General features: G+C 40.9%; 1 protein-coding gene across 4 annotated transcripts; it reads left to right on the forward strand.

Moving 5' to 3' along the window:
- Nucleotides 1-11,788: 11,788 nt before the first annotated feature.
- A1CF (APOBEC1 complementation factor) lies at nucleotides 11,789-60,571 on the forward strand. 4 transcript variants are annotated; one of them, XM_040624172.1, is made up of 11 exons: nucleotides 11,789-11,887; nucleotides 27,721-27,855; nucleotides 29,632-29,762; nucleotides 34,542-34,780; nucleotides 39,906-40,070; nucleotides 46,698-46,795; nucleotides 50,995-51,268; nucleotides 53,125-53,330; nucleotides 56,001-56,137; nucleotides 57,116-57,258; nucleotides 60,420-60,571. In XM_040624172.1, the coding sequence occupies exons 1-11, from the start codon at nucleotides 11,789-11,791 to the stop codon at nucleotides 60,569-60,571; spliced, it is 1,779 nt and encodes a 592-aa protein (XP_040480106.1). The 4 variants fall into 4 exon arrangements, with proteins under 4 accessions (XP_040480106.1, XP_008687803.2, XP_040480104.1 ...); XM_008689581.2 differs by having other exon boundaries at nucleotides 53,149-53,330; XM_040624170.1 differs by lacking the exon at nucleotides 11,789-11,887 and having other exon boundaries at nucleotides 27,561-27,855.
- The last annotated feature ends 377 nt before the right edge of the window (nucleotides 60,572-60,948 follow it).

The raw sequence follows: 60,948 nt of genomic DNA on the forward strand, positions 1-60,948 counted from the left end.
GAGAGGCTACCCCACCCCCAAAATTGTTGTGTTTGGTGCCTATTGGAAGTACTTGTGTCTGTTAGCAACCCATGCCCCCATCAGATGTTTGGCCCATAGCCACTCCCTCCTCTTCGGCTATCTACAATCCAGAAGAGCTAAAGGTCAATGGGAAGAAGGAACCAACACTTTAAATGGAAGAATACAAATTAACATGGAATCCAAGTCACATCCTCCCAAGTGATACATCCCCTGATCATCTACGAGGGCTCTGCATTCTGCCAAGGAGCATGAAGTATGAGGTTTCGGGGGGTATGAGCAAGTGCATAGCAGGGAGCTGGCAATGACCATGTATCCATTTTGGACCATGTCCAAAGGGGGTCAGATCCTGAATGTGTCCCAATGAACCATCACACAGTCTACCCACAGCACTACTCAGATGATAATAGCTCCTTTTCTTTCTAGCAAAGAAGCTGTTACCTGTGCTTTTGATGACCCAAACCACCTGTCCCTATGAAGAAGACACAAACTCACAGTATCTGCCTCATCAGGTTCCTCATGGTCATGGGGTTCCTCACAGAAACTCTTTAGGAAAAGCTGGACAGATATTATAATCTCCCTACTCCTTCTGCACCATGCACCTATTTTTGACTACAGTAATGAGGAGCACAGACTCTGACCCCAGAGTACCTGGATTCAAATTATGTGTCTGCCACTTGCACCTGGGTGACCTTGGACAGACACATTAACCAACCTCCCTAACTTATTACCTGCATCATAGGAATGATAATACCTACCCCACTGAGTTTTTATGAGGGTTAAATGGTTTAACATATAATAAGCGTTCAGGAAAGGTTAGCTCTGTTCATTATTTGCTGTGTAATAGGCAAAGCCAAGGTATCTTGATTTTTTGTTTTAACTTACCTTTTCTGATCTGATGACTATATTTAAATAAGTTTACAAACTCTTTTTATTTCTTTTTTTTTTTTCTGTGAATTGACTGCTTGTGCCCTTATTTGTCCACTGATATGGGCAAATTATTATTCAATCCATTTTTATTATTGATCTAAAAGTATTCTTTGTATATTACAAATACTGATTCTTGGTCTATTGTATAAAAATAGCAATCATTTTCTTCCTGTCAGTGGCTTCTTTTTAACTTTATCGTACCATTACAGATATTTATATTTTTTTTTAAGATTAATTTGAGAGAGCATGCGCGTGATGGGGAGGTGGGGCAGAGGGAGAGGGACAGAGGGAGAATCCCAAGTAGACTCCCTGTTGAGCACAGGGCCTCCATAGGGGCTCTATCTCAAGACCCTGAGATCATGACCTGAGTTGAAACCAAGAGTCAGATGCTTAGCGGACTGCACCAAACAGGCTCTGCAAATCTGTTAGTCTTTTCATTTGTGGGGGTTGAAATGCCTGGTTAGGAAGCCCTTCAGATTATAAAAACGTTCCCCCATCTTTTCTTCCGATAGTATACAGTGTTTTAAAAGGGTTTTTTTTTATGAATCCACTTAGAATTTTGATATATGCTATGAGATGATAAGCCAACTTTTTTCTCAAAGTGTCTATGATCTATCCTTTGAAATAACTTCTATCGGCAAATTCCAACATAGGCAAAACTATAGGTCTAGACTTCTTTTTTCTTTCCGTTAATCTGTGTATTCTTATGCCTGTTTTAATTTTAACTTTTAATTAGGTGGGTTCCCAGCAACGCTACACACTCAGTACATGTTGTGGCATTTCCTGAATGTTTTTCCTGCCAGATGAACTTTAGACCCAATTTGTCAAATTTAAAAATAATTTACTTGAGGTTTAAATTGGTATTGCATTAGATCAATAAAATGGGAAGAACTGAAAATTTTCAATAATAATGCTTCCATGCATCCAGGCCTTAGATCCTTCAGTATGATTTTATTATTTTCTTCATAAAGAGTTTGGATACTTCACGTTACCATTATTCTTACAAGTTTTGTTTATATTGTTCAGATCTTTTCATTTCATTTGCCATTTCTGCTTCAATGACAAACTTGTTTTTACTGTTCTTGTAGTATTCCTTTATTCTAATTGTTCTGCACTGTTGATTTACTGTCTTTAATGAGAATGAATGATTGCAGTGTTTCACTATTAAGTATGTTTGCTGGGTGTTTCTGATGCTCTTCATCAATTACTAACTTAACAAGTTTTTTTTTTTTCTAAACCTATAGTGGGTGTTGAATTTTATTGAGTGCCAGTTTTAATTTACTGGGATAATCGTATTTTTTCTTCCTTATCACTGAAATGAATTCATAGAATCCCTAAAGTTGAATAGTCTTTGTATTTTGGTGATAAATGCATTGTTTATTGTATAGTAGTATTTTGATACTTTGTTGTATGTAGTTCATATCTAGACTCATATGTGATGTTGGGGTCCTTAGTTTTCCATTTTGTGATATATTTGTCTGGTTTTGTATCAGAGATATGAAATTGACGGATTTAGTATAAGTTTTCCATTATTTTGTATGTTCCAAAAGCTTTATATAATGAAAGAATTATTTGTTTCTTAAATGATTTATAAAACTTGCCCAGTAAAACCATCTGGACCTTGTGCTATTTCGGAAGAAGACAGTGAGTTCTTTCATTACAGTGTGTGGTTATTAGCTTATTCAAATTTTTATTTCACTCTTGAGTTTTCTAGGTAACTGATCACTGCATCCATATTTGTGAATGTAGTGATAAAAATAGCAAGAGTCTCTCGTCTGTGGTTACATCCATTTTTCCCACCTGTTTTTAAAATAGTTTTCTCCTTTTTACTTTGTTAAGGTGGCCAGAGGAGCTGATTCACCAGTCTTTCAATCAGCTCTTACATTTATCAAGTCTACGGATTTTTCTGTCTTACTGATTTACTTTTGATTCCTTCTGATTTCATTACGTCTACTTTGTTCTGTTCCTGGCCTCTTTAGCTAGATCCTTGTAGTAATTTTCAGTATTTTTTTCTAATTAATGATCAACACTTTCCCCAGAATAGAATCTTGATCACATCTGAGTCTTTGTTCTCATTGGCATTCATTAATTAGCAACATTTAACTTACTTTTTAAGTTATTAGAGTAAGAGCTATATATTATACAAAGCTAAAAATAGCCAAAAGAGAATGACAAGCTGATTTGTTTCTCTAGTTAGCCTTTTATAATGCCTTACGAATATCAAAGTTAACACAAATGAAATCAGACTACTCCTGGTGTTTTTAACCTGCCTTTTTTTTTTTTTTTTACTTGATGCTATTCACAAATATCTGTCTGAACTATATATTCTACTGGCACAGTTTTATTAGATGCACTGTACCACCACCTGTTCAAATATTTCTTAATCACTGATATTTAGATCATATCTCATTTTCATTACAACACTAACATGCATGCTCTCTCGCTCTCTCTCTCTCTCTCACACACAGACACACACACACACACTGAAGACTTTAAGGATTTTTCCTACTGAGAAGTGACAACAAACACAAGAAACCACCAGATCAATTATTAAAGCAACATGAAAGAAGTCAACATAACACATTCAAAACTGCATTTCTCTGTCCCTCGGACAATTTTTAGAAAGGAGAATAACCTTGCCGAAGACCCCAGATGATGCTAAGATGAGTCAACCCAACAGCAGACAAGGAACAAGAAGGAAATATTTATTGAGAATATTCTGAATACCCAGAACTTTATTCGGTGCTCTCATATCCATTATCTGATTTATTTGCTCCTTTGCTAAAAGATAAAACAAAACAAAACAAAACAAAACAAAAACAAAAAAACAAAACCTTCAAGTTAGGTATCAGTGCTCCTGTTCTTAGAATAGGAACCAGGGTCTTGGAAAAGTTACAATCATGGTGGTAGGATGGAAATTTCAATGCAAGCTTTTGTTTCTCTGAAGACGTGCAGCCTATTATAGACAGAGGATTTTTTTTAATAATTGTAAGCTAAAATATCTACTATGAACAACTGTAATTTTTCTTTATTTTAAACCTTGTCTAGGCCCAAATTGACCAGGCCCAAATTAAGGTAGGATTCATTACTAATGCCTTAATAACACAGAAGGGATTCTGGTTAACTTAATTTTGGGGCTGATAATATATTGATTTTTCAAAATAAGATGCCACATATTGGGATTTGGTGAGATGTTTTTATGGCCACATTTTGGAATTTTATGTATGCACATTCTCTGTTAATTTTGCTATGGTTCGTGATACATGGCCAACTAAACAGCTATCACATGAATTCACTTCCAAAGTAAACTTAAGGCTGATTGTAAACGTTTCCAAGGAGAACGTTAGAGCTAGTTTCTATTTTTTTATCAAGTAATGTGCAATAATATTTTCTTAGCATCAGTAGGGAAATGCGTAAACTTTGGTCATCAATCCTTCACAGACCATGTCGATACAACTGGAACTCCTTCTGTGTAAAATTCCCAGGAGATACTAGATGCTTGGAACTCATGATAAGCTTGCATGCTGTGAGAGTTATCATGCAACATCGGTGTACAAACAGTGGGGAAGCCCGGATTGGGTCTGGAGAGGTCCCAGTGGCTCGCAAACACCCCAGTGTCTTCCGCCTGGTTACAAAGGAACATCTCTCCTCTGCTTACCAAATCAGAAAGAGTCTTTCCCTCCACTCTGTGTCCTTAATCATCCTCTTTGGAAAAAGTCCATAAAATACATACAGAAACCCTAACATTAACAAAACTACTCGTTTCCTGACTTAATCGCCTAGCTTGGTGCCCGGCACGTAGTAGATATTCCTTTAAAACTTGTGGACCTTTTTGTTAAAGTTGAGGACAATTACTTCATTGCGTTTTTAAACCAAGGAAGCTGCTAACTTGAATCTCTGTCTTCAACCTTCCTCTCCATGTTGTTCTTCTCGGCTTCTCCTTCATACCATCAGGCCTGACTTTGCTTTTCCAAGCTTCTCTTTCTGCACACATTCAGCATATTTTCCATCCTGCCCTTCTTACCTTTGTCTGTCTTGCCCATTTTACTATTTTAAAAAACAAACTTGTTTTCCCACTTTCTCTGTTACCACGCTGCCAACTTATGTCCCACCAGGGCTCTCGTCCTCCAACACTGCCTAACTTCGGGCAAACCTAGGTGACAAATATCACTCACAATCCCCTCGTAGTTTCCCTTCCACGACTTGCAAGCCCATCAATATGTACAATTTTTCCATATGCTTTTCTTCTTTATAGCCCAGGATTATAAAGTAAGGGCAGCATAGAGTATCCCCCTCACAGCTGTAGAGGCAGAAAAGTCAGCATTTGCTTCCCTACCTGCTTCTCTCTCTTGTCACCTTATCTTTGTCTCCCTGCCACCTTCCCTGAGCCAGGACCCACTGGTACCTCAGTCACCAGGGTCAAGGGTCAAGAGCAGCAGCTCTGACCTTGCCCAGCAGTGAACTCTGGAAATTTCTACTGAAAAGTCTCAACCAAGTGGAATGAAATGTTCATTTCAATCCACCTGTGACTTTCAGGAAGGCAGAGATCTTGAACCCTCAATAATTTCTAGGTCCTTCTTTCCTGAATCAAGTAGGCTCCAATGTTGCAAATAAAAAACGAGAAAGGCATTGAAAAGAAGAAAAGTGAATTCAAATTGTCAACTCTAGTTTTCATCACTTTGTACTTCTTGGCTCTCTCCCAAAGTCAAGAACGTATTTGTTAATGCAGTGAAACCACTGACATTGATTTCTCACAAAACACAAATTCACTCCAGGACAGAACTTTCTGGAAGTGATTGGAACAAGAAGAATAAAGAGTAGGAGATTAGAGGCAGATTCAATTAACTTCAGATCAAGTGTAAGTTACTCTCATTTATAAAATGCTAGTCCAAGGTCTTTCGTTTGTTCTCCAGGTTATTTATTGAGCACTTAGCATAATGCAAGGCTAAGCCTTCTGGGCAAAGAAAGAGGAGTCCTGCATAGTCCCCACACTCAGGGAGCTCACAGTGTAGCAAGAAAGACTGCCGAGCAAGCAGATAATTACAGTATCATGTGCAACAGTACATGGATGTATGGGCTCGCTTGAGAGCATTAAAGTAGCAGCACCTAATGTGACCCAGAGAGGGTATTGCAGGAAGGCCCCCAGAACAGACGTTTCCATCTGACCTGGAAGGATAACAGGCCAACATAGTGAAAGTTAGATGTGGGAAGGGAAGGGGAAGGAATGACATTCCAAGCAGACAGCCGACAAGTGTTAGACAACATGGTAGCCCCCAGTGGCAGGAAAGGGAATAAGATCACCAGAAGGGAATGTAGGCTTGGAGGGACGATGTATCATGCCAAACACGCGAGACTTTATCTTCCCAGAAAGTAATTTTGAAATCTTACCCCTTAGAGATTAATTATAATAATAATAATTAATATAATAATTAATATAACAGATAACCCTCATTGAGCTGTTATCAAATACCAGGAACCACTTTAAATATTTTAAATCTATTCCTATTTAATCCTTAAAACAACACTGTGAAGTAGGAACAATTATTATCCTCACACTTGATATGTAAGGAAATAGAGACTCAGAGTCTCCGCTTGAGTGACTGGACGCAGAGGAACAGAAGAGGGGAGCATCTTTATATAGAAGATTTGCTGATGAGCATCCATTTGAACCAAGTATTCCTTTGCTAAGAAAACACACGAAGGACCAGGACACATCGATGGCAGAGCAGTGAAAGTTGGCAGAGCTAGAAGAGTCCTCCGGTTTCCTGGATTATGAGTCCCTCCCTCACCCCATTTTCAGACTGAATACAAAGAGGAAGGAAGGGAAAGGGACCTATGCAGGATCCTGCCTCATCCAGTCGGGGGGGGGGGTTTCCCCACAGTCACTGTGCTGCTCCTGCTTTGCACCAGCTCCTCCCTCCAACAGGAGTTACTAAAAGACGTAAACTAAGCCCTTCATCCTCCTAGTAGCACTGCTTGCAAGCCCCATTCACAAGGGAGTGAACCAATGGGGGGGTCCCCGATTCTTTCCTGTAATGCTGACTCTGACAGTAAGTTTTCTCCAGTGACTTCCATTCACTGCCCCTTTCTTCGCTCAGCCATTCTCCTCAGAGTAACAGTGCCTTTCCACGAATCCATGTACTATCTTACTGCAGAACCGGGAAGTTGGGGTGCTCAGTGATTATGCTGTCTCTCCCTTTCTCCTTTTTTTTTTTTTAATGACAAATATCTGTGCCTAACACTAATCTAGCACTATGTGCCAGGAACCCTCTCAAAGCTCGTTCAACATATTTATACACGTAGCACTCACAAACCCTGAGAGAAACACTACCACTTCCTGAGTTGAGGATGCACGGACGCCAAGAGGTTAAGGCATTTCCAGGAACACAGCAAGAAGCAGAATGAGGATTTGAATCCAGGGTCTAGCCCCAGGGTCTGCATCCCTATTCAGTTCATCTTCCTTGACATGACAGGGCGTGCACATCTCATCACTCATTTATTCTCAACATCCTTTCTGTACTTGGCTTTCCCCATCCACCTTCTCCTCCTGGGTCTCCTCTCCTCTGGCCTATCTAGCTGTTCCAGTTCATTCTCCTTTGTAGGTTCCTCCTCGTCTCCCTGACTTCCAAGAGCTGGAGTGCCCCAGAGATCAGTCCTTGGACCTACTTTCTACACTCAGCTCGTAGATAATCCCACCCAATTTCACAGCTTCAATATCATCTCTAGGCAGATAGCTTCCCAACTAGTCTCTCCTGCCTGGAACTCTCCCAGGAAATTCCAGCTCATGGACCCAACTGTCCATCAGCCTCTCCATGTGGCTATTTACTGGGCATCTCAAAGTCAGCATGTTGACAGTGGAGCTCCTGCTCTTCCCCAAATTGCTCTTGCCCATCTGAGCTAATAGCAGTTCTAGTCTTCTCATCACCCAAGCCAGAAAACTGGATGTCACCCTTGACTCCTCATGTTTTCCTCTCATGATGCATGCAGTGCATCTGGAAAACATATCCAAGATACCCGCTCTTCACCACCCCCGTCCACCCCTGCTCCCTCTTCCCCAGAAGGTGCAGTGGTTTCTGACTGGTCTCCCCACTTTGCCCCGTGAGCCATCTGCTGACTAGAGTGAGGTCAGAGGTGAGTGAGGCCCTGCCTCCAATGTACATGTAGGGGTATCAAAAAAACTCAGGAATCAAGACAAGTGGTGTTTTCATGCAATATTTTTTCAAATCAGAATCCATGCCAAAAATATCCTAATGAACAAAATCGCAAACTCTTTCATGAAAACAAGATAAGAGTGTTGGCATCACTTCCCTGCATCCCAGCCCGGCCAGAGTCTCTTCAGTGTTAGAGGGATCTTGTCAAACATCGTGTTGATCCTCTGGCTTCACATCTCAGAGCAAAAACCAAAGTCCTCACCGTGACCTGCAAGATCCTTTATGGTCTGGGCCGCCATTATCTCTCTGATAACTCCCACTTCTGACCTCATTCACTCAGCTCTGTCCCCTCCCCACAGGTCTGCTCCCTGTTCCATCAAGAAGCTCCCACCTCAGGGCCCTCATGCTTGCAGGCTCTCTGCCCCGAATGGTCTCCTCCAGACACATCGCTCACGTCACCAAGTCTCGTCCCAAATCCACCCCATTGGGATCACACCATCTAACATTTCACTCCCTCCTCCCACATACACACTTCATATTCCTTATCTCTTTATTTTTTTTCTCCTGAGAAACTCTCCTCGACACCTGCATGTTTCACTTGTTTATGGTTCTCTGTCACCCACTGGAAAACTCTGAGATTTTGGCAGGAGAGGGGTTTGTTTTGTTCTCTATTTCCCTAGTGTCTCAAAAAATTCTTGACCGATAGTAGGTACTCAGTAAACTTCGTAATGAATAAGTGATACTTGCTGAGAAGTATATTCATATACTTATTACTCGTGAGTGCTCGCCTTCGGTGCCAATGTTCCTAATACCTACTTTGTGTCGGTTTTGAATCCTATTGCCTCCATAAATTATACTGGGGACTACTCTTTCAAAACGCAGTGGTCTCAGATCTGAACAATTACGGGATATTCAATTAAAAACTGTATTGCACAATCTTTCTTCCAAAATGACCAAATTTAACATAAGTTTGACTTGCTTAAAAAAATATTTATCTGGGATCCAAGTTCATTCCTCAGATTAGATCAATGTTGGGAGAGGGGATTGTTTTTGAGAAATAAACATTGAAGATGAGGTGTCTCTTGCAGCAAATTCTGAATTTTATTTCTATACCCTGATTTCTAATGACTTGGTGCTATGTCGAGATGTTATAGAGATTTTCTCAACAGTGTCAGAGTGAGTTTGTGTGATCAAAAGACCTTTCTGGGTAACAGTGTCTTTAGTTACCTTTACTAATCATTAACCAAAACTAAAGGTAGGTCTTGCAAATAAAACTTGTCGCTTCACCATGAACTGTTACGTTTTGATGGAAAAGATGAGGCTCAGCAAAGAGCCAATCTGCACCTTGGCCAAAAGACAATAGACTTTGCCTTCAAACATCTGGAAGACACATGATGACCAAAGTGACTCGCCTCACCAGATCCCAGTCCGTTGGTGGCCTCCCTGCTTTTGCAGGTTAAATCCAGCACTGGAGGGGAGGAGTGGTGGTGGGGAGTTGTTGAGAGTTTCCTGATGAAAAGACAATTTTAGCAACATTTGGGAGAAGTGCAAGAGTTACATTTTGTCCTAAAGGCTAGTGTTCTTTGGAAATATTCCAAATGCCTTTTGTAGTTTTACTTTTTAAGAGGATTTACTTTGCTTCATAGTGTTTTCTAGAACTGGAGTCAGCAGCCAGTTAGCCTTATAAGCTGAGTACAGATTTCCTTTCACGCCCTACCCTGTACATCCGTAGAAAGATGGTTCATATTACAAAGTTGTCAGTAAAGCTACGTGTCCCAACCTGGATGCTACATGGGTATCAAATCACCACCATCTGAAACATAGTTTCAAATTTGCCTTAGCCAAGGTAAAAAGATAGGATTGGGGGAAAAAAATTACTTGGGGTGCCTGGGTGGCTCAGTTGGTTAAGCCTCTGCCTTTGGCTCAGGTCATGATCCCAGGGACCTGGGATCGAGTCCTGTATTGGGTTCCTTGCTCAGTGGGGAGCCTGCTTCTCCCTCTCCTGCTCCCCCTGCTTGTGCTTTTGTGCTTTCTGTCAAATACATAAAATCTTTTAAAAAAAAAATCACTGCCTTTTGCAAAGGATAGCGACAGAAACTGGTACATTAACTTAATGGGCGTTCCTTAACACACAGCACCTTAAAACAGGGCAGGGGGTGAAGCTGGCATGTGGACAGCACTGACTTAACACTACTTGAGAGAATGAATGAGTCCAAATGGAACTGGCCAGGGTGAGAAGAAGGCAAGAATTACTAGAACAATCAAGGGCCGAAATGGCCATGCTTATATGTGAGGCATGAAATTATTCTGTCCCTATAAGAGCTGATGAATAGTCCCTCTGAAATTGTATTTTTCTTTTGTTCTCTATGTTTTATTGAAAGTATTACTTTCTAGACAATGCTAGATGCTGCTTGTCTGGGAGTTTGTCTATTAGTTAATATTTTAATAGAATACATTGAATCTTTTATTGACATGATCACCTCAGCTTTACTTTTCACCCATTTTTTAAACCCATTTCCTACACTATTAATAGGTCCATTCATTCTGAATCTTTAAATGACCACCAAAAGTAGTGTAGGACAACTCAACACACACACAGCACCGAAAAGTCTTTAAAGGGCCTATGATGAAAGGCATTCAGTCTGCATGTGATTCAAAGCTCTGTGAAACACTTCTTTGGTTTTGGTTGGCAGAGGACAGTAGGCAGAGTGAAAGCCAAGCACAGAAATTTCCTGAGCCCCGACACTAAGCAAGCAGGTCAGTGTAAGCCCCTATGCCCCCTGGGGGCCTCCAGAGCATCACACGACCACAGCCTGGACCATTCAGGATGGCCACACCCTTGCCCTGCGAACCTCAATTATCACATTTGCAATGGGGTTCAAATTATGTTCCCAAATAAAAAGTACAGACGATAAAATGCTGAAATCGCATCTTCATCTCTACATAAGCATGGAGATGTGTACACATTTAGAATTTCTTACATTTTTTGCCAAGGGCTTCCTGTCCTCTCCGGAGTGGTCTAAGTGATAGGTGATCCGGGTGTTAGCAGGACCTTCTAGCCCCACGTAAAAAAAATCTATTGTTCTTGTTTTGTTAAAACCCAAATGACACCTTTATTACACAGACTAGTTTGCAAGATGACTCCTATAGACCTGACACCAGCACACTCCGTTCTAGAAATTTATCTTTGGAGGATAAGTAGATAAATGTCTGAGGTAACACACTGAGTAGACAGATAAAGCTCACTCTCAGGATTTTCATACTTTACCCTCGTTGGTTTGACTTAGTAACCACGCTCTCTTCCCACATCTGCAAGGACCATTCTGCACATTTGTCATTGACATGAGCTAATTTGTTTTTGAGCATTTGGTGACATTCTAAAATAATTGGATTGCGATTTACTGATCTGCATTCTAATTGAAGGAGTATTACTCCTTTGTGACTTCTAAATTCCAACTAAAATGGAACCTTCCTAAAAAATTCTTTTTTATTGAGGACATTTCACCAGCCGTGTTTGTGTGTGGCTGTTCGTTGCTCTAACCTGAATGACTTATTTATAGAGAATGTTTCCGAAAGATGTCCTTCATGAGAAGGACAAGTCTGGCAACAGTAATTTACTTAATTTATCTTAAATTTGGTTTCAGTGAGCAACCCTAATTAACCTGATTTTTTGCTGATAATCACTCTCAATGGAATCAAATCACAAATCCGGGGATGGATTGAGCGGCACTCAGAAGGAAGCAGCCCTCCGCGCCCTGGTCCAGCGCACAGGATATAGCTTGGTCCAGGTAGGCACTTGTGACATCTGCTGAGATCCACCATGGAATTCACTGAATGGTGCAAATATGTCCTAAGATGCAAAATGTGAATGGTCAGCTGTGTAACTCTTGATGAATGTTCTTTCCCGGGGGGGGTGGGGGGAGAAGTCACATAATTTCAGTGTTACAGGTGCCCCTGCACGTGATGTTCCTTCTACTCTGGGTTATGAGCTTCACCTCAACTGGTCATTTGAAAGCAGAATCTGCGTTCACAGTCATAAAGACAATCGTAGCTTTAAAAGACCACTTTGATACATGAAATGTCAATTGGAATTTACTACCCAAAGCTTTCTCTGAAGTAGAGCCATGCTAGTCTTTCAAGAATCAGCAGAGAACCAACTACCCCTGAACTAGCTTTAGTTTCCAGAGAGATTCCCTACTGCAGATGCAGGAAGACTCCTAGATGTGGGATCCCAGGACCGACCCTTTGGTCACCCCCTCGCTATTCCATGATGTTTTCTCATAATACCTACCCAGCCAAGTTTAGGATCTGTAATAATTTCTATGTCTAGCATTTTTAAAAAGGAAAAAGTCCTACAACTGACTATTCATAGATGTAGGTTGTTAAGAATTATCTATAGATTATTGCTGTTTCTATGGAAGCCTCCTTTAGAGAGGTTAGGACACATTGAAAAGAAAGCTAGTATTAGGCATATTAATGACCTTACTTGAAGAAATAATGTTGCCTTTTTACAGTAAGACAAAGTATTTTCATTCCCAGCTGTAGTCTTTCACCCACATACTTTTCAAACTTAACCAAACCCATATGCTATTACAAATACAAATTTCATTTAGATAACAATAAAACATACAGCATCCTTTTATTACATATTCCTTTGTCAGTTTGTTACAAAATGTACTACATCTAGTTATGTTAGAAATGTTATCAAAAATACTTAATTTCTTTTTCTTTTCACCTTCTTTGTATCTGAAACACTAATGCAAAGACAGTGGTAGTAGAAAGCACTTAACCACTTTTGAAAAGCAATTTATTAATATTTGTATATAAGGATTTTTGCCTTCTGGAAATAAATCTGTAATGGTCCAAAACATAATGATAGGAATACATATAAACCTGTCGTCTAGCATGGCATTATTTTTAATACCTCAATATTACAAACCTAACTGTTTAAAAGAAAATTATTAAGTAAACTATGAATATATAATCATTATATGCATCAAGTAGAACTTTATGAGAATTAACCACCAAACATGTAAATTGTCTATTCAAAGCACTAGTTCCTCCTTTTCCCCCAAATGAAGTTCAGGGCGTGTCTCATGACTTTTCTGGTAACTTTCAGGTAATTAAAAATCTTCCATTAAATAATAATATGTCTACAGCAGTATAATAAAAACTTCAAAGTTAGAGCTATTTCCTTCCCCAAGTATGTCAGGGTAGAGGGTGATTTCTATGTTCTTCCTTTATGCTTTCAGAAGCATAATTTCCCATGCCAGTTCTGCTAACTATGCTTTCTGACTCAGAGCTGAAGCAGAAGGAAGGGATCGAAGCAAAGGAGAGGGGGCAGTGTGTGCTTGACCCATAGTCAGTACTGGGCTTTCTGGGCCTGGCAGGTAGGATCATGAGAGACATCCTTCATTCCATTGTTAGGCATCTCTCACCTGGCTTCACTCTCCTCTGGCAGGCCACTTTCCTGGGCCTCTGACTCCTTCTGCAGAGCTTTTTTTTTTTATTAAAGATTTTATTTATTTATTTGACAGAGACAGCCAGTGAGAGAGGGAACACAAGTAGGGGGAGTGGGAGAGGAAGAAGCAGGCTCCCAGCGGAGGAGCCTGATGTGGGGCTCGATCCCGGAACTCCGGGATCACGCCCTGAGCCGAAGGCAGACGCTTAACAACTGCGCCACCCAGGAGCCCCTGCAGAGCTCTTTTTGACACTCCAAGCAGCCCTCTTGGGGAAGACGGAAGAGAACCCCTGATTCCTACATGTGGCCAAAGTCTAGTTCCCTGGAAGGACTCACACATTCTCTGACCAGTAAAACCTGGAGGTACGGTTGCCACAAAGCAACCACCTCTCCTTCTCACCAACATCAAAGCAGCAGAACCCAGTGCTCTCACCATTAGGTATTTCAGGAGTGAGTTAGACCTCCCAGCCTGGTGTGTTCCCAAACACAGGGGATGCGTGTCGAACTCTCTGAGTCGCTTCCTTGTTTCCCCTGCCTCGGGTAGACTGAAATGCACCTCACGATTCCTCTTACTTGGGGGATATTAGGATCCACAACTCACCAGCAGTGGTCTCTAAATGTCTTTGAATGTACTCCAAAAACCCCTCTCAGACTCCCCCATTGCTTTTCTAAACTCAGGGATGGGGAGCAGGAGCAGGGAAGAGGTGCTCAGTCAAGGATGTAAAACTATAGCAGTTTCTTGCTACCTCTTCACCCTGCTTGGTGGTCCAGTGACTTGGTTTCCTATCCAAGCCAGAGGCCAAAAAGAGTCCCATCCATCTTAAAATCCTATTGCAAATGAAATAGCATTCAGTCATCAAATAACCATTTTAAAAAATTCTGGCTAACTGAACATAATAAAAAAATAATAAATATTATTCAAAGTTTCAAACAAAATCTGCAGGACAGAAAATTGTAACATATTATTACAGCTATGTAAAAAGTTTACAGATAGCATATTTTTTAAAGACTCAAATAGTGAAGGAGATGATTTTACAAACCGAAAGCAAGGATTTAAGAACATTTGCAGTGTAGAGGGAAGGAACCGATAGGGCTCTTTAACTTTTATAATTAAAAATGTTTCCCAAATAACCCTAAAAATATATGGCCGATCTGCATATTATTTTGAACTTAAATATTCAATTACATTCAGAAAATGTTAATAATGAAATCACAAGTTAATAGCAACTAAATAATAGTAAGCATTTAGTGGGCACGTCTATTCTAGGTGCTTTGTATAAATTCATTCATTTAATCCCTACAATAACACTATGATCATCTTCAGTTTCCAGATAAGAAAAACAAGGCACAAGGAGGTTAGGTACCTTGCCCACCATTTATAGGCTATAACTGCACTGTTATTGGGCAGAATTTCTGGCAAGATTTACAGAACTAAGAGCTGTTATAATATTATCTTTACGATGCAATCTTAGAGATTAGCATGACAGGGCATGCAAAAACTATTTTGTTGAGCCTAAACTTTGTAGCATGATTCACTTTGAGTATTACTATTTGTTAGCAGAATGACTAATTGAGCCAGAAATTCTTCAATAATGTAAAAGCTAGAATTCTAAAACGTAGCTCTCCAGATTGAAAGCCTCTAATCAAGGTCTAAATACATAACATGACTCGGTTCAAACATTTTGGATGAATTGGAAAATCCCTCCTGATTTTGGCTGCAAAGTATAGGAAGTCACCCAAGACTTCAAATGGGGGACCTGTGGTTTAACCTGCTCCTTGCCACATACAAGTTGTATGATCTTTGACATGTCCCCTAACCACTCTTGGTCTTAATTTCCAGAATACTGGCTAGGTCCTGCCCCCACTCTACTGGTCATGATGTGGCAATCCCGGGATCTGCACACTCTAGTCACTGGTCAGGAGCCCAGATGAACTGGCTGGAAAAGGAGAACCTCATGTTGGAGGCACAGTCTCAGCGTTTTGGGACTTAGGGGAGACTCTTCAGCCTTCCCCTACTTCAGCCTTCAAAAAGAGGGCAACATCAGGTTTCCTTTTTCAAAAATCTCTGTACAAAAAAAGTAAGAAAGAAACAGCTCAATACAATTCCAGGAACATACCCATAAAAAGACCATTCAAAATTTGATGGTATTTGCTAAATTAGGTTTTGAAGGATTTATTTTTGTTGGATCTTCACAGCCTTGGAGATTGAACATTGAATACTTGCAAAAGGAGAACTCAGAAACCGGAGGGTGACTAATTGGTGCTCTCTTATCACTAGCAGGACAAATACTGCCATCAAAAATAGAATTTTGCAGGTTACTTAATAACGTGAGCCAGTCTTTTATATCCCAACTGATGCAACACTTTGTGCCTGTGAGGGTTTGAATCATTGTTAAAAAAAAAAAAGAGAGAGAGAGAGATCACAAAGGACATCTTTGCATATTGATAGCTGGAAATCTCATCAAAGTACCTTGAGAATAAAGGAAAGTCAATGCTGTACCCTGCATTTAGTAGACATTCAATAAATATTGATAAAAAGTGATAGAAATTAACATTGACAACTTAAACTTTCAACTTTACATCTGCATTAGCACCACATAGAAATATTTTGGAAGGAAGTCTGCTGCAATGTTGTTACTTTGTCAACAGCCTTTGTCTCCAGACGATGGAATTATGTGTGGTGCTTTTCATTCCTACTTTTTCATTCCTAACTGAAGTTGCCAGATTTCCTAAAACAAGGGTATTTTTGAGAGTCAAAGGAAAAAAATCAGATTATGCTGATCCTTTCTTCAAGAATGCTTTAATGATGTGGGTCATAAACTCTGATCTATGATGATCCTTCCATCTGGAATTTTCTCCCTACAGCCAGAAAAATCCATTTTCATAGATGAGCATTTTCAGCAAACTTCCCACCCAACATGTGATTAGTTTACATCAATTTTAATTCTAGTAAAACTAAAACGAAAAATATATTTAATTAAGATCACCCTCGAGTAGTCCAAATATTTTTAAAAGGATACTTTATCACATATTATTTTAAAATAATTACCATATTTATCATGTATTTACCATACTTATATGGTATATACTTATATATTATTTTTAAATAATTCAAAATATGGTCTGTATTAACACTGTTGTCCAATCACCCTGATAATCTGTTTTCTAAAAATCATTATGACACAAATTTTTATGAAGTATGACAGGCCCATTGCTTTCTTAATCCAGTGGTTGTCTTTAGTACGCATAAAGGATTTTTTTGTTTTTCTGTTCATTTCCTTAGTCCCTCTAATTGAACACAGTGTGTTAATGGAAGGCCCTGGGTTTATAGAAGATGCAGCGACTGCCCTAAAATGCATAAAAAGTAGTTGCGATGAAAGTGAGTTTATCCAAAATTAAAAATGGTAACATAAGAGCCATTGTGTGAGCAATACAGCTATGGGTGCCTCCTTTCTGTATGGAGCCATAGAACAGACCATACCCGACCTCATGAGTGGGGACAAATATTTAGACATAAGGATGTTCATCATAGTGGAATTTATAATGTCAAAAAAATAGATATACCCTAAATGCCCAATAAAATATTACCAGTCACAAAAAATACGGTCACCCTTCTATTTCCCAATTATATAGTCACGGAGAACTAGGATTTCAAAGAAAGACATGGAGAGACATCCAAACATGAATGTTGACCTAAAACTGAGAATGCAAAGCTGTACATAGTTTCCATATAATAGTCTGAGAAATTCTTTACACACAGGAAAAATACCAGAAAATAAAATGTAATCTCTGATTAGAGTCAGCTTTTCTTGCTTGATGCTCTTTTTTCCCCCCAAACTTTCTATAATGAGTATGGACTATTTTTATTATAAGGGGGAAAAAAATCTCATGAAGTTGAAAGATGTTCTACGCAGCATTCAGTCAGCAGTCAACAAATTGGGAAATTTTCATGGAGAAAACCTCATTATTAAAGGTACAGGATAGGTCCCTGGGTCCATTAGGCTGGTCTTTCAAATCTTTGTAATGCTTGAAATTTGCTTAATATTGATATCGTCCAACCCGTTCATTCTGCAGTCAGAAAACAAGCCCCAGAGTTCTACAATTCAGTAGAGACATGAGCCAGAGGTCAACATACTGAGCCAGGACTCAAATTTGGCTACCACCTGTTTTTGTTGTGATTTTTTAGATTTTGAGGTTTTTACAGAATTGTCTTTTAACAAGCCAAAAATATCAACTACCTGGCCCTTTCCAGAAAAAGTTTGCTGACCTCAACCTAATGCTTACTCTAGTACTTTGTTGGAGAAGCTAATCCACAGTGTTTAAAGAAAATTCCCCATAGCATAAATGAGTGTTTCAACTTCCTTAATAGAAGCGGGCACACCCTCTTTGTCACCCACTCCTACCAGCTCACGCCTGAGCCTCCTTCACTCACTCATTGACTCCACAAAGAGGGCCACAGTTCCCGCCTTCATGAAGGCTATCCTCAAGGGGAGGCAGAAAATAATCAAGTAAAGAAACCAAAAAATTACAGATGGTGGTAAGTGCCATGGGTATCATAAACCGGGCAGTGTGACAGAGCGTAGCAGGGAACCCTCTTCAAGCAAGAGGCCGCTGCAGCTGGAACTTGGAGGATGAGCACAAAAGCCCTAGACAAAACAGCGTCCGTGGCAGAGGTGGCCACAGCACTTCTGAACAGCAAAGACATTAGTGTGTCTTCATTCCGAAGACCCAGTAGGATTGCACCAGATAAATAAGAGAAATAAGTGGGCTCCCTCCTTCCTTTCTGCTATGAACCAGCCATGAGGCTGGGTTCTTGGGAACAGCACCCTCAAAGTAGGAACAAAATGCAGCTTCGTTCCCACCCCTCAGACTTTGCTTGCATGTTCTCTTATGTGGAATTTCAATGCAATCACATATTTTAATTCTCATGTGCTCATCTCAACAAACGTGTACAAGTCAGAAGGTAGAAAGGATGGTGCTAGATCCACATATATGGGATTAGGATACCATCCTTCTCCTAAGTGTGCCCCAAATTAACCCCCTTCAGCTCTCTGGTTTTGGATACTGTCCTTCACTAATTTTACTTGGGTAGTTAAGTTGCAATTTTTTCTTATGAATAATGCAATGAAAATAAGCAACTGAGGATACCCGTGTTTACAACCGGCTTCATCTAGATGAGCACAGGGAGAAGCAGAGGGAAGAACACAGTGGCATCGACATTCTTTTCCAACCACCACACAAAAATCCTGGGGACAGAAATAGGAATTTGACTTCATGGTAAAATATAGCTCCCGGGTCCTACTTCTTCCATTGCCTGGTACCACCTGCTCACGCCCCTGCTATCCAAGGACTTAAGTCATTCACTAAGTGTGTTAATACTAATTCTTTAAATAGGTAGACTGAGCATGAGAACAGGACGGGGCCCGTGGATCATCACAGACACGTGTTTCCCTAAGCTTATCGCCCCAGCCACCCACAGACCAGCTTTTAAACTCCTAAGAAGAGTTTGCTCCTACTAGCCAGAAATGCCAAAAGCATGGTGTGGAAGACTCCAAATGAAGGAACAGCTCTGTGAAGCTTTTTGTGGAAAATGTATGCCTGACAGGTGATGGGAACTTTGGGATCCCAAGAAATGGGAATGGATTCCCGAAGCTATTTTCAAACAGCAATGAATTTCTTCTCAAATTGCCTGATAGAGAATTGGTTAGATGTGAGCTCTTCAACTGAAGGTTCAAAATCTTTGCAAACTATGTCTGAGAGTGTCTTCCCTTTAACTAGAAGCCCATGGGGTTTTCCATGTAAAAATAGGTGTTGATTTCGTGACTTAAGTACAGGGAAACATGGACAGCTCTTTGGGACTATGGACTTGGCTTGTGGACAATTTCAGCATTTCTTAAATTGTTACTTTAATACTGATCAAAATAAGTAGTATTATCCAAATAAGTATTTTTTTAAAGATTTTATTTGACAGAGATAGAGACAGCCAGCGAGAGAGGGAACACAAGCAGGGGGAGTGGGAGAGGAAGAAGCAGGCTCATAGCGGAGGAGCCTACAGGGACTCGATCCTGTAATGCCGGGATCACGCCCTGAGCCGAAGGCAGACGCTTAACGACTGAGCCACCCAGGCGCCCCTCCAAATAAGTATTTCTTTTCTTTTTTTTTTTTTATTTATTTGACAGAGATAGAGACAGCCAGCGAGAGAGGGAACACAAGCAGGGGGAGTGGGAGAGGAAGAAGCAGGCTCATAGTAGAGGAGCATGACGTGGGGCTCGATCCCGTAACGCCGGGATCACGCCCTGAGCCGAAGGCAGACGCTTAACCGCTGTGCCACCCAGGCGCCCCCCAAATAAGTATTTCTAATAGTGAACCCAAAATAAGTGACTCTTCATCTTCAGAACCCAAACTTTATCAGGAGATTCAAAGATAGCTATCTAATGTAGGCAAGGACAAAAATAGTGAGATCACAGCACCATACAATCCTGAATTTGCATAGGATGTCAGTAGTTGTGAATCTTTTTAATATTGTTTCAGAGGTGCAAGGTAAAGAATGGAGACGACGTTGAATGGCGCATTGACACAGCATTAAATGACTCTGAATCTCAGAGGAAGAATTTATTTTACAGCTGACCCCTGAACAATATGGGAGTTGAGGGGCTATCCCCCACACACAGTCAAAACTGCCTGTTAACTTTTGACTGTCCAAAAACTTAACCACTATTAGCCTACCGCTGAAGCCTTACCAATAACCTAAACAGTTGATTAACACATACTTAGTATGTCGTATTATATACTGTCTTCTAACAATAAAGCTAGAGAGATGTTACGAAAATCATAGGGAAGAGAAAATATATTTACAGCACTGTAAAAAATCAGCACGTAAGTGAGCCTGTGCAGTTCAAATCCGTGTTGTTCAAGGATCAACTACACTTTGGATTCTCTTTCAAACTATCTGATAAGAAAAGTTAGTTGTGGGAGATACGTCTTCAACACCTCCCCTTAAACACCTTCTTAAACACAGAGAACAGGACTTGGGCTCAAAAGTTCTAGAAAACAAACCTCGCTAGAAGGTGATCATGATTTCCCGCTTTGCAATTGTTTTTATAATTATCTTCCAGTTGTGAGAAAGGATCCTGGTATTTCACTTATAAGAATGATTGGGTTTTTTTTTATAAGTTTCTATAAGAAAGGGAATTGATGAAAGAAAATCATTTAGTCATAGCCTAGGTGGCAAGCAATCAGAGACATATTGGGAACTTAAGGGTGCTTTTGACTAACTCACAAAACAGTCTCTGAACATTTTCCCACCTTCAACTGTGGGGTCAAGGGCAGTCTCCCTTTCATCAGCATCCTACCACCCTCACAAGACCTTTGCCATTACCCAGTCAGCCCTGTGCTTTGATAAACAAAGAATTTAAATTCAGGAAAGTTTAAGTGCCCTGCTAAATCCCTCAGCTCATCAGAAATTAAAATTCATGGCAGATTTGGTAAGGAGAATAATTACTGTATAAAATTCTTCTCATGCCAAAAAACAAGTGCATTAGGTGGAATTCTTCTTGGCCCGTGTTGAACTCAGTAGGACAGGACAGGAGGGCAATCACCCAGACCAACATTCTTCATCTGCAGGTGGACAAATGTCTTTATCTGTATGTGCACAGCTTTCTATACTTTAACCAAATCTCCATCAACTATAATATTACTCAATTTGAAAAGGCAAATTGTATCTATAATAAAAAGTTGGATGGGCCTCTTGAATAAATTACACTTTCTGAAAGGTAAAAAGACCAAATGGACAAAGGAATCACCAAAGCATTCACCTAGTTATTTCCTGGATGGGATGGAGAGGCTCCTGCAGACCACAGCATCGTCAACAGACATGCGCGGAGCCGGAAGCCGGAAGTGAGTGTGAGCACGGCGAATCCGGTCTCGCTCGGATAGATGCTGTGCGGCCCCTCGTTAGCTGGTCTTCCTTGCAACGTGTGAACCCAGGGTCTTAGAAATGAGTTGGCATTTTACTTTTCTTCTTTTGTAAAAGCAGATACACTCCAAAAAGTTTTACTGATTTTGAGTTGTGTGTAAGGATAACCTTGAATTTAATATTCCCATGAATTGGCCCAAAACTAGTACTATAAAAAGCTCTACAAAATACAAGCTATGCTTAAAAGCCTGTTTGCTTTTGAATATTTCCAATATTGAGATACTGAATTCCAAAAGAGTAGTTTGCCACACGTAATCCTTTAAGGGAAAGGGCAACTATTACAGACTATTAAATGCATCATTTGATAGCACAAATTAGTTCTGCCTTTACAAGACCATGAGCAACCTGAGATGATATTAGGAATATTTTAGTAGGCAATAGGGCTTCGGTAGTCAGCTTTCCAAAGTGAAACAAGAACATGATTCCTATTTTGCTAAAAGTCATTTTCGTGGAAGAACCATGTCACACATTTTTTTTAATAAAGATCAAATGTAAGGGCTCTGTGGAGAGTGAAACAAATCACTGTCAAGAGCCCAAAGCTATGTGCATTTTTCATTGTGACTTTTGCCATAAACATAAACAATAACACTATTCAGAATTCATTAAATCAGCTATTTCTATTCTAGTTAATTCTAAAAGTAAACTTTTTCTCACGTAAATGGAAAAGCCACAGGTTTTATACGGCAATTACATGTTTTCTATGTACAATAAAATGCATAACTATTAAGATAAACCAATGGCCTCTAAACTACCTCCTATCTCACACACTGTACTTTCAGAAACACTAAGCTATATGAGGATAAAGCTAAATTCATATTTGTCTATTATGTTCATGCTTTAGCTTTTCCTCTCAGTTTTGAGATGTAGTCTCGCAGTTCTATAAATTTTAACATCCTATTTACTCAGCCTTTACATCACAATTATTATTGTTCTTCTTTTTTTAGAAAAATGATACCTGACATGCCTATTGGATATGTTTTGTAAGGACTGTAAAAAATATAGCTAATAAGGGTAATGTCAGGTTCTACAGTATATAAGTTAAATAAACTCTGCTTTCTAAAATTTCTCAACGTAAGAGAGATTTAGCCAACCTGAGGTCACTGATCTTATGATGTAAAGGTAAATAAATAATACACAAGACAGATCATTATCTTTATATAGTATTAACAAAATGAGTATTCCCCCATAGCACTGTCTGTTGGCTTCAGGGGACAAAAAGGTCATAAGCAGACCAATGGTAAAATCACATCTAAGAGAATCCTTTTGGTCCATCTCATTTAAGTACTCTAAGATTCACACTGAACTCTATGATATATGAGATGTATAGGTGGTAAATAGATGGGAATAGAGCTCATGTCTAATAGAGAAGTTTATTCACTCTCACAAATCAATAACTGGGAAAATATGGTATTAAGTCACAAACTTCAAAAGACACAGTCCTGAAACACGTTCTCGATACACTGACATCGGCTGTTGAGAACAGTGTCCAAGAGTCTGGACACAGAACCAGTGTCCTGGGCATGACCCTGGTGACTGCCATACTTGTGAAGGTGAAAAATGCCACCAAGCATGAGTGGATTATCCAGCACTAACAGGAACAGAAATAAATATAAACATAGCCCGTTGGAAATTGGGCAGGAGAACATCTGAAAGCAGTTTAGTAAGGGAATATACACAATTTCTTCTCCTTGGCAAGAAAAAACAGGGACCAAAGAGAACCACAAAGAGGATTATAGATGTTTTCCAAAGACTCGTTCAAGGAATGCAAATTGTTGCTCAGGAAACTTAAAAAAACCAGACTGTATGAGGGCTTATTAATTAATCTCCTTCTAGTTTGTAAATGGGCTCACTTAGAGGTCTGGTCTCCAGGTTTGGTGAAACTAAAAAGTAGGCATAGCACAACATGAAGACTCGTGAGCCTGAGAAGAATGCCACCATGACCTTGAACAGTATATATGCCATGAAATTCACCAGAATGAGAATCATAGGACCTTCATTCTAGTGTTTCGTCCAACAAATTAAATCAGTGTGACTTTAAGTAAGTCACATAATATCTCTGATCGCAGTTCCTTATTTGTAAAATGAGCATATTGGGTTAATATAAATACCAAAGAAAAATATTATTACAAACGTGGGCTTGGGATTCAAATTTTGTCTTTGGCTCTTACAGCTTGAGTGACTTTGGACACAGTCTGTGCCTTGGGTTTCTCATCTATAAAATGAATAATATCACCCCCATAGGTTTGTTGAGGAGATTAAATGACTTAATACATCGAAAACCCTTAGCACAGTACCTGACTCAATTAGTGTTAACTGTTGTGGAGTGGTTTTTTGTTGTTGTTGCTGTTATTATTACATGTAAGTAACAGACGTCCTCTTTCATCAATTATACAGGAAAGGAGTTTATTAAAAGAATGTTTGTGGAAACTTTGATTTGGAGAACTAGATTTAAGAGTAAGCTTTTAGGAAGGTTTTCAAGGTTTTTTGATGGTGAGGTTTCAGGAAACCACATCACAAATCTGGAATGATAAGAAAATGTATCACGGGGTGTTCAACATTGAAATTTGCACCATTATGATTTCTGCACCAGAACTCAATTTTACTTTATTGGAACCATGACTATCCCAGCAGCAAAAGAAGCTGGAATAGCAAGTATTTGGCCTTTTTTTAAACTCCTGTAGGAAAATGCAATTTGTCTCAGATTCCCCAGATGTATAAAAAGGTCAGATGCCAGATGGCCAAAATGAACTCAGTCCATTTGACCTCATGCTAAGATTTATTGTTTACAATCATTTAAGAAAGTTTGGGTGGTTTTATTCATCATCAAGGAGATGGTATACATCATTTTTTAAAAGACTCTTGTTCCATAATGAAATGCTTAAAATATCTGTGACAGAGAGACTCTCAAATACTCTTGATATATAAACTGAGTTACTAGGTAGGCTCAGTATCCAGTATGTGAATTACACCCACTGGATTTATAGTTAGAATTAGGTCTTCATTTTTTAATTTACGTAGTTGAAGGTTTCTATCTATTTATGTGCTACGAGAGTAAATGGTTTCCAAGTCTTTGATTAGAAAAATAAAAGTTCCCAGAATTTAATGAACATTCTCTCATGAAAAAACCTATATTCTTTTCTCTCTGAACTATTAATACATTTGTGCTACTGGGGGAATGCATCCCACGAGAAGGACTTCAGCCAGGAGGGGAAAGAGCCATTATAACTGGGCTTTATCTATTTTAAACTCAACTATAAAAACAGTGCCAAAAATACTAGCAATCCAGCTCCCAACTGTCCTTTCTGAGTAATGGACAGCTATTCTAATCCCATGACTAAGGTCCCGCGCTGTCTTAAATTGGCTAGACTGCCACCACTGGTGCATTCCAAGCCCAGCGGGTGGTTCGTAGAGCAGATCTCCCCCATGCGTGAACTTTGTGTTGTCTCTGAACCAGCCAGACTCTGTAATCCCAAAAAAATACCCTTGGGGAGTTTTTGTCAAATGTTTATAGAAACCATGAAAAGACAATAAGCTTTCCTGCCCAATCATTTTGGCTCATCAGCAGACGAATCCTCCTATTCACATGACGAGCACAAAATAGTTCGGTGATATTTTTAGCAATTATAGCAAGAAAGAAAGTTGAAGGGGAAATTTAAAAGATCAATCTATTGGTTGCCTATTTATTTTCAAACTATCAGACAAAGCCTCTCAAATCAGAAATTCTGGAATGGCTACTTTAATATTATGGGATGAAAGTTTGGTTTCTTCAACCTAAAGAATAAAAATACTGCCAAATTTCTACTATGTTTATTCCAATAATCCACTGAATAGACCTCTAGACATCTAATACATACAAAAATGGCCTCAGAGGGATCATTATTAACCAAATGGCAGACCAAGCAGGTGGATTTTGGTTTGGCGATAGAAATATGCCTCCTTGTAAGCAACAGACATCAGATATGTCCTTCCAAAATTTGTGTAGGAAAATGATTGGAAATTGGAAAGGATTTGAAATGTAGCAGAGTGTTTGCAATTTAACAGCATGATAATTTTTTCACAAATGAGTATGTAAATGTATGGATCTGTTATTAACAATTAGACTTCCATATAACAAGGCAAAATGTGGGGATTAAGTTGATGGTCTCTGAAACCAAACTGCCTGGGGGCAAATCCCGGTTGTGCCTCTTCCCAACCATGTGACCTCAGCAAATTACTTCATCTCTCTGGGCTTCAGGGTTTTCCTTAAAATGGGGACAGGAGTAGTCCTTAACCTCTGACACTGTTGAAGGGTTACAACAATGTCTGGCATGTGTTAAGTGTCATATAGGTTTTTGTTAGAAAATAAGTAACTAGAAGTTTTAATATATCTTTAATATATCTCAACTTCATATTTTTCAGAAAATTCTTGGTTGAGATAGAGTTCATTTAATTCTTCAGGCATTTTTTTCCCCTAGAAGTAATTCTCGGTGCTACAAAATTCTGCTGCTAGATGATTCTGTGAGAATATAGGGGAAGAAAAAAATACAGGAACTCTTGAGGCAAATATTTAAATATTTAGTAAAATAAATAAACATCCTGTTGTTGGAGAAAAAACAATCACGACAACGTAGAACACCCATCTGACACCTTATTTTTTAATTTAAAGTAATATTATATAAATTAGGCATAAAAAAGTGATCCCAACCAGAGACATAATTTATAATGTGATCTAAAAGCCTTTGAGCTAATACTTATAAAATAATTGAGAAAATTCCGAGTTGGTTTATATAAAGATTTAACAGTGAAACTGGAAGCTGTTTTACCTTTGATTTTAAACAAACTATCATATAAAACAATGTATTTAAACAACTACTATATGACTTTTAAGAATACACATAGAAAAATATTTGCAAAATTGGAAAAGCAAACAAATTTAATAGGAACTACTTCCATAGATGGGCAGGGTGACGCATTGAGAAATGTTTCTCTTTATCTGATACATTACTATGTTTTTCGTCTTCCGTATTACTGTTTTTTCCAACATGTATCATTTTATAGTATAAAACTTCTTAAAGTATTACTTACAGAAGTTAGCAATGAATGCTGGTATTTGGTCCCTTATAGTCACTTTTCTCCAAAAATCAGAGTAAAGTCTAATGATCAAGGGCTCTGTCTGAACTTAAGCGGGAAGTAAGTGTACCCTTCCCCAGAAAATATGCTATTTCAAATCAGCAGCAATGGATCAGACAATACTCTACTTGGGGCCCCTGAAGTTGCTTTCAGGTCTTTAACCTCTAGAAAAAATAAAGATAGCACTGCTGTCTTTAATATCTAATAAAGAGAAGAACCAGAACTACTCCTCCCCATAAAACGCCAAGGGTTTTTACCAAAGGTTGGTTGGTTTTACCAAGGGTTGGTTGGTTTTACCAAAGGTTGGTATTCTATTTGGACTGAGAACAGTACTGGTCCCCACAAAGAGATCTAACATCAGTAAACCCCTCTCACCATATTGTCGGCTTTGAAAACAGATTGAAGTCCCTCACTAGCTACCCCCAATATTAGCCAGTCCGGTTCTTCGAATGTTAATCTTTATAATGTTTCTATTTAGGGGCTCACATGGCTTTGCTTGGCACATGAGACAGCCCAAATCCAAGGAGGCAAGAAGAGAATTAGTAACTGCTGACTATATATCACATGCCTAGAACAGTGCCATGTATATTTGATGTATTATCTCCTTTAATCAAAAAGCCAATGTTATCCCCACTTTGTATATGATAACACTGAGGTTCTAAGAAGTCATTTGCCCAAAGTCCCATAGCTAGTGAGTCATGGAGCCAGACAGCCCCACTCCGGAACCCTCACTGCCATACCACAGAGACTCCATATTACAGCAGAGCCCTGGATTCAAAATCTAGTCAGATCCCATGATGATCAGGCATTGGTGAGGTTGAACGACAATAATCATAATTAATTTGTCCAGCACTTTACATGTTTTCACGACACTTATCGCAAGCAAGTTGTTGAAGCACAGAGCACGGTATTCAAATCCACATAAAGGAGACCTCGACTTTATGTTCTGCCCAGTTCACTACTACTCATCAATGGTAAATAGGTTCCTTATCATGATTTTGAAAATAATTGAGGAACACAAACTAAAAGTTTTATCGTTTTCTTCTCTGCCTCATACAATCCACCGGGATTTGCAGGAAAATGGACAAAGAAAATATGGCGGCCCTCCACCGGGCTGGGATGCTGCACCCCCAGAAAGAGGCTGTGAAATTTTTATTGGAAAACTTCCCCGAGACCTTTTTGAGGATGAACTTATACCATTATGTGAAAAAGTGAGTCCAAATTTAATCTTTTCTTATCTTTCAAGGGAAAAATATGACACACTTTGCTTAGCGCTCATTTTTCTTGGTCCATAATGCCTTCTCTTCCAATTGCCATTCCTCAACATGGACAAAGTCAAAACCTTCCTGTTAGTGGCTGTCCCCTTATTGTCACTGCCTTGAGTAACTCCTCCTGCTACTGACAGCTTGACCTACCACTGCTGCTCACTTTCAAGTTCTGATCCTTGATCCTCACAAGTGCACCAAGTTTGCAGCAAGATGACTATCAATCTATAATAATACTACCACGACCTCTCCAAAATAAGATATTGCTCCAACTTAACATTTTAATATGGTTTTCTAAAGTGTACCATTTCACATTCAAAGAGTGTGTGTGTGTCTGTCATGGCTCAAATGTGTACCTATACATATTGCTTCAGAATGAAATTTCCCTCTATAGGTTTGATTTGGCTGCCCTCATGCATCAACAAGATTAAGAATGGGGTTTCTCAGAGTCATTATATAATTAAGGAACACATTTCCTCAGTTTTAATTCCAAGTCATATATTGTAACTAAACCCAAAGCTAAAGGGAGAACAGAAAATTAAAATTTATTTTCAATATTTTACCAAGCAGTGCTTCAACAACCACATTCCCGGGAAATTTAGAAAAATTAGAGTCTAGCTATTTCTTTCCCTAAATGCCAAAGTCAGTTGTGTGCATGTGTTTAACTCAGCCTCCGATTCAGAACTGCTCCTAATTTTATACAAACAATCTCATTTGGCATGTGCACAAATTATGAGGATTTAATTCTGGAAGAATTTTATGTACTGAACTTGAAAATAGCCCCAAGAAGCACCTGAAACTGATGAAACATGCTTGAACTCTTTCCTAATGAGCCCTGAATAGATAGGTGTCCACCACTGAATACCGTGGGGTGCGGTGGGGTGGGGTGGGGTGGGGTAGGGTGGAGAAGGCTGACACACGGGGTAACCAACCACTAAGAAACACACATTTAATGACACCTCTTCTTCCTGCACATGCCTGTCCTATCTATTAGGGCCACTGATCATATAGCAGCCAGCAAGAATAAGTTACTGAGTCTGGGTTGCTGGAGAACATGTGGGGTAGCAGGAAGAAACAGTATATAGGCAAAGCAAAATAGTTATACTCAGAAGAATAGAGTGCCTCCTACTGTGGAGCTCCTGACGTTGGGCTGATTGTGTAAAACTAACATCTACCTTCAGCCTCCAGATCAAAACAACAACAGGAATCCCCAGATGATCCTCTGAATCACATCTTCCCTGGGCATCTTGAGGTCATGGTGGGAGAAAGATAAGAAATCAGTTAGCAAGGTTCCAAGTGAGCGTCCCCTTCAGTGGTAGAGTATGACCAAGTAAAGATGAAACTATGGAACCTTGAGAGGGCAAGGCAGAGGACAAAGACAAATCTATCAAGAAATTGTGCTTCTGATGACAAATGTGTTTTCAGGTCCCGAGGACAATGGATAAATCCACAGATATTTGTGTGATGAAAGGCCATTTGCTCTGTTGAAAACATATTCTGTTAAGTCAAGCTGAAATGCACTTGTACACGTTTTCTTTATTTAACTTGACTTTGCCCGTGAGTCAGATAACAGATCTGAACCCAGCCTGAAGATATGCAAACCATTCCACACGGGATGCAAATGCCAAATACGGCGAGATAAGACTTCAGAAAACAGTGTGTGTGTGTTTTCATCTGGAAGTACAGATGTACAAATGTGGATTCTCTCTCTCTTATTTATAGATTGGTAAAATTTATGAAATGAGAATGATGATGGATTTTAATGGCAACAATAGAGGGTATGCATTTGTAACCTTCTCACATAGACAGGAAGCCAAGAATGCAATCAAGCAACTTAACAACTACGAAATTAGGTAAGATCCGCCTCTTGTGATTAAAAGTGAAGCAGACACTGCACCTGTATCCATTCTACCATCAAACATATCTAATAGAGTATATGCAAAAGACAGGCAAATAAGAAATTAAAAAGCTTTCATTTCCTTGGTGAAAATCAATTTGATGAAATATTTATTTAATGTCAACACTATATAAAATGTCAAACTAAGTTTTGTAAAATGCTCAAAGAAACAAAAATCATTAACTCATCTGTTTCACGAATATATTCGTGGGCACTGTTCAATATATTGGAAATATCAAGATGCCTTTTCCTAACCTCATAGTAAGCAAATGGATATAGATTTTTTTAAGAGAGAAAATCATATGAGGACTCTAAAAAAGCAAATAAAACAAACAAAAAGCAGAACCAGACCTATAACTACAGGGAACAACCTGATGGTTGCCAAAGGGGGGGCAAGGGAGGATGAGCAAAATGGGTGAAGGGGAGTGGGAGGAACAGGATTCCATTATGGGATGAATCAGTCACAGAGATGAAAGGCACAGCGTTGGGAATAGTGTCGTATGATGGTGAGCAGAGCATAATGTACAGAGAAGTCAAATCACTGTGAAACTAATGTCACATTGTGTGTCAACTATACTCAAAAAAATTAAGGTATGAGAAAACAAAACCATCTCTGAGGAACTGGCTACTCTAACTTGGTGTATTGAAGAGAATACTCTCCAGGAAAGTACACTTTTACCTGACACCTGAAAGAAAAGAGTCAGCCGTGACAGCCAGATATGGAGGAAGATTATTCCAGAGAATAAGAACAGCACGTGCAAAGTTCCCCAAAAGAGAACAAGCTCGAGGTGTTAGACAACAAAGCCAACAAGGTAGAAACAGAGAGGAGAGCTGAAGGCAATGTACTCCGAGAGCCTTTACTCCACGATTCAAAATTTGCCTTTTATTCTAATAAAAAGGAGGAAACATTTCATTAGATTCATGCTTTTAGAAATGTAATTCTGGCTATTGGGTGAAGAATGGACTGTAACATTGCAAGAGGGAAGCCAGAGGGGAAGCTACAGCGGAGAGGAGTCTAGGTCTAGATAAGGGATGACGGCAGGTGCACAGGGGCCGGTGGTGCAGGTGGCCAGAGAGGTCAGACCCGGGGTATGTTCTTCAGGATGAACAGACAGGACTGGCTAAATACTGGATCCAGAGTGTGAGCAATGTATTAGAATTCAGGGAGAAAGGCTAGGATGTTGGTCTCAGTATCTGTGGAAGAGATAGTGTCATTGAGATGGGAAGACCAGGAGAATAGCCGGAAATGTGAAGAGCTTAGTTTGGGGGAATTTACATTGAGATTCACATTAGACATCCCCAGAACCATCCTAAATCATCTCTTGAAGGAAGCCGTGGGCCACCTGGAAGAAAGATCAGTGCAGCAGTTGAAAAGCAACAGCTTTGGGGTCAGACAGGCTTCACCTGGGTGTCATTAAGTGGCTTCACCTCTCCAAGCCTCAATGTGTTCATCCCTAAAGTGGGGCTACTCGCCCTCATGTCAGAGGTGTCGTGGTGGGGATAGTATTGATTTTTAAATGTTTATCCCAGTGTTTGGAACATGGTAATAGGTCAATCAATGACAGAACTCTTACATATTAGCACATTCAGCAATTCTAAGATGTAATTGTCATATACGTCCTTTCTGCATCTTAAAATTAATGTCATCTCAATGTGAATACAGAGAGATCTCCTACCCTTTATTGTCTCTCACTTCCTACAGGCCCCAAGTAAGTCCTTCATTATCCTGAGAATTCTGTAAGTCAATCAATTACTGGGTCATTTTTCTTAAATCCCTTAGTCGCAAAAAGATGGACTCTTCAGCAACCATAGTAGCTTAGCCACTCGGTCTCAAGGTCGGATCTTGGAACAGAGTTTTGGAGGAAAGTATAAAGGAAGTTCCCCTCCCACACATGCCTCCATAAATCCAAAAGAGCTCTGTCTGGTATGTGGAGGGTTGTCTGGCATGGGAACCAGGCGATCAGGACACAGCTTTCTTTGGACAAATCCTGGGACCTCTTCCAGCAATGGTTTTACCGTCAGCACCCAATTACTCACACCTTCTCAGCGTCTGTTGTAGGAGATGACATACACCAAACTGTTTTTGGAAAGGGCTCCAGAAAGCTCCATTTTAATATAGCTTTTTAATGGATAGGTACAAGTTTTCAGGGATCGGGAGAGTTCCCATTCCTTGGTCCTTCATGGAGCCTAGACATCTTAAGAGTGAGGGTTATTCTCAAAATGGCTTTTCGAGTGAGATGGATGGAGACTTGGCCACGCAGGGAATCAGCACGGTTTGCTGTATGTACTCAACACTTTGTACACACTGGGGCCTGTCAACGCTTTCTGAGAACAGATAGGGTGTGAAAAATGAGCACAATGAATCCATTCCAGTCACTGATATGTAACAGTACTCTCTGAATTTCAGTGTCTTCATCTATAAAAAAGAGACAGATATACTTACCTCATGGGGGTATTATGAAAACTAAATAGATAATGCAGGCAAAGCTCACATGGTCTGTGAGTGTTTGCTGATGATCACGGTGCAGGAGGGGGAGGAGGGCAGGGAGAAGTGGGAAGAGGAGGAGGAGAAATATTACAAAGCATTTGGAAAGAGCAAGCTGGTGGCCACATTCCAAAGTTCAGGTCGGATGCCAGAAACAAGGGGGAGGCACAGAGGTACTTTAAAAATCAAGGTGTATGATAAATAGAACATGAAATAGTAGCAGAATAGACACCCCAGAGCCAACGTCACCTACGTCCACTCCGCCCGAGACCAGTCCTGCCAGACAGAGAACCTTGCCTGTGGAGGAGAGGATTATCTTCGATTTGCTTTTAGCCACTATTTCTTAGGGGATAGATAAGGTTCTTATCCGGAAAAGACCCGTAATTGTCCTATCGTCCTCCTCCTCATCAAATATTCACTAAGATTTGTCGAAAGGCCTGGCTTCTGGAGACATTAAAGCCTTGCCCTCAGCGTGTGAGAGATGGCTTTTTGTCTCCAAGCAGTTCTGGGAAAGTGCCTGACAAACCACATGGATTTAAAAATAGGACACGGAGACTCCAGGCTCCACCTGCTGGTCACTGATACCTGATGGGCCCTCCATCAAAAATAATAGAATTTCTAAAGAAATAATATTTTGGAATAGAAGGGCTTCTTAAGTAAAAACAAAAACAAACGAACAAAAAAACAAAGACAAAAACCCTGAAAGATGACTCTATCCACCCTTTCCTACCCACAAGGAAAAGCACATTCCTCAGGTGACGTTCACCAGACTGTAACAGGCCTGTCACAGATCTGATCGGTGGTCCTCAGTTCCTCGGCAAAGCCTAGAGGACGATTAGGACAGGAGCCAATCCTGGTGAGCATACCTGCCACCCCATGAAAGCCACTAGTTCCAAGAAATCAGAGCAGCCTCCCACTCGCCCAGCTGAGCACTTCTCTCCATGACATGCAAGTCGTTTCTGTGAAAGGAACTTTACCCACTTTAATAACTTTGTGTTATTACGAAAGTCACACAACAAACAGAAAAAAAAAAGGCAATAAAAATTCAAACCATTCCTCCACAATCCCACTGCCCCAAGATACTCACTACGTTGGATTTTTACTTTTTAAAGTGTCTCTAGTCCTAGATTATTGGTACAGTGTTCATCAAAGTAGTCTTCTCACATACTTATCTTAAAGTCTTGGTTTTTTTTTTAAGCCAGTAGCATATGGTGAGCTGGTTTTTTAACCAATAAATATTTTTCTGCATTACCATGTTGAAATGACTATCGAGCATTGTACAGTATAAATCCCCCACGTTTGATTATCAGTGATTCTCAGCCAGGAGCAGTAACGTCCACCCCAGGGGACACTTAGAAACACGAGGAGGCATTTTTAGATGACCTAACGGGTGGCTATTAGCATTTAATTGCACAAGAACCCGGGGTGACAAAGATACTATGGTGCACAAGGAGGAAAGTTCCAGCCCCACAGTCAATGTGCACCTCAGCCAAGATGCATTAAACTGGTCCTGGATGGTGGGATATTTTGGTTATTTCCAATCCGGGGACTATTTTAAATAATAGCAGTGAATATCCTGATACAAAAATGTTGGTTCATCTCTTTCCTAAAGACAATTTCCCAGAAGAGGCACTATTTGCCCCAAAATTGTACAAAAGATTTATGATACATTTCCCCAAGTGTCCCCCAAAAAAGCTTAATCTGCACTCTCCCAGTGAAGGCGGACATGAACTTGCCCATCAGCAACCGTGTGCAGCAGCATCAGGAACGGACTGAGAGTCTGGAGGCCAATTTCATCCCTTAAAATCCATAAAATCTTAAGCAAGTCATTCAATTTCTCAGGGTCTCAATTTCTTCATCTGTAAAATGGAAACAGCACCTGCTCAGCCCATCTTCCTCATGTAGGGCAAGGAAGAGAATATGTGAAAACTTGTTCCATATAAGGGACAATTTCTAAGAGCAGTCATGTCAGAATCACTTCCCTTTTTGGCTGGTTAGGAAAGGGAGCAGCGGGCTCTCGAGCTCATGGCCGTCTGGGGCCAGGCAGCCTACGTGAGTAACGGGGGGCAAGGTGCACAGGCCTCGGGAGCAGGGATTATCCTGGGTAGTGAGGAAACAACAGGAAGACCAAACATCCCACATCCTCAGGCCATATCAGGTCCAGGGTCAAACATTTTACAACTTCCATCTTAAGCCTCAATCACACAAGGATTCTTGCCAAGCAGAAAGAATGCCTTTTTTTTTTTCCAGAAATGGGCGGCTCTTAGGGGTGTGTGCCAGTGTGGACAACTGCCGATTGTTTGTGGGGGGAATCCCGAAGACCAAGAAGAGAGAAGAAATCCTAGCAGAGATGAAAAAGGTCACCGAAGGCGTTGTCGACGTCATCGTCTACCCGAGCGCTGCAGATAAAAGCAGAAACCGGGGCTTCGCCTTCGTGGAGTACGAGAGTCATCGGACGGCTGCTATGGCCCGAAGGAAGCTGCTGCCAGGTCGGCACCCCCTCCTCAAGGAGGAGACCCCCCCACTCTGCTGCCTGCCCCAGGCCGCTGCACACCTTAGCAAAGGAGACACATGCTGAGTGTTGTGTGTTTGCTCTCGAGCTCTGCTTATGTGGTACTTAAACCCCTTCCCCTTCTTATCTAGGTCACACTAGATGCAGCTCCCCGAAGTTTTCACAGACCAGGTTCTGAAACACATGCACAGAGTCTAATACACGTGCGCTAACCCCATGACGAAGCGTTAAAGGATCTTCTCAAAAGTGAATCTATCCGATGTCCTTCCATACAGAGGTGGTTACCAGGCTTACTAGAAATAGAGTGGATCGTCCATTACGGTGTAGAGTGCACCTGCAAGGGACACATTACCCCGATGACAGCTAAATGACATGAACTCGTATTAGGACTCCCCAGGGTCTAATATTTGCTGATGTGGGGGGGATAGAAGAGCCCTCCACAGAAAGACACCTGCTAGGTGCCACCACCACCAGGTAGGTCCCATTTGGGCAATGACCATCAATTCCTGAGTTTAAAAGACTCCACACCAAGGCCCTGCCTCGGTCAGAGCAGCTTAGGGAAATGGTTGAAAAGCCTCCGTGCATTCTCAAATATTCGCTAAAACTTACACAAAGTAAATTATTAAAATGAATCAGTATAAAAATAAGAGGATTTCAAGAATGACAGAGTGGAGACAATGGAATCCACTCTTCTCTTGAACACCATGGGAGAGCCACCAGAATGAAAGACAAGACCAAAACCACCTAGATTTATACTGTCCCTGTGCACAAGCTTAGAAAACAAACCATGAATGAGTCACAGGCATGAAAGGTACAGCATAGGGAAATAGTCAATGACATTATAATAGCGTCCTATGGTGACAGATGGTAATGACACTTGTGAGCACAGCATACGCATAGACTTGTCCAAACACCATGTCGCGCCCCTGACACTAATGTAACATTTTGTCAACTCTACTTCAAAACATAAAAAAAAAAAATTGACTCGATAAGAAGGTTAGCCCTCTATAAGTTTTCAAAATTAGAAGATGGCTTCTGATCTTGGGAAAGATTTTTTTTTTTAAGATTTATTTATTTGGGGCGAGGGGAGAGTGAGAGGCAGAGAGAGAATCCCAAGCAGACTCTGGTGAGCACGAAGCCCAACGCGGGGCTCGATGTCATGCCCCTGAGACCATGACTTAAGCCGAAAGCAAGAGTCGGTCAGAAGCTCAACCACCTGAGCCAGCCAGGTGCCTCAGGGAAGATTTTTATTAACATTTTCATGAAGGCAGCTAACGTGAAAAGATAGGACATAGCCCCCAAAGTTGCCAAATCCGTTAGAGAGATGGGTATTTTTAAGGTCGATGCTCCCTTTCACTACTCTTACCCCCCGGCGGTCAGACCCTGTGCCACACAGGCACAGAGAACCCCTGACACTCCTCATGAGGCGTCCTTAGCCCCTCGGTGACCTGAACTTAATCTTTGGGGTCCATTTCAACTCTTCTCTCTTCAACAATTGTGCCATGAAAACGTCCCTTGTATCCATCCTGATCTCAGACCATCACTGGAGTCTAAAAACATATACTCTTGAAGAGACTGTTTTCAAAAACTCCAGATTATTTTCCCAGCTCTGCTCTCTTTTGCATGTACCCCACTGTCTCCCCCACCCTGAAGATCCCCACCAGATTAGTGTTCCCAAAATATCATGTCATCCTTTCGACAATTCTGGCAAATAGTAGGGCTGAACGGAGCTGCTCACTCATCAGTTCAACAATCATCACCCACTGCTTGCTGCAGGGGAGATGGAGAAAAAATTGAGCCTGTTACTCAAGGCTCCAGTCCTTTCCAGCCACGCTCGCTACCTTCCATTTCCCAAACACATTTCCCAACAAAACCCTTCTTTCTAGCAGGACAAACTCCCCTATGTTTCAGACAATGCCATGCTGATTTTTGTCTCCTTTAATTCCAAAAATTGTGTCCCCCACTAGAATGCCCTGCCCCCTCCCTTCCTCCGCTGAACTATGGCATTCAAAGCCCCCGCTGAGCCGCTGCTCAGCTGAGAAACCAGCCACCACTACACCAGCCCACATTAACCACTTCTCTCCATTACCTGTGCAATCAGATACGTGCCATCTTTTAGGCGGTCAGGGAGGCTAGCAGTGAGAGAGGGTCCAAAATGGGAGAAAGATAACTTTCAGGGGCCAATCAGTGTTCCTAGAGAACCAGAACTTTCTCTCAGCTTCCCCTCTTCTAGGAAAATAGCACACTGACCCACGAAAGGGCTCCTCTCTACCTGCCCCGAGCGGACTAGGCCCGGCAGGACCGGGCAGCCAGCCTTCAGGAAGTCTCGGGAACTTTGTTAATGCCTGCACCCCAGGCTGACTTTTCCTTAGAGGTCGTGCTGCAGGAACCGGCAGCATCCAGGCCAGCTTGGTCTCCCCAGCCGCTGCTCATCTTCCTGAGAGTCCGAGGCAGCCCGCCCCTCGCCTCCCTCGGCGCCGCTGTCAGCTGAGCTGAGCTTCTCCAGCTGCATGCGCGTCTCAGGGCGCCCAGCAGACGGAGCGTGAATAAGGCAGCCAGGGACCGTCACTTCTGCTGCACCTTGTGAGCCAAGCCTGCTACCCACTTGGCCACCCGACCTGCTACCTCCCTGGAGATTCAACAGCAACGAAGGAGCTTGGTCACTGGCCACTCTCTGAGGAGCCTCGTTTGAGAGGAGGCGATCTTTAGCAAGCATGATAAGCAAGAGCCGCACGCAGATTCTCCTTACCTGAGCCAGACTTGGAGACAGAAAACTGTCCTCTAACGTGACCCATCGCTCCCCCAGCCACCTACCTCCCCTGCAAACAGTGGCAGCGCTCTCCCGATGCCACGTCCTTGCAGACGTGTGTGTGGACCACAGTCCAGGCGTCCAGCTCCGAGGCTGGCAGGGCATGGTAAGGACGCTCTGAGGAAAGTTCTCACAGTGGTTCCACCGTCCACTCCAGGATAGCCTGGAGGGCTCGTGGAAGTGCAGAGAGCGGGGCCCACCCCCAGGGCTCCTGAGTCAGTGGGTCTGGTGTGGCGCCTGCTCATTTGCATTTGGAACGAGTTCCCAGGATGCTCTGCTACCGAGACCCAAGTTTGAGAACTGCCATCTGAATCAGTAGCTACAGATCTGCATAACCTGAGGAGGCGTTTAAACAAAACCAGAAACCAAGTCAGCCTCTGATTAGCTGAATCTGCTTCCCTGGGGTGCAGAGCTGTGGCCCTGGTGTTTTAAGTTTGCCAGATGATTTTGTTGTGCGGCCAATGTTGTGATCCACTGCTAACGCCCTCAACTCAGGATACTGGCCGTCACCTGCAGGGGAGGCCAGTAAGAACGCCTGGGGGAGTAAATGGGAACCTTTACTCAGCACGGACAGTGGGCATTGCTCCCTCCCAAAGGAAATCCTTAAAAAGAAAAAAATGCTAACTATTGCACCCAAAGAGTAACTCCGAAGAAACTGTGCACGCAAGAAAAGAGACCAAAAACCCCAAAGCAGTCAAGGGGAGAGTGCATCACTGGAAAGTGAGTAAGTCCCTCACGTGGATCATCTTTTGTTTCCACAACAACACTAGGCAGTGACTTCTATGATCCTGATTTTCTAGACGAGGAGATTGATGTTTAGAAAAGTGGCTTTCTAGCCAGGATCGTGAACTGATGTTTGAATTTTTTCAAAGTCCACGTTCAAAGCCCATGTTCCCAAATCCCTTGGCAGCCCTGACTTCCATGGGGATGTTTGGGGAGATCACTGCTAACCATACCTGCTCCAATTCTGTCCACTGCAGCCTTCTGCCGACCTTCAGGCTGGCCGACCGCTTCCTGTGGTCCCAGGCCAGGATGGCAAAGGCCAATGGTCTAGACCAGTGTTCTCAATTTTGGCTGAATTAACTGAGCTGCTTTTAAGAGTCCTGAGGCCCAGACCACTCATATCAAATTTGAGAAGGAGAGTCCTGGGGTCAGTGATGAGCTGGTCAATCTTTAATAGACAACTCCCAGGGTAAATCCAAGCCCTGACTTGTAACATTGCAGATCGCCATGGAATGAATGTTCCCATTGTGGCTGATTCCAAGCTACCAAGAGGGCCTCAACTGGCTCACAAAACTCTGAAAATTTAACAGTCTAGTATAGCGTGGAAAGGAATTGGATCTAGCATACCAATGAATGGGACTCAGGTTGGGTATTTCTTAAAGCTCTTCCAAAACAACTAATTAAAAAACACGCAAGATTTCCAATCAAATTTAGAAATTGAGTTGACCACCCCACCCTATTCCCTCCCCACGGAGTGACTATGAGTGGGAACTGAGGTAGCGAATGGAAAACACATTATATAGGGCAAGACGCTCAATAAATTGCAACTTTAGAAATGCAAGAATAGATGTAGTCATGGGTAACAACTACCCCCTTCCAAAAGAGTTCAGTTTCTCATCACAGACCCTTCCATTGCTCTTTGTCTTCTTGAATGCCATAAAATATGTTTCTGCAGGCTCCCAAGTTGTCCATGTGCTGTCAGAGAACTAGGAGGGAACACAGCTGATGAGAGCCCTGACCAAGTATAAGGGACAGAGAACAAACTGAGGGTCCCTGAGCTCTGCTCATTCTTGCCCGCACACCAGTTCTTAGACAGCTTGGTGGTAGCAACTGGTCACGCAGATCCCAACAGCAGCAGACCTAATTCCCAATGACCTCCTTAGTGCTTTGTGAAGTGAGACTCTGTGTCAGAGCCCTAAATCTGTTTTTTCCTTTCTCCCCTTCTGCCACCTCCCTTTCAACGACTACCTTCCTCCCCTTGTGGAGACCTGGTCGAAGACACAAACCTGCCCACTGCTGCCTCATTTCTCTTCCATTTCAAACCACATCCTAGTTGCCTTTATGCTCAATCATTACAATAAGCCATCTGTCACACGGAACTCCCCTCTAGCCAGCTCTTCCATTTATTTGGAAGCTTTCTTAAAATCAATCATCACCTCTTGTAATATCGGTCTTCATGCTCAATCAAGACCTCAAAGCATCCATTGCATTTAAAAGGCCGTCTCAGTGAACCGAGACGATGTTGTCCTGATTTCTGTGTGACTAATCATACTTGTGATCTTTTGAACAGGAAGGATTCAGTTATGGGGACATCCTATTGCAGTAGACTGGGCGGAACCCGAAGTGGAGGTAGATGAGGACACGATGTCTTCAGTGAAAATCCTCTACGTGAGAAACCTGATGCTGTCTACCTCAGAAGAGATGATTGAGAAAGAATTCAACAATATTAAACCAGGTAGGACATACCAGAGAAGATTAAGTTTTTGAGATGTACTTTCAAAACACATGTGTTTGAGAGGACTTCCCGTGACTTTAAACACAATAGCTTTCATTTAGCATTCTTATAATTGCATGTGGACTACAAAAACCATATTCCAGGCCTGGGAGTTGAGAAAAAGGGATACATGGTTCTACATCTATCGACATCATAACTCTACAATTATCTGTGTGATTACTCAATTAACGCACATTTCCTTCACTAGACTACAAATCCCATAAAGGTTTCTTAGCTTCGATCATCTCAGCCCCTGTCTCTGGGCCTGGGTCATAGTAGATGCTCAATAAACATTTACTGGGTTGATGAATGCATGGCCAGAACTATAGATCTGAGGCAGGGCTTCTCAGCCTCAGTGCTCTTAACATTTTAGGCCAGTAATTCGTGGTCATGGGGGGTCTATCATGGGCATTATAGGAATTTTAACAGCATCCGATGCCTCTATCCACTAGATGCCAGTAACAAGCCCTAAGATGTAATAACCAAAAATGTCTCCAGACATTTACCCTGAAGAGCAAAATTGCCCCCAGCTGTACCCACTGGTCAAATGGAATATGATTACAACTTCAGGTACATCAGTAGGGAGGTGAGGATTAATTCTAGGAAACTCATTTGGGTGAAGAGGAAGGGAAAGAACAGCGGGAGGTGGAGGGGGATAATTATTGCTGCTCATCTTGTCAGTACTTTGCAGCATCAGTTTTATCCCACGAGACTCAGCCCTTGTCGCTTTTTTCTCCTATAGGAACTACAATAGTGATACAGGGAAAGCATTTCAGGAAGCAATGTCCAAGCAAGCATTTCCCAAAGCCAATTCTGGAGAACAGTAATTCTGTGGGCTGTCAGTAGATGCTACTGATAAAAGGGGTCTATGGTCAAATAAATCCGTAAACACCAGATTCAGGAAAATCAAACAGGTTCTTTTTTATTGCAGGACTTATCAGAGTCCTTAACCTTCTAATATGCTTTGAAAGTCTCCAAAAGGAGATGTAGGATGGCTCATTTCACAAATTTTTAGACCATGGATCTCATTTTTTGGCAGCCATCTTGCAGAATTATCATGTTTGGGAACACACTCTGGTCTGAGTTTATCACTGTGGTAACATCTTCCCACTTTCATGGCACGAGTCACCTACTCAGCGCCATGACCCTAGGATGTAAGATACTGTGTCACTTCCATTATTGTAAAGGTGAGAACACCAGAACGCAGAGCAGTTATGGTTGCTAGCTCAGGGTCATACAACTAGCAAGTGGCAAATCCCATATCTGAATCCAGGTCTGGCTAAGACCATGTTCTTAGCCACTCTGTGACCTCCATGCCCCATCCTCCTTCCACTCACTCCCTCATTCATTCAACTATCACTACTTTAGTAGGTCCTATGTGCCAGGAACTGTGGGAGGAGTGAACAGGTGTGATGTGTGTGTGGAAGGAGTTTAAGATGTTCCAGAAGAGGGACACCTGGGTGGCTCAGCCTGTTAAGCATCCAACTCTTGATGTTGGCTCAGGTCGTGATCTCAGGGTCCTGAGATCAAGCCCTGTGTCAGGCTCCATGCTTAGCAGGGAGCCTGCTTGAGATTCTCTCTCACCCTCTCCCTCTGCCCCTTCTCCCCCCAAAAAAAAAGATTCTTCAGAAGATTAACAGCCATGACAGCCTACCCTAGGGGCACAGACAAGACTCGTGCTTAGGAGAAGTGATGTGTGAGCTGAGATCTGAAAGTTGATGCATTTGTGGGCAGAGGAATGATATGTGCATGTGTAGATGTTACCACCTCCCACTTTGTGTTGACTTATTCCCTTATTTTTATTTGATACTTCCTTTTTTTTCAATCTTTTCAACAAACTATATTGAGAGAATGGTGGGTCCACATGCAAATAATAAAGTTGGACTGAATTTATATAATATGTAAAGTTAACTCAAAATGGATGAAAGACTAACAAAAAAAAAGCTAATTTATAAAAAACGCCAGAGGAATATATAGGGTAAAGCTTTGTGACATTAGATTTGGTAATAAATTATCTGATGGTGATAAAAGTACAGGCAACAAAGAAAAAACAGATTAATTGAACTACATCCAAATTAAAAACTGCCTCAGAGGACACTTTCAACACCGAAGAAGCAACCCACAGAATGAGAGAAAACATCTGGAAATAATACATCAACCAAAAATTAAGTCAAATTCAAATCTATATTTGTCCAATGAACAATATTGTCCAATTGCCACAGACACATGGCCAATATGCACATTAAAAGATGCTCACCGTCACTCGCTATTCACCCTGGAAATGCAACCCCCAAAAGCCATTTTCCACCTGTCAAGATAGCAATAGCAGTAGTGGTAGTGATCATTGAAGAAGACGACGACAAGGACACAGATGTTGGAGGAAGCTGGAGCAGTGAGAACCACGTGCCCGGTAGATGGAAACACAGAATAACACCGTCATGGAGGAAACTACACACTGGGTCCTAAAGAACAGATAATCACCATATCATCCAACAGCTCCACTTCAGGGCACACACGCAATAAACACAAGCAGGGACCTGCTCCTTGCATAGCATGCTCACAGCAGCCTTAGCCTTCTCACCCCCGATGTGGAAACCACCCAGCAGGGGCTGGAGCAACAAAACGTGGCGTATGCGTGCAGTGGACCAGCACTCACACCTAGACTGCATGGGAATTTTGGGACATACGATATGGATGCCTGTTAAGGCATGAGTGCAATGACCCAAGACAGTCAAAAGGACACACGCCAATTATGGAAATTTCCTAAAGTAGGCACAGTGCTAGAGACAGACGGCAGCATGGTGACTGCCCAGGGACAGGGGAGAACGGACTCAGAAATGATTATTTAATAGATACAGGGTTTCGGTTTGGGTTTACAATGAGGTTCTAGAAATGCACGGTGATGACAGTGCACAATGTATTTCTTCCTTTTATCTAATGAAAACATTACCGTTTTGTTTTTGCTTTTTGGAAAAGCTGGAATGAGAAACAACTCAAAGACTGCTTCCTTTCCTGATCACTGGCCATCAGCTTATCATGTTAATGGGAGACATGGGCTCCCGTCCTCCTAGTTATAATGAAAATAATAAATGCTGGCTCTCTCCCCCTCTCTCCTTCTCTCTCCCTCTGGTGGCACAACTCAGGGCTCTATAGTGACTTGTGGCTGCTTGTCAGCACTCCTCAGAAGAATATGAACCATATAGCGGGTGAAGGACTAGCTGTATTCTTCCTGCTGTATTAGGAAGAAAAAGTCAGTGCTAACCAGTTTATTTTCCAGTGAAAGGGTGTGTTTATGCTTATCTAGGAAAATTTTCGGAGAGAAACAGGAAAATAACCTTTTACAAGTCCTACTGAAAGTGTGGATCCCTCAGAGGAGCCCGAATATTCCCGGCAAATATTTGACCCTATTATTTTAACCCTGATTAACCTGAAAATACTGCCATTCAGAGAAATAAGTAACAATCGGAACAGAAATTGGGTCTGAAAATGTAGGTCCTTCCCCAGTGTAGCCTAAGGCTATCTGCTAAAATTCCAATTATAGTTATTCTACAAAATCTGATTTCCCTAAAACAGTTTCATGTCTGATTCACCAAGAGGGCTTAAAGCAGCCTGCGGGCCCCACCCCTGGAGTTTCTGATTCAGGGGGTCTGGGGTGGGCCCAGGCGTGGGCATTTCTCCTAAGTTCCGGGGGAAAGCTGATGCTGCTGGTCTGAGGACCGCACTTGGAGAAGCATGGCCCTCTGATCATCTTCCCTTCGGATAGCAGGTGTGTTTCTCTTCAGGTAATCGATGCGCTGCTGACAAGTTGCTCATGAATAGAGTAATATTTGTCCAGGTCCCTGTATTATGACTTCAGAGTCTTTTACATCATTGCTGATGATGACACCTGATATTTTATTGCTTCTACCCTCTGCCACACGATGAGCCATCAGTAAACAAACTCCTGTAGACTAAAGAAGGGACATACTATAATAAGCCATGTGGTGAATACTGTTGAGAAAACCAAACTCTCACTAACTTGTTTCATGAGGCTAAATCTTCATACATTAATGTTTCCAAAGTCAAGTGCAGCTGAACAGTGTGGCTTAACAGTGCAAGCCGGTTCCATCATCCATGAGCAGAATTTGGAGACATTTAGATCCATTACCATCCAAAACGCTGCCTAACGAATGTGAATGCTAGAAGCTGGAGTGTGAATTGACCGGTAATATTCGCTCATTCCATGTATATTTATAGAGCAGCCTCTGTGCACATGGTCCTGGGTAGGACCTGGGTAGGATAATACCATGACACCCCTGAAACAGGTCCTGTTCTCAGGGAGCTAACAGTCAAGAGGAGCCTCGATGAAGGGCAACATTGAAGAACAGATGGAGCCAAGACTGGAAAGATAGAGACCCTCATTGGCCCCCCTTTCACTTCTCAATGACCAGGACAAGCCATGGGTTTGTGTCATGATAGTTACCCCACCTGACACTGAAGGACGAAAGAGACCGTGCTGGAAGGTCAGCTCATTCCATGTACCATGCTTTATGGTCTCAAATACTTTATGTATTTTCTCAGCCTCGCCAGACAATTGTGCTCTGGACAACCACTGCCATCAGAAGTCAAGGGTTGAACGCTGAGGAATGAGAGAAGTACCACAATGTTTTTAAATGATCCCTACATTACAGCCCTACCATTATTCCAAAAGAAGACAACTTAGAGCCATTGAAAACTGTGGTAGAGGAAAAAGTCTAATTGCCTTTGTGATCTTGAATCGAAGAGGATAGGTAACTGAACCTGGATATGGAGAGGACAAAGGAGAACCCTTATCTGCTCTTCTGGTCCTCCCTGGGGAAGCATCCCATCGTAGGTTATGTCCAGTGATTAGGATAAGAGGAGAAACCCAGTCTTCTCTCGAGATACACCCAAGTCAGCATCACTGAACGGGGACGATTGGCAAGCTAAACTGTTACCTGCTAACAAGTTACACAAGTGTCCATTTCACCTTCACTCCAGGAAAGCTTCTTTTTAAGGTTGAGGAATCAACAATATTCTCTAGCAACATTTTAATAATAAAATGTAAGGTTCAACCATTTTGGTAAAACTTTTTTTTATATATGTTACCATCAACATATGCAGAAGCTCCTCAATATAAAAATAGGTTAGGTTGATTTGTTATTTTTTATTACACAAATAATATCAATAAACATTATAAATGTTTGCAAAACACCAAAGCATATAAATTAAAATATGAAATTTCCCATTATTCTCTCCAAATTTTCTCCCCATTCCTAAAGTAACCTCTATTTTAACAGTTTGGTCTCCATCTTTCCAGTTCTCTTTCTGTGTGTGCATTCCTATTTATGTGTGCATATATATGGGTTGGGATTTTAAAAACATAAATGTTATAGTATTGTACTTATTATTTTACAATTTTTAAATTTAACAATAGGTCTTAAATCTTTCCACGTAGTATACATAGGTCTATTTGTTCTCTTTAAAGACTCATTTTATTTGATAAGAATGTACTAGGTCTAATCAATCTCATAAGAATGGACTTTAGATGGTTTTATTTTTGCTATTTCAACAGTGATAGAGTTAATATCCTTCTGCATGATCCTTTTGCATATAGAAACGCTTCTGTAAAAGACATTCCTCAAGGTAGAATTAGTGGATATCTACATTGTTTCCGACATTTAGATTTTATGAACAGCATGTAAGGAACTATCTTGGTTTTTCATGTTCTTTCAGAAACTTTTTTTTTTAATCAAAAGAATATCAGGGGGTGCCTGGGTGGCGCAGTCATTAAGCGTCTGCCTTCGGCTCAGGGCATGATCCCGGTGTTCCGGGATCGAGCCCCACATCAGGCTCCTCAACTGGAAGCCTGCTGCTTCCTCTCCCACTCCCCCTGCTTGTGTTCCCTCTCTCTCTGGCTGTCTCTCTCTGTCAAATAAATAAATAAAATCTTTAAAAAAAAAAAAGAATATCAGGTAAGCAGTTAAGAGATCTGTGTTCTAGTTCCTAGCTGTGTCAACTCTTATGATCTCACTTCGTTGTCAGAACTTTAGATTCCTAATCTTTAAGTTAAAAATAAATCATGAAGGTCAAACGAATTTTTTAAAAACTTAAAGTAAATCATTGCTAAAATCTCTCCTAACTCTGAAGTTTTATTCCATAAATCAAGAGAGACAACATTTTTCTGGGGAAAAAGCCATAAAATTTTAAAAGGTAATCACCTAAGTATACATTTATAGGATGACCAATAGTTAAGTTCCAATCAATTCAACAAGTATTTCACTGAATGTAAGGTACTATCTTTTATATTTTATTGCAGACAAGATAAGATACCGCTTCTCTCCTTAAAGATCTTAGAATCTAGGAAGTGGAAAACACAAATCCATAACCAACTTTAAGGCAGAATATAGGGGATATTTAAAAATTTACAAACAAATCCTCTGTTGAATGTGTAGAATTGTAAACCTGGACATAGCAAATATTCTTGATGACATCTTTACCTAACTACTGAGTCTCAAAAAAAAAAAAATCAAATCATTCTCAGGGCTCTGAGAATTAGGGTTTGCTAATGGGACTGCTTCCTGTTTCCAGGTGCTGTGGAGAGGGTAAAGAAGATTCGAGACTATGCTTTTGTGCACTTCAGTAATCGAGAAGATGCAATGGAGGCTATGAAAGCTTTAAATGGGAAGGTAAGGTAGGACAAAACACACACACACACACACACACACACACAGAGGTTTCACCCAAGTGTGGTGCGCAAATTTTATTCAGAAGAAGGATCCCGCGAGTCTGTGTCACTCGGGCTTTCCCCACCTCTGACAAGACTGCCTGGGTCCATGAAGATGAACAGAAGAGAAGTGATAGAAACACGGTGGAGATGCAGCTCATGTGTCCGGCTCCATCTCTAGTTTAGGGTGATTCGAACAAGTCACTGACCCTCAATTTCCTTACAAATTGGGAGATTGGAGTACATTATTTCAAGGTGTGTTTCTCAGGCCCCGTTGTCTCTAGTTACTTCAAGAGATCATCACCTCGCTAGTGCAGTGCTATGGAGGCTGAGGACCAGAAACTCAGGTCAATTCTGTTGTCCTTCTGCCCTCTGAGTTTGCTGTCCCTACTCTGGAAGGCTCTGGATCTCTTGCCCTTGCCAAGAGTGGGGTCTGGGCAAAAATTAGCTTCTAAAATCCTTTCGCCTGACTTGTACATAGAGACCAATATCATATTTACTTATCAAAGCAATAAACATTTAAACCCTACTATAGACCACTTATCTTACTAAACAATGTCTGGGACACAAATAAGCAAAGATACTTGTCAATAAGCTAGAAGTCTATGGTGGAATAAGACGAGTGCACAAATATCTTTCATAGTTCAGCCAAGTAAGTTTCATTAAAAAAATTTATATATATAAAAACTTATATAATATAGATTATATATAAAAGGTATAATATTTATATACAATATAAAATATTGTATATTTATATATAATATATAAAATAAAAACTAATATATATTTATATATCATCTATAATTAATATATATTATAATTATAGTAATATTATTATGGTTAATATTAATTAATGTATATTAATATACTAATTATTATATTAATAAATATATATGCGGTAAAAGTCCAAAGGAAGGAGGAGTGGGCCATAAAAAATCAGAAAATCTTCATGGAGATAAGAGATAGTATCTTTGAGAAGCCATAAAAACTGGGCAGAATTCCCAAAGGAAAAAAACACGGGCCGGTGATGGGTATTAAGGAGGGCACGTATTGCATGGTGCACTGGGTGTTACATGCAAGTAATGAATCATGGAACTTTACATCAAAAACTAGGGATGTACTGTATGGTGACTAACATAATATAATAAAAAAATATTATTATTAAAAAAAAACACACGGAAACAGATGCAGTCTCAGAGGCACGGAATTTGGCAAGAGCAGGAAGTGACTGAGGAACCATGAATGTAGACCGATTCGGTTAGAACGTCACACACGTAGGGCTGCGTCACCTGTTTGGCTTTGCACAGTTAGTCCTAACAGCAGACAGATGGCGAAGGGACTAAGTACAGAAGGGTGAATGTGGGGGAGGGGAAACGAGTGGAGGAACCAAGGCTCACAGCACTACCAGAGTCAAGGTGACAAGGGGCAGGAGAAGTAACAGGAAACCTAAAGGAGAGAGGACTGTGTGGAGCAGGTCTCTTTGGGAGAAGCAGAGATCTTTGGCCGAAGGACACAGCCAGGGGCTAAAGGAGCACCTCCCCGAGCAGGTCGTTCAGTCACAGGCGGGTGGGCTTAGGGGCCACACACACATGTTTGAGCCCTGGAGGAAAAAAATGTACTGACTCCAAAACACAAAAAGAAAACTGTAAAGTGAAAGCGAATGCGAATTTAAATGCACGTCCGTGAAGCAAAACATCATTTCATCTCCGTCAGTGATTACATTTAGTATCATAAAACTGTTATTACCTTGAAAACAATTTGTAGGTTGAAAATATTCCTGAGGATACAAGATGATTGCTGAGAAGGGGCAGTCAGTCATAAATTAAGTGCTAAATAATTACATTGAAATAATCACGATGGAAAAATACTCAAATTTTTCCCAATTTTAAGAGCTGGACGTTTTATAACAATGTGATATATGATGAGTTTAAATATATATTCAATATGTTAAAATATATACCAAATATTATAATTATATTTAACTAAATGTGGTATGGGAAAATCAAAAGTAAGTTTGCCTAGGAACTGTGCAAGCTTTGAGTATAGATAGGCATATTAATAGTTAACTTATTAAACAAGGTGAGACTCCGAAGCTTTTTGTGTAATGGAGTAATGATCATATATAATTAGGGAAATGAATGTACTAACAGTTGCAATTTTATGGAGTAGGAAGAGAGATGTCACTGGAACTACTTGAAAAGCTATTACAGTCACCCAAACAGGAAGAAATAGGGCATAAGCAAGGGCAGGAATAGAAAGTAGGAGAAAGCTCTACACAGGGCGATGGGAGATGAATTCAAAACACCCAAAATGATTGGATGTTGGAGTGAGCAAGAGTCATTGGTTTTCAATGTGGGAGACCAAGATGATACAGTCAGGGAAGCCAGGAAAGGAAACCTATTTGGAGAGAAAGGTGATGAACTGAGCTTTGCATTCGATTGTTCATCTATTCTAGAAATACTTGTGGATGTCTGTGATGTGCAAGGAATTTTGCTGGGCTTGGGAATATACAGATTAATAAGATATCACCCTAGCTCTTGAAACATCTAGACCAAATAACTAAAATACAATACTGAGTTTAAACCTCTACTACGGGGTTAGATGAATGCAGCACAAAAACTATTATAATATGAAATCTGACTTTGCAGTGAAGAATCATTCCATTAAAAATGTCTCTTGCTATGGAAGTGCCTAGAAGCAGAGACCTATTTGGGTCTCTCACCTTCCTCAAGACAGGACTGAAGATAAATAATTTTATATCTAAGACCACCCCATTCCTTTGGATACTCAGGTCTGTTTCTTCTAATTACATCAACACCAGTGTGAGATACTTGAATATCATCAGGATTCTCTCTCTTGGTGTATTACAGCTAACATGCCTGATACTGTCTCTTGATCCCAAAAAGTAGGGCAGATATAAGAAACTAGGAACAAGCGACAACCAGGAAGCTCAACTCTGTCCAGCAGACTTCAGTGATCTCAGAACCATTGAAGCGCTCACAAAATGGCGAGCTGCCACGAAACGGAATTCTTGAGGGAACGTTTCATATTACTTCTTTTCTTTATAAAAATAGAGGCTTATAATAGTCTTATGCAGAAGAAGCTACAAAGGCTTCCTCACAACACCTTGTCCCATCAATGAGAAACACCTCAATCCTTCAAGCATTTGTTGAGGGCCATCTTTGTCTCTTGTGTAGTCAAGCAATACAGAAAAGTGAGTCATGCTTGTAGCTCTACACACAGCCCTTTTCTTCAACATCTGGATCTGTTTGCAAACTGTCAAAAGCTTGCATCAGAAAAAAACTTCTCTAATCATTCTTTTTTTTTTAGGATTTTTTTTTAATTTTTATTTTGTTACATTAGTCACCATACAGTACATCCCCAGTTTTTGATGCAATGTTCCATGATTCATTATTTGCATATAACACCCTGCGCACCATTCAGTATGTGCCCTCCTTAATACCCATCACCGGCCTATCCCAATCCCCCACCCCCTGCCCCTCTGAAGACCCGAGGACAAGTTTTAAGAAGCGTGTGACTTGAGAAATCTCAGTACTGCCCCTGCCATCCCTGCCAGTTCCCAGCTCTTCACCAGATCCAAAGGTACCTACACCTATGGGGAACAACACAGTAGCCTCCTCAATTCCTCGTCCTCAAATAGGGCCCCACTTTTAAGCCTCTCTTCTCTTCCAGTAAAAACTTCCCTATCGTGTGGCTGCTCTAAGGAGTAAACCCTTTAGCTGGCTAGGATGTCCGTGCCACAGTGTTAGCAATTGATAAGATTTCCTTATTGGTTTCCTTCCACCATCATTGTGCTGTGCTAAGTAGTAGACATTATATCCCACCCATTATTAACCTAAAATTTCTTAGAATTATATAATATGTAATTTAAAACATGTATCACGTAAAAGTATCACATAATTCTCTGTCACAGTGATTTCATCACATAATTTATAACCTGTATGTCAGTGGCCAATAGCCAGTTTTTTCCCATCAAACCTGTTGCATATTATATGCAATTTTCCAACAAAACCCTCAGGAAGACTCAACCAGCACACAAACATGAACCCATGAAGAGACAGGATGCATATAGGTGAAGGGCTCAGCCACCCTTGGTTGTCTTCATATCTTCTCATGTTGCTTCTTTGCTCTCTACGACAGGTGCTGGATGGTTCCCCCATTGAAGTGACCCTAGCCAAACCGGTGGACAAGGACAGTTACGTTAGGTACACTCGAGGCACAGGTGGAAGGGGCACCATGCTGCAAGGAGAGTACACCTACTCTTTGGGCCATGTTTATGATCCCACCACAACCTACCTTGGAGCTCCTGTCTTCTATGCTCCTCAGGCCTATACAGCAATCCCCAGCCTTCATTTCCCAGCCACCAAAGGACATCTTGGCAACAGGGCCATTATTCGAGCCCCTTCTGTTAGAGGTAACGCTCATCAGCTCTTTCTCTAGTATAACTCTACAATTTCTAATGATTTATACTGCAATAGCCTTAAACACATAGGATGGACCCACTGGGAGAAAAGGACTGGAAAATCGTTTATGAAAAATCAAGTATTATTATATCAATAGTTGTCCTTCCATAAAAATCTTTTTCTACATTACAACTGGTTATTGAAAAACTTTGGTCAGAACATAGCACAAATGAGTCTAATGCATACATTTGATCTTTGCCTGGGCCCATAAAATTTGTGCAGACTAAGTAGTTAGCTTCTCCCTTAATCATTGAACCACCATATTGCAGTCATATGTGACTCATTAGAAAACCCAAAGGAAAGCAGGATGGTCTAAAGGAAACCAAGTATCTCAAATGACAAAAACAGTGTATTTGATGGTAACTCAGTGACATCATATTCATACATAATCACAAATTATCATACGTATTCTAACAGATATATGAGATATTTTCATCTGACCTCCTGCCAGGAATATGTGCTGTGCCTTCCAAAAAGCCACACTAGAGGAAATCAACCTATTTCTCCAGGATATGGGGCACTAAATAGTAATATAATCCTACAAAAATTCCAAATGTTCACGCAGCTCTCTGGGCTCAGTTCAAGCAATATCGACGATAAGGCAAGCATTTCTTATTCCCAATAAACTACTTTTTCTCTGCCTAATGGGATCCTTCAGAATGGTTCTGTAAGGATAGAGTTAATGCCAAAAGAATCCCAGTTCTATCTTCCAAATATGACAGCACTCTGGGCAATTTGACAATAAACTATATTTAACTCTATCCTTGGGTTTTGCTTAGAAGCAAAGGGGCATATCCAGATTACTGTGAAAATAATTTTTTACTATTTTTCAGGAAAACTGAATTGACCATCCTAGGAGCTCTAGTGGTCAACAGTCTTGAAAGTTCCATAATCATAATAAAATCACTCCATGCAAAATTATTATGCAAAAGAAATCATCAGGTTTTCCTCCAGGATAATTTATCTATGTGATGACAAATTACGTCGTTAAAGTATTGTGCATTTATAATCTGAAATCATATTATTAAATAATCCATACATTAAATATAAATTGTCAACCAGTTGTAATGTAGGAAAAAAAAAACTCCACTCCAAGGGAAAAAATACCTTATAACAAGAAAGGAATCAATGAATGATATTCAAGGATGAAGGGTAATCAATTTAATTTTTTATCACTTTACGCCACCAATGAGAAATCCAAGTAGCAAAATGACAAAACAAAAAATGAAAAGGAATCTATTAATGAAACTCAATGGAAATTTAAGCCTCAAATTGAACAGAAAACAGAAAATAGTGAACCTATAAACATGGTTTCTAAATGTTCAATATTTCCCAACTGATCATTGGGGATGAGATTATTGGGGAAGCTAGAATTCATTTCTGATTTACTGATCAATGATAAAAATGTAAGACTTTTTTAATACATGTGGTCATATCATGCTGGGATATTTAAATACCTTCCCAACCTTTATTAGTGTATAGAGAAATGTCAACAAAAGGTCAACTGAAGATAGAAATTGCAATTTTTTCCTCTGTGCCAGTTTTAAAGTTGCTCATGCACTTATCAATAGCTTTGAGAGTATGGCTTTCTTCCACAGATAGAAAAAAAAAAAGACAAAAAACATAAAAAACAAGACACCTATGGTGAACCCTGTTATGTTGAGTTTCATTACATTAGAATCCTAGAGTTTTCTATGCACCTTGAGGGCAATGATCAATGTGACTTGGGCTAACTTTTCCATTACAGTAAGATTCAGGGTGATCTTCTGGTGGTTTGATTCAGTTTAATGCCTTCTTACATTCCTAGAAATTTACATGAATGTACCTGTAGGGGCCGCGGGAGTGAGAGGACTGGCTGGCCGTGGCTACTTGGCCTATACAGGCCTGGGTCGTGGATACCAGGTCAAGGGAGACAAGAGAGACGACAAACTCTATGACCTTTTACCTGGGATGGAGCTCACCCCAATGAATCCTGTCACTTTAAAACCCCAAGGAATTAAACTTGCTCCTCAGGTAGGTAAAGTTATTCCAGAGATACTTTCCTTAAGTCAGGCCAAAGACCATCCACATTTGCCGTTCATCAAAGGATTTGACTTGATCCCTTCTTGGGCTATTGTTATGTTTTGTTTTGTTAAATAGGTAACGTGGTCAATCAACATAACGTAGTGTGAGAGAATGCTGAATGTTGAGTGCCACTGTTCCATCATAGGCTTTCCTATATTTCCTAAATAATCTGAACAACTGGAATGCGAAGCTCCTGAGAGCATTAAGAATTATCAACCGATACCTTCCATGAAAATAAAATGAAGCAAAGACCCTAACTCAAAATAAATGCTTACAATGTACAAGCTGGCTACTGGAGAGTCTCCATGACAAGGAATGAATAGACCACTTTTGGTCTATTCATCTTGACATCTTTTACTGGAAACATTGTGTGTGAGAGAAAACACCATGCCATCCATGGACTTGTGTTAACGATGAGATGCCATCCGTCATATCCAATTAGTCATATCCAATTAGGTCTCCCACGATGTTTGGGGAGGGGCATGATGGTGAATTTTTAATGCTTTATTTCCACAGCTCCAAGTTTCCATGTTTCTGCATGAGGCTGTGATTTTTATTATTGGAAAATTAGAAGTTATAAAAGCTGTTCCAGGGTGGAAAGTGAATAACAGGGTTAAAAATAAAACTAAACAGGATCTCTGTGAACCCTGAACCTGTTCCCTGTGGGTGTGCAGTATATGCCGGACTCTCTGTAGAGACACTGGCTGAAGAACCCATACGCAGGTGTTCAGAGATACTGTTTGTGGACCCTAAAGGAAACGTCCCTACTCCAGGCCCAAAAGTATAAGCCCCAAATGTACAGAAGTAGCCTTATGATTGCAATCAAGTAGAAAGCATGGCTTTCTAAAAGCTCATCATGAGTATTATTTTTGTAGGATCAATGGCTGTCTTATACATACAAATTAGTTCATCTAAGGTTTCTGCTAACCCTACCCAGGCAATTAAAAATAAGGATGTCTAGCAGAATGGTACACAGCAATCGTTTGTTTGTTCAAAAACCATTTATTGGGTATCCATCATGCACCAAGTATTGTGTTAGGTGCTGGGCATGGAAAAGGGAATATAATACAGTCTTTGCCATCAAAAATCATAATAAGGTAATCCAATGAGAGGATCCAGACACATCAACAGATCATTATTGTAAACTCTACTAAGTGTCATGGTGGAGAAAACGCAAAAGCTTGTCATCCAGTCTATCTTGAGTTAAAATCCAAAATAAGGAATATTAGAAATGTTTTAAGAAAATAAAAAATAATCATTATAAATTCCACATAATAGTTCTAAAAGCCGCCATAGGGTGAGAAAGAGTCTCTGCTTCTTACATTAAACCCAGGTTAGAAATTGGTCATGGTTTATAGGGATATGTAAAGAACCACCTTTCCCAATTAACTACTGAAAGTTCTTTATTTAGCCTCTGAATCTCTACAAGTACGGCTTAGAAATTGAGGGCTATGCCAACCCAAACCAACATAAATGGAGCCTTAGCAACCCCACGGTGGGGTCATGGGCATCCGACAAGAGCCAGGAGACAAAGTGTGCCCAGCAGAGTCAGGAGTTACAGTCCATACTCTTTGAGCACATGTTTGCATAACAGGCTCAAACAGGCAGGCAGAATGTCTGCCAGCTAACGCAGTCTACTGGTGCCCAGGAACCTTCAGGAATGCTTTGTAGAAGACAAGAGATGTTCCAAAGCCAAGAGTGGTAACAAGCAAAAGTCAGTAGAGGACATAGGAGCAATCTACAAATTTAATAAACTGGAAAATGCCCTGTTATTGCAGCTGGATTCGTGCCAGAACCAATGAGATAAGATACTCCATGGAGTCAGCCAGGGGCACTGTTCTGTCCCCAAGTCTTATTCTTTTCAGACTTAGGCCCTGTTTGGCACAGTTTCCTGAGTCTGCTGACTCATGGGAGCATCGGGGCTGGTGGGCCACTGAAAATGGCTTCAGGATGAAAAAAAAATGGGTGCCTTTAGACAAGATACAGTTTGGAGTAGTGATAAAGGCAGGAAAAAAGCATGCAGAAAGATTCTAAAACTCAGATCTTTGTAAAAACAGCCAGAAGTGGTATTTTGCCCAACAAAGACATTGCAGCTGTCAACATCCATCTATTAATGCTCATCAGTAACTAGTAACCATTAAACTTTTTAACTCGAGTTTTTATGAAAATGTGAAGTTAAAACCCTATGACAAATGATGTGAAGTAAGGTTATTCTTAGGTTATTTTCTCTAAATCAATATAAACAGTAGGATTGATGGTAGTCACGAGGAAATCCAGCCACACTACTGCTGAAATGTCCATTTTTTTAAAGGAATAAATATATCAAACAAATCGTAAAATTAAACTATTGGTAAAAGAGTTACAGCTAATGGACTAAACTAAAAACATATTAGAATAAATGGTGTGAAAATGATTTTTATGAATTAATCGACATAACATTTTAAATGGAGTTCAAGTTGAGTTCGTCTTAAATTTTATGAGTCATTAAACCATGTGGCATTTTATATTTTCTTGTATTAGCTTAAATGCTGAAGATTAGAGTTTAAAACCCTGAAAGCTGGAGAAATAATGCAAATGTGACATTTGAAAGGGAAATCACTTTTTTTTTTGTTCTTGTAGATATTAGAAGAAATATGTCAGAAAAACAGCTGGGGACAACCAGTGTATCAGCTGCACTCGGCTATTGGACAAGATCAAAGACAACTATTCTTATACAAAATAACCATTCCTGCCCTGGCCAGCCAGAATCCCGCAATGTGGGTAACATCTCCAAATTCCTAATCTTTTAAGCTTTCTAGAATAAGAGTCACTTGTAAATCAAGTGTATTTTATCACTATCCAAATAAGAGAAATATTTACGTCTACTACTTACTCATTTTTCATTAAACGCAAAGTTTCAGAGGTATAGTTGGGATGTACGTGCAAAGTGGGAGACTGGCATCTCAAAGGTTGAGAATTTCACACAGACAATGAAGACCGTGTAGTATAATCAACCAATAAAAAACTGCAGACATAAAATGGAACAGGACTCAGAACAAAGCCCATTCTTTTATCTGTGTAGTATTTAGGTTGAACCATATGAAATTGCCATTCTGTACATGACAGCACCATGCCTGGTCACTTACATTTTGGAGCAAAGATCCTCTCCGTTGGAGAGTATCACCACCACAAGCCTGCGTTTCTACATATTTTAGGAACCATCCTGTTTCACATGTACCTTAGAAAAGCCATATGTTACTAAAAATCATTGAATTGTGCACCTAAAAATATGTGCCAATCCTTTCACATACCTTGCTTATCTATGTATCTATTTTTTATCTATTTATTCATACCTTTTTTAAGAAATTTAGGTATAATCGACCTGCAACATTATATTAAATTCAGGTATACAATAGAATGATTTGACACTTGAATATTTTACAAAATGGTCACCACAATAAATTTGGTTGATATCCATCACCATGCATACTTAGGAAAAAAAAAAAAAGAAGAAAAGAAGAGCCATGTGTTGAGTTACAGGTGTGCTCCAGGAATGTCCTATCAACCACTACTGTCCTGGGTCAGGTCACAAATATCCCTACATGCATATACCTGTAGGAGTCTTCAATGCAAAGAGAATGGAAACCACACACATAAAATTCCATCATCTGCTCATCACAGCATACGAACAGCGGCTTGGGTTTTCTCCCATCTCTGCACTTCTAACGTAATGACTATTGGAATATGCATTGCAGCCACCCCTTCACACCTCCGAAGCTAAGTGCCTATGTGGATGAAGCAAAGACCTACGCAGCTGAGTACACCCTGCAGACGCTGGGCATTCCCACCGACGGGGCCGATGCCCCCAGCGCGGCGGCTGCCGCCACTGCCTTCCCAGGTAGGGAAGACGGCACCCGGCCCCGGGTGTTTGAGAAACCCCCCTCAGTACCAGGAACTCTGAGAGTTGTTTTTGAACTCTACCCACAATAAACCTGATTTACACCATCTGTGACCAAAAACACTGGGCAGATGCGTGAACCATCAAAGTACAAGATAAGAGGAGGGAGAGGGGAGTGGAAGTGGGGTCTAGTCTCAGCTCAGCTTCAGCAGCTTTGTGACCTTGAAAGACCAGTCTCCACGTCTGGTTGGGTAGGGTTTTTACTTTCTAAGTAAGAGAGTTCGGAACCACCTATTAATAGTTGTTCATCTGCGTGCCAGGCGCTCACCTAAATGCTCAGCGTGCTTTATATTATGGCCAGTAATGCTCATGGCTCCACAAGACGTCGGTTGTAGCATGATGCCCATGTACAGCCGGAGGAACCCAGGACAGGAGCGATGGAGGAATTTAGCCAAGGTCAACTGGCTTTTAAGGAGTCCTTGGACTCCCTGCACAACCCTAATCTTCAACTCAACTTGACTTTTTTTTTTTAAAGATTTTATTTATTTATTCAACAGAGATAGAGACAGCCAGCGAGAGAGGGAACACAAGCAGGGGGAGTGGGAGAGGAAGAAGCAGGCTCCTAGCAGAGGAGCCTGATGTGGGGCTCGATCCCATAATGCCGGGATCACACCCTGAGCCGAAGGCAGACGCTTAACGACTGCGCCACCCAGGCGCCCCTCAACTTGACTTTTATTGCTTTGCTTTCTGGAAGAAATGTGTAGATCACATTTTTCTTAAATTGTTTTAAGTCAAAATCTCTGTGAGAGAGAGAGAGAGAGAGAGAGAGAACCTTTCAATATGTAGATAATCAGCTCTCATTTATCTGTTCTGTAATTTTGGACGGGAGCATATGCTGTTTGCTCAGAGTAAAGCCTCTCTGTAGGTTGACCTGACTTCAGGGTCACATTTAAAAGGCTCTCCCCCGTGTGTTATGTACCTACAACAAACACTAATAATTTTTTTAAATGAACCCTCTAGAGATTAAAAGTGACCGGACAAGAAATTTGTTTCGGAAATCTTCCCTTACCAGTTAGTTTGAATAACCCCGTTCTTTTTTAGCAATCAAAGTTCATTTCTTTTGAAGAAATTGGTCACTCTGTGTCATTGTGTCAGCGTACCTCCCTGAAGACCAATTTGAGATCTGACTAGACCCAGACACAGGGTGTTTCTATCAATCCATTCAGTCATGTGTTGGTCACGTTCGGGTGAGAGAACTGCTATATTCCTCTCATCCGTAACACCTGGGCTCACTCTCATTTTCTTTTGTTTCTCAAAAACTGCAAATATGTTTTCCATCCTGGCAATTAACCACGCTTCACACACAAACACGACCTCAATTCCAGCTTTGTTCTGTAGAACATGGGAAGATGGGCCCTGCGCCCCTGCGAGGTTACCACGGCAACAGCTGCCACTACAGAGGGCAGGTCCCCTGGGCTGCTCTGGGGCTATCAGTCCCATGCTTGCTTTCCACAGAATGGGGTGTTGACATGTCCGTCTACTGGGGACCTGTGCCAGGGTTTCTGGGTTCTTGGAGAAGGTTGAGCCCGTCTCATGGAAAGCTGCACCCCAAAGACAGCTAACTAATGTGCTGTAAAAATGAATGAGCCCCTGTCAGAATGTTACAGTTTGCTTGCACATTAGAAAGGACTCACTTTCACCTAAGAATGTGTGATCTTGTCCTCCCTTCTGTTTGCTCCTGCAAGAAGTAAAAAAGTATTTAGGGCATGAAAGTTGTCTTGGGAATGCCTAAGAATTTGAGAGCCTCTCTTATAACTTTGCTGTGGAGTCAAGCAAAGAATAATAGGCTCCAGAGGAGAGAAATCTGTTTAAAATCCAAACACTCTTGCGCTTAAGAAAGTAGCCAAATTGAAAAAGAAAATTCAAAATCCCCAAAGATAAAATCTGCATGACACACACACATATGCACACACTCTCACACATGTGTATCTCTTACTCACTTATCTAGAAATACTATTTCCAAAATTATGAAAGTAACTGGTAACACAGTTCTCACATCCTTGGAAAACATACCAAACTTCAGTAGTGCATTAGTCAGCATTACTGGCCAAAGTGCCCAAGCCGAGGAGTGGATTTAATTTTTTAAAAAATAGTCCAGCCAGCTTCCTGCCACCACTTCCTGAGAAGCCACCAGAAAGAAATCAATGTGTCTGGGGTTGGGATGACTGCCACAGCACATAAACCAAATGGACTGGGGTTTTTTGGGTTGTTTGTTTGTTTGTTTTAAATCAGGTCCCCGTTTGTTGCTTAAGTACATTTTTCCCCTTTTTCTCGTCATCTTCGCACTTTTTGGATCATCTCAGAAATAGCTTATTTTTTATCTAAAACATCAACAGGGAAACATTGCTTTTGTATAATAGCGGTTATGCCGTCTTCTCTAAAAGTGAACGTCAATCAGCCAGACATGTTACTAATGTGACCGCACATGATGCCCTCCGTACCACTCAAAGCCCTGGGCTGTTTGATGGTGAGGACGAGCATCATCTGAATACACCGGACAGCTTGGTGGTGAAGCAAGATGGTCTTTGCCCTTCACGGTTGGGTCTAAATGTAAACAGGCCAGGTATTTGCTTTTATGGAGCTATGTAGAAACACGCTAAAAGTTTGCATATTTTTCCTACCGGTCTACCCACTCCCTATACGTCTTGGGTAAAAGCAATGATTTTTAACATTTCGTTTCAGTAGGGGTCATGGGTACAGAAACAGACCCACAGAGCCCCACCCCTCAGCCCTGCCAACCCATCAATCACATCCCCTCCTTTATAAACTCCGACAGCCTCTGAAAAAGTTCTAAATTTCAAGCTTTAATCAACTCGGCATCCTGTTAAGTTTCCGTTTCTTGAACTCTCTCCCCAGTGTTTCCAATCTTCTAAGCACGAAGTGGTTCTGGCACATGAGGCTGACCTCACTTTGAGGCATGCTGTCCCCTAATCAATGAGTCTAGATATTAGGTCCCCTGAGTTCACTTTTTTAAATGTACGTATTAACTTTTGGCTTTGAGCAATGTTAACTTTTCATCTTCCAAGGAGAAGACAATAGAGCAAGAGGGAGCGAATATAAATGGCTTCTGATGAAGTTTTCTCTGCCTTCTCCTCCTCCAGGATATGCTGTCCCCAGTGCAACGGCGCCCGTGTCCACAGCCCAGCTCAAGCAAGCGGTGACCCTTGGACAGGATTTAGCAGCATATACAACGTATGAGGTTTATCCCACTTTTGCAGTGACTGCCCGAGGGGATGGATATGGAGCCTTCTGAAGATCTCTTTCTTTTAAGTTAAGACACACAAAACTCTATCTAGAAGAAATAAGCCTCTCAGTTTCCTTATGATCACAAGTCCTACTTTTTCTCAAGAGATGCCTTTCCCAAGACTGTACAGCTTATACTAATGGTAGAATCAGGATACGAGGATATATTCCCTCTGAAATCAAATGTCAAGAAGCCTTTTATGTGACAGAAAGCTTAAGAGCCATTGTCCGAGAAGTTGGTTCTCCCAGGTTCCTGAGTCCCTTGGGTGTCTGTTTACGCACCCTGACAACGTGGAGAGAGAGCTTTTAACCAGCAAGTGTTCAGGGGCTGAGCAGACCTGGTCAGTTAGGAGCAACAAAGGGAGCCAAGTAAACTCCAGAGTCTCA

This window comes from Ursus maritimus, unplaced genomic scaffold, assembly GCF_017311325.1.
Source record: "Ursus maritimus isolate PB19 unplaced genomic scaffold, ASM1731132v1 scaffold_7, whole genome shotgun sequence".
Lineage (NCBI taxonomy): Eukaryota > Metazoa > Chordata > Mammalia > Carnivora > Ursidae > Ursus > Ursus maritimus.

Bases quoted from the DNA above. Each gene is read 5' to 3' on its own strand.
- A1CF (XM_040624170.1), top strand. From the start codon at position 27,586: ATGTTCTGCCCAGTTCACTACTACTCATCAATGGTAAATAGGTTCCTT. The intron at 40,071-46,697 runs GTAGGACATACC...TCCTGTTTCCAG, and splicing joins ATTCAACAATATTAAACCAG to GTGCTGTGGAGAGGGTAAAG. The intron at 57,259-60,419 runs GTAGGGAAGACG...CTCCTCCTCCAG, and splicing joins TGCCGCCACTGCCTTCCCAG to GATATGCTGTCCCCAGTGCA.